General features: G+C 40.8%; 1 protein-coding gene and 1 pseudogene across 1 annotated transcript; both read right to left on the bottom strand.

Moving 5' to 3' along the window:
* Positions 1-12,976: 12,976 nt before the first annotated feature.
* LOC147883248 (pentatricopeptide repeat-containing protein At3g53360, mitochondrial pseudogene) lies at positions 12,977-15,469 on the bottom strand (annotated as a pseudogene).
* A 27,586-nt stretch (positions 15,470-43,055) lies between these two features.
* LOC147883247 (uncharacterized) lies at positions 43,056-59,354 on the bottom strand. Its single transcript, XM_087399446.1, has 6 exons — positions 59,200-59,354; positions 58,209-58,417; positions 53,805-53,851; positions 53,390-53,680; positions 50,016-50,328; positions 43,056-44,842 (listed from the first exon to the last, which is right to left on the bottom strand). The coding sequence occupies exons 1-6, from the start codon at positions 59,352-59,354 to the stop codon at positions 43,635-43,637; spliced, it is 2,223 nt and encodes a 740-aa protein (XP_087255572.1). The 3' UTR covers positions 43,056-43,634.
* Between the last annotated feature and the right edge of the window lie 12,735 nt (positions 59,355-72,089).

Genomic DNA, 72,089 nt, shown 5'->3' with positions numbered 1-72,089 from the left:
CCTGTACATTAAGTGTATTGAACATGAACATGAAGATATACATGTGACCCCTTAGGGTTCGGGTTAGGGTTTACCTCTATGCCCAATCTAGATGGTGCAATTTTCACCATCCTTAACAACAAGTATCATGGACATACAATTACATTTGCTCATGCACTTGGCAGATGAAGTGGCATACGCAGGCACTTTGCATATCTGATGGATGTTTTTCTTGGAATGGTTTATGAAGGTGTTGAAAGGGTATGTAGGACAAAAAGCAAGACTAGAGGGAAGCATGGTAGAAGGCTGGCTAGTGCAAGAGTCAATGTTTTACATTATGGAGTTTCTTGTAAAACTCATGGCAGACATGCCTTGACTTCAGGATGATGGCTATGACCCACGTGTTGTAGGAGAGATTAGATAAGGTAAGGGAAAGCATAAGAAAATGAGTATCGCCTTGCAAAAAAAAAAGAACACATTTTGTCTTTACAATTGTGGAGAAATGGAGAATGACTCAATTAATATGAAGAAGAAAGAGCTAAAAGGGAGCAAGATAGAAAATCTTGGCGAAGGGCCAATAGAGGTAAGAAGTATCCCTCGCAGTTCAAACATGCCAACTAAATGCACCATAGATTGATTGGAAGATGCTCTTGAAGCTGCTAGTCAAAGAGGGGAGATTGTGATAGACAAGGAGGAGGATTTTTCACAAGGTTGTGATCTTAGAGTTATGCAATCATTTTGCTTTTATTTACATTTTTCTATAACCTTTTCATATAAGCTAACAAGAATCCATTACCTTTGTAGTATTGTTCATTCAATGCAATGTCGGCATATGGTAATCAAGTAGAGAAAATTGATGTAAGGCACAACATATTTGGTGGAGGAGTCATGGCCAATTTTTCACAAGAGAGTAGAGCTAGTGCAAGGGATACAAATCTCATCGCAGGCGAGATGGATTATGTTGGAACCATACAAGATATTTTGCAAATGAACTTTAGGAAATTTCAAGTATTTATATTTGATGTGAAATGGTTCAAAGTCATTTGTAGAGGTGCTCAACAGGAAGGATCCAAGAATATTTTTTGTCATTAACTCAATTAAAAAGTAGGATGACTCATTGACACATTTGTGCTATCCGGGCACTACAAGCAAGTAATCATTTCTTGTATGGATCTCATTTGCTACTCAACTTCATCAAAGATTGTATGAACATATAATGGATTTTTGTTTTAGGTGGTCTTTCAACCTGATTGAGTGGCCAGTGGTGGTTTGTGATTGAAGTTGCACCTAGAAACTGACATGTATTTCAAGATGTGGAAGTAGAGAATGAAATGGGGGTGGTAGCATGTTAAGGTAGTACAAAAAGTGAAATCTCGGACATGTCTAAGTAGGTGCTATTACAAGTTGGATAAAGCACCTTTGAACATTCAAAATTTTTAGAACATAACAAAAATGTGAAAGCCTTGTAAGGGCCCCCATGACATGGTCTCTCTATGTCTCTCTCTCTTCTCACCTCCTCTCTCTCTCTCTCTCTCTCTCTCTCTCTCTCTCTCTCTCTCTCTCTCTCTCTCTCTCTCTCTCTCTCTCTCTCTCCTTACCCCTCCCTGTGTTTGACTCTGTCTATTGCTCTCTCTCGAATGCTACAAGGTGCTTTGAGGTGCTATTTCTCTCTTAGTTGCTCGCTCAGCTCTCTCTCTCTCTCTCTCTCTCTCTCTCTCTCTCTTAGCTACTACTGATGAATACAATCCTATCGAGGCTTTGTCAATTATATATCCACCTATTTTGTTGTTGCTTAGAAGTGACTGTTGTGAGTTTTTCATCCAAATCTCCTTTGATGTATTGTTTATGTTGGTGAAATGGAGCAAGGTGATTCCAAAGACTCTAATACCTCAAGAGCAGCCCCTCGTGGATCCACAGAACTCATGCATTGTGTAGCTCCATTGATCTTTCTCTTGGACTATATGGCACACTAGATGTCATCTTTCTAGCAATCTTTGAGTGCTATTAGCGATGTCGGATTATGGGAAGGCTGAGTTGTCTTGACATGAAATGCATTCATTGATTGTTGGTCTTCAAAAGTTTTCCCTTCCATATTTGTTTTCATATGTCTGGAGGATCAATTGCTTAAACAATCGCTGCTTCACAACCTTCACTGTGTTCTTTACATTCAAATTGGGAATCTCTTTAGCTTCGATCAAATATTTTTTGTCTACACATGAATTCGCTTGGATTTCCCCCCTTATGGGCAGGCCTTTTGAATGATATGAATACCATTCATCTTGTTTTTGGTTTCTTTGTTGTGTGTATCTCCCTTACTAGCTTGCAAATGCATTGTTATATGATCTCTTTCATGACCTTCTTGCTCACCTGCTTTTGTGTTGGACCATTCAGACATACTTTATTAAACATGGAGGGCATGATGAAACAAGTGTTGGATTTGATTTCAATAAGCCACAATGATCAACATTTTTGTAGATGCTCCATCCCTACATCCTCAACATGCACCCATTGTGCTCATGACCAATGCATACAAAGCAAGGAGAAAAAGGGAATAATGCAACAAAGCAAAGGTGCAAGAGTCCATTGCTAGTATTTATAAAAGAAAGAGAAAGAAAGTATGCCATGCTGTGGCACACTTTTTTAATGAACAAATAGTTGGAATGGACAGTGCATCAAAAGAGCCATATTAAATAGATTGCTAAATCATCCAACCTTCAAAGACGCTCAGCTCCAAGAAACAAAGATGAAGCTAATATTCAAGCAGCTCTCCTATGTGGTATTTGCAATACCCTTGATATGCTGAAGCAACCAAGGTCTTCGGATGAGCTTTTTTTACAAAGTTCTAGTTTGATGATGTTAGTGAATGATGGGACAAATGGACCATCTCCCACAACCTAAGCATTTCAACAACCTCAAGAATTTTGAATATTCATAGGAGGAATTTGTATGCAACCAAATCTAGACTACTTCTAAACAATGATCAAAGTCTCCCCTTATCCACACGTTGACGGCAAACATGTACTAGCACCATTATAGAGGAGGTGAAAGACCTAGTGTTCTCCTTTTGGTCAATGCAAACTCATGTCTTGCCCAGTGAAAAGGACGTAGACCACAAATAGATAGGGATAAATTCATATGTAGCACACCATGTTCATCTTCTGGATGTTCCCTAGGTGAGTGTCTTATCAAGATCCTTATCAAAACATACTACTGACATACTACTTGTTAGTGCTAGTTAGTGTTACATATTCCTTCTCACTATTGCACTTTACTGACACTACTTGTTATTGCTACTTACTAACATACTACTTGTTAGTGCTAGTTAATGTTACATATTCCTTCTCACTGTGGCACATATTTCTTTGTTAGTGCTAGTTGATCACATCATATTGTTTGATGGTGCCACATATTAGTTATTGTTGATAATTGTACGTGTTAGTGTTGTGTACTAGTTCTTGTTAGTGCTTAATGGTGCCACATATTGCTTGTTAAATCTTGTTAGTGTTGTGACAACTACTTAGCTCCACATAGTGCTTGTTCTTACTGCTTGATAGTGCCACATATTGCTTCTTATTGCTTGTTATTTTAGTGACATACTATTTAGAGTTCCACACAATGTTTCTTAATTCTTCTTAGTGCTTCTTAATACTACTTGATATGGCTTATTATTGCTTGTCAGTGCTAGTTCGTGCTTCTTACTACTACTTGATATTACTAGTTCATGCTTCTTAGGGCTACTTGATATTGCTTGTTAGTGCATATTTGTTCCACTTAGTGCTTGATAGTCCTATTTCTAGTTAGTGTCATTTAGAGCTATTACTTGTTATTAGTAGTATTGCTTGTTATTGCTTGTTACTACCACTTAGAGATTATTAACTTGCTTCTTAGTGCCATGACACACTATTTACTTGCACATAGTGCTTGTTAGTGACTATTGTGACATACTATTTAGTTCCACATAGCGCTTGTTAGTGGTGCTTAGTAATGCTAGTTACTACCACATATTGTTTGTTAGTGGTACACTATAGTGCTTGATACTGCTGCATGTACCACATACTGCTTGTTAGTGCCCACATAGTGCCTGCCAGTGCCCACATACTAGTTCTTCTTAGTGCTTCACAATGCCACATATTGCTTATTAGATGCTTTTTAGTACTATTTACTTATAGAGAGTGGTTTTTAATGCTTATTAGTACCACATAATAGTTCTTGTTAGTTCTTGGTAGTGCTATTGCTTCTTAAAGCTTGTTAGTGCCTCTTAGTTCTTGTTAGTGCCATGACGCACTAATTAGTTCCATATAGGGGAAGTACTACGTTGGTGTCATCACTTTCAAAGTATTGGCCCAAATTGTTGACGGGTACCTTGGAAAAGTGTTGGGGGTCATTTGGGGGTTTGACTATTTTAGGATTAGTGGACTCAGGAGATACTACTTGCCCAGTCATCCAATCCAAGAGGTCTCTCCATATAGTTGGATTACCTCTTACTAGTGTGTGATGGTCATATTTACTTTCATGGATAGGCCTCTTGTGATCCCTTGAGGCCCAATGATAGGTTCCTTGTCTATTAATTTTGGCTCTTCAAAGCCATAGAAGGATATGTTATCATCCTCATTTAATTCTTGCAAGGTGGGGTCTTCTTCAAACATTCACTGCATTAGTGTGGACCTTTTCGTTGAAGAGCATGAAGTATTTTCCTCTTAAAGAGCATGAGGTATTTTCCTCTTACAATCTTTGTGCATTTAGCATTTCCACACATAGATGGCATTGCCTCTCTAGGTTGTGATGTACTTGCCTTGTCCCTTTTTGCTTGCTTATAAAGCTCTTTATTGAAGGCCTTGTCTTGGGCCTTTGTAATTACATTCAAGGATACAGAGGATGCCTAACCTCTCTCAATGCTATGAAGATTGAGACTTGCATTTTTAGGTGCAATAGCCAGTGTTTCTAGTCTCTATATTGAATAGTCCTTGTAAACGTGATCCATTCCACAACCTAAACACAATAGTGCACCCGTATTGGAGGTGGTCGCCACTAGTATGGTTTGGTCATCCTTGTATGGGAAATCCTTCATGGAGTGAGGTCCGTGGAATTTAAAACATGAGACTGGAAGATTAGCTGCTCCGTTATATGAACACTCATTAGCCCTATGAGTACCTTGACATTTATAGCATTGAATTGGCAGTCTCCTTACTAAGGTGTTCATATCTCTCACTGGCTAAGGGATAGGATCCATTTAGTAGATGGGGATATATTGGTTTTCTTGCATAACATAATGACTTATATATACCCATAGTATTACTAGATTAAGAATAAGCACTCCCACTAAGGGAACGATCCGGCTCTTTCCAATTATCAAGTAGTTCCTTGACCAATATTTGATTCATGGGAGTGATTCGTGGTGGTGGGGGTTGAGGTCTCAGTATAGGTGGGGGTAACATGAGATTTTGAGCTCTAAATTTCTCTGGGATGGTAGAAGTGTCTCCTTGTATTGCTAATTTTTCTTGGTTGGTCAGATTTGGCGGTGCAGGTAAAGTAAGAGCTAGCCATTGCTGGTACATCAGCTAGGAAATGACCTTGGGATAACAACACTAGGATGTATCATGTTTCCTCCATCATGCACAATGCACACAGTAGAGTGTGGGCTTGACCAAAGGCAAGGAAATGCATTGGTGGGATGGTTCCCACTAGTACATATCCCACACCATACATTGTCACGCCTTGGGAATAGGTGGGGATTACTAGGGGCTTTCTTGGCCATCCTCTCTCCAATTGTTGTTGTAGTCAATTTAATAAAATAGTAGCCTCTTCCTCCATATTTACACCCTTGATGGGTTGTCTCCTTGACTTTACTTGAAGTATTGGCCTTGAAGGTTTGGAATACTTTTGAGGAGGTGGATGTGGTCTTCTCTCCTTGGGCATTTTCTTTGATGTTTTCATCTAAGTGCATTATAAGACTAGGGCACAAATGTGCATTAAAAAAAAGTTACAATAAGGATTTTGAGCCAGGAAATTACAAGAACACTTTACTGTTGCAAAAATGATGCCTGATGCTTTTGCTTGTTGAGCATACATGCCGTGAAGTGGTAGACTCATGATCCATCAAAGTGAGCAAAGAGTAGAAGGTGTGAAACTCCTATCTCAAACTAGGCATGACCCAGAGTAGTAATAGAGTGTATAAAAACAAGTAGAAGCTTATGAGTGGCTGTCAAATGCCTCTAGCAGTGCACACTTTTTTCTCTCCGCTTCCGCTCTTAGTGGTCTTACACTTTTCCCATGGGTGCTCCTGCTCATTCATAAATGCTACATTCCCCAAGGCCCTTTGGAAGGGAAGTACTTGCTCTATTCAATGCATCTGTGTGGCGACTACAATGTTTCACTTTGAGTACTTTGAGTACCTTTTGGTGGACATTAAATGCCATTTTCCATTATTATTGTTTACCTATCGCATGGCCATTTTCCATTATTATTTACCTTTCTAATAATATAAAACTTGTTGAGATATCGAGCTCCACTCATGATATGCCAGGGTGACCGTTGTGCATTTATGTCACCGACTTGTTAGCTGTAGATGCGGTTGGTACACCGCCCATGAATAATAGCTGGATGACAGCTATCTTTATGTACTCTAGTTAGTGGCTCAGTTAGTATGCCACCTAAGTTAGCTGAGTTTGGTTTGAGACCCACATATATGGTTCACCTATTCCTTTTGTACTTAGAGAGTTCTTTTGGCTTTCACAACTAAGAAGAGGAAAACTGTTTTCAGCCTCCAACTTTGTGTATATTCCCCCATTGTGTATGTGAGAAAGCTGCAAGTGAGACTCCTTCCTTCTGTCCCACTCTCCTCACATGGTATCAGAGCTCGATTCGTGGTAAGGAGCTCAAGAAAGCAAACCAAGTTTGCGGTGTCTTGGTAAGAGTATCAGTGTTGCTTTCCTTTTTCGAGTTTGGGAGCAAATCTCTGTATGTAGCACAGCCGGAAAGTGCAAGAGTGCACTGTCTTAGATTGGGACACTTTTTGCGGTGTGGCGAGAGGGCAGTATATGCTGCGGGTGAGGATGAAGGCCTCAGTGACACTATTTTTTTGATTCGAGGCCATTTCGAGGCCTGTCTTGGTGTTTTTCGTAGGCACTAAGAAAAGCGCCTTGTTTTTGCTGTGTGACCACTGTTCTGCAGGTCAATGAAAAGTTGCCATAGAAATTGCATCGTATGCCTGTGCACAGAGATATTGGGAGTGACAGAATCATTCTTATTGCCTGTTGATGCAAAATCATCACTAGGAAGTGACTGTGTGGTCAAATACCACTTTCGTCAGTTTTGCAGATATAGAGGTGTGTGGCAGAAGTTGTGTTTTTTGCAGTGACAGAATATTTTTGCAGTGTTCTATAATGGCGTCTGATGCTCTTTCACATATAGTCACTGAAAAGCTTGACAAGAACAACTTCCAAGCATGGAAGTTTAGAATGACGAATTTCCTTAAGGGAAAAGGCTATTGAGAGTTCATTACTAGAGTTGAACAAGAACCAGTTATTCCTAATGTTCCCAATCAAGAGGAGTTGCAGGCACTTAAAGGATGGCATGAGAGAGCTAGAAAAGTTATGTATTGGCTGTCTATCAGTATTTCAGATTTTATGATTGTGCATATTCAGGATGCAAGCACGCTGAAGGAGGCGTGGGATACTTTGACAAAAATGTATAGCACAAATACACAAGCCAAGAAAATGCAGCTCAAGCAGGAGTTGCATAATGTGTAGAGAGAAAATATGAGCATCAATGACTACACATGAAGGTGAAGAAGATTGCAGATGCACTTGCTTCCATTGGGTCGCCAGTGGAAGATGATGATTTAGTTTCTTTGACCTTGAATAGTCTAGGAAAGGATTATGCACACTTCCGGACATCCATTGCCATCCGTGAGAATTTTCTTGATTTTGGGAAGTTGATTGCTCTTCTAATTTCTGAAGAGCAGAGAAATGGTGATGCATCTTCTTCAGGAGGAACTTCAAAAGAAACTGTCTTCTACTCAAATGCTAGAAGAGGTAGAGGTAGAGGTAGAGCAGGCCGATCTGGAGGCCGTGGCAGAAATCAGAATATGCAGCAAATTCAAGAAAACCAGTCCTATGGAGGAGGACGTGGTAACTTTAGAGGCAGGGGGAGCCAAAGAGGTCGTGGTGGATGGCAGAGAGGCCAAAATGCAAACAGCAATGTTGAATGCTACTACTGTGGTAAAATGGGTCATATGGTTAAAGACTGCTATAAAAAGCAGAATGCCATCATGACTGGAAAATTGCAGCATTTGCATCCTCTAGTAGACAGGGTGATGACAGAAATGAGCATTTGTTTATGGTGCAGCACATGACCAATTCTGTGACAAGTGCAAAAGAAAGCAATGATGTGCGGTATGTTGACTCAAGTGCATCAAACCATATGAAAGGTCATGTAGAATGGATGCAGGATGCAAGGAAAATGGAAAGACCAGGATTTGTGGAGAATGGTGATGATACTACACATCCTATTGTGCAGATTGGTAAAATTCTTTTGTCTATGCGGGATGGGAAAAAGAAATACCTGTCTGATGTATTTTATGTCCCGAATATCACCAAGAACCTGGTTTCTATTGGTTAAATGGTTGAGTAGGGCTTGCAGGTCAGATTTAATCCTCATGGATGCTTTGTTGAGGATATGAAAAATAAAGGTCGCTTGATAGCAAAAGGGAAGAAGAAGGGCAGGATGTTTACGTTGGATGTAGACATGCCTGAATTGAGTGCAGTAATATTTGCACATGGGACCGATGTAGTTGTAGATATTGATATCTGGCATAAACGCATTGGTCATGTTAATGTACAGTGACTTAAATTAATGCAGGCCCAAAATATTATTGTAGGATTTCCTAAGTTCAAGGTTGCAGAAATGCATAAGGTATGTGAAGCTTGTCAATTTGGAAAACCGACAAGGAAACCATTTCTTAGACATGTTCAAGAGAGTAAGAGGCCATTGGAATTAATCCACTCTCATGTGTGGACTACTAAAGCTGCGTCTATTGGAGGCTGTCATTATTTTGTCACTTTTATTGATGACTACAGCAAAAAAGTTTGGGTGCATTTTATGAAAAAGAAAAGTGAATTGTTCAAGGGCATTTCAAAGCTTTTAAAGCTATGGTTGAAAAAGAAACAGGCTTGCAAATAAAATGCCTAAGGTCACATGGAGGGGGAGAGTACCTCTCAAATGAGTTTGCAAGGTTCCTGCAGGAGCATGGCATAAAGTAGCAATATTCATGCAGTCATACCCCACAACAAAATGGACTTGCAGAAAGGAAAAACAGGCATATTGGAGAGGTATCTCGTGCCATGCTCAACGAAAAAGACTTGCCATATTATTATTGGGCTAAAGCAGTTGCTATAGCAGTCTACATAATGAACATGACTCCCACTGCAGCAATACATGGCATGATGCCAGAGGAGATGTATACTGGTAGGAAACCAGATATTTCTCATTTGAAAGTTTTTGGTTGCATTGCCTATGTTCATGTACCAGATGAGTTGAGATCCAAGTTGGATCCAAAAGCTGAGAAGTGCATCTTTATTGGTTATTCTGTGCAGCAAAAAGGGTATAGATGCTATAACCCTTCTACTCGTAAGTTTACAGTAAGCAAAGATGTTGTTTTTGATGAGATGAGCAGCTGGTATAAAGTAGTAAATGTGATTGATGATGTAGATGCACAAAATGGTAATGCTGCACAGAATTCATAGTAGCAATCACAAAATATTAGTGGACTTGTACTGTCCTCTAGCAGTGGTTCACATACTTCACCATGGATAGGCAGATTGAGATCAGGAGAATCTCCTCAAAATAATGCAGATAGTGGTATGCAAGTATCACAAAAAGGAAAAGAGAAAGTAGATTAGCCCATGGTTGATGTGAATGCAGGTCACTCTTATGTGGATGGTGAATCCAATGGCTCAGAACAGAGCCTTAATGATGAGTTGGGTATAGACAACGGATGTTTTGAGAGCATCTGGTAGTGAGCCTGTTTTGCACAGCTCTACCAGAGTTAGGTATCCTGTGGATAACCATGGGTTTGTAGGAATCCATTTCCCTTCTACTTTTCCTTTCCAATAAGATACCATTTCCTAATCTATCTCTCTCATATGCTTGCATTGGTCCAAGTTCCAAGTGACCAGTTTGGAACCATTAGTTTTAGGTTGATCAGACCCAAAACTTACAAGATAGGCCTAACTTACAAGATCAAGATCACCAAATCCGCTTGGGTACTCATTCTAGACCACCAGGTCTAACTGTGGATCCACCCATAGTCATACATCCATGACTTACCAATTACTTGAGATCTCTCTAAGGTCACCAGACCTTACTAAGCGCTTACATATCCACCATCTAGTCCAATACCTAGGTAGGACTATGGACCCTTTGAGTGATGATTCCAAATGAATCACTCTTTTAAATGTCCTAACTTCTTAAGATTTCAACTCAACTAATCTAGTCCAATTTAAGGTTACCAAACCTATGCCCATGTATAGCACCCTCTTGCTTCGGAAGAGCCCAAGTACTTCCTTGGCTCATCAACCCAACCTAAGAGAATGACTTAACCATCTCTAGTACTCCAACTTCAAGACTCTTGGCACCATGGATGCCTTCCAAAGCCCAGCTTGCCCAATGTCACTGTACGATACCATTGTGTACATTTCCAAGGTAATAATTGTGCACGTGCCCAATTCTTGAGTTTTTCCTATTTATACTGTATGATCCTACATGCAAATGCATCTACTACTACCTACATGCAAATGCATTATTAATTCATTCTTTGCCCTAAATGCTCATCTTGATTTTAAGTAGGTCAATCTTTTGACCCTTGTCACCATTCAAACTTTGTCTTTGACCATAATTGTTCTCCTATGTCCTTATAACTTCCACTATGTGGCCATTACTTCTTATGATCTAGTACCCCCCACCCCCCCACTTTGATTTTACCAAAGTTTTGATTTGTAGCATTCCCTCCTTGCTATTTGTGAAGCGACCATGCTTCATTCAATACTATTTTGCTTTCTTATTCTTCTTTTCTAACCTTTTAAAAAATATATATATCTAATCTCTATTCTTAAATTATTTTCTTTTAATCCTTGTTTTTATTTTAAGCTCTATGTTTTAACTTCTTTTTATTGGGAAATAGAGATTGAAGAAATGTGAAGAAAAGATTCTTGATGGACAAAGAGGTAGGATAACCTTTTGGCAACTCACAATCAAAAGTAGATAATACCTAATAATAACGAGGGAGAAGCTATAATAACCGGTGAAGAAAGCTCTGAGCCTTGTAATACATAGTTAAATGCAAAAAAAATGCTTTTAAAATACGTATAAACACTTAACGAACTAGCCCTCCTAGCAACAACTAATTGGTGAAAAACACGCCAGTTGCTTGGGAATAAGATAGCCACTGCTAGAAATACACATGATGAGTTCTTGAAGAACTCCCTGGCTACTATGCCATAGGTTCTCCTTTAAGATAAAGATAGGAATGATAGAAACAGCATGATAGGAATGATAGAAAGTTTTCTTAAGGCAACGCTCCCCAAAGTATAGCTACAAATTCTGAGATAGTGGGCTTAGCAACATGGAGTCACAAAGTGAGCAGACTGCAAGAGCTGCCTTCAAACGGCCACGTGTGTAAAGCAAACTGCAGACTTTTCAATCACAAGAAGAAAGTGAGGAAGCGTTTGGCTTTTATGTGCGAATGCAGTGGTAAGGTTTGTCGCCGAGTAGCCTTACCTTTATTGCCATCCTGAAAGCATGTGGCAACACAACTTTGGATACCATTCTCAAATAAGCAAGGTTGCTTTCCCATGTTGAGACCCAACTGGGCGGGTCTTTAGCCCATCTTAGATGGGTAGGTTACTCGTTTGACTAATACCAAAAATAATATATTATGGCCTTTATTGATGGTATTCCTAGACTAATTTCGGGTTTTCACGTCATAGTCAGGCCATTTGGGACCAAAATTTACGCACATGGAACGACGCTTGTTTTTGCCACATTGTCAAAATGGTTATTGCAATTGAGGATTATCAGTGCACTCTAGAGTTCATTTAGCCCCACGATGATTGCCTTCATTGCTTGCACATTTTGCTGCTGATGCCAACTCACGAGGGCAAGTTTTTGGAGATGTTTTTGAATGAACAGAGCATCTCCAAATGACCATTTTGAGATTACTTGGATTGTAGCCATAAATTAGACAAGCCCAATCTTCTCATTAGACTGCAGGATCCATTAACGGATATGAAGAATACCTGAATGACGTGCCCATGGAAACACTTAGAACGATATCAAAGAGTATTTGGCATCATGTACAGTCAAACTTGTGGTCCCCATTTGTCTCTTTATAATATGAAGTCAGGGTCACCTTCATTGAATACATGTTGGATGGCTTCGTGTGTAAATCATATGCAGAACTTTAATTTTCTTTGAAAAATGAGATCACACGCAAACAGCTTCAACTAAGACAGTGTGTTTCAAATTAGATGAAAAGTTATGTATATGTCCAGATCACTTGTCCAAATGCCGAGTCCCTGGGAATTGGAATATATCAAATTTGTCATATGGCACTATGAGAGAGACAAGATTGTGTTTTGTTCTTCTTGTTCCCTCATCAAGTGTATTGTGAGAGTGCATGCCCAATTTTGGTTGGGGTTTAAATTTCTTCTCTGAATTTGACATATTGTGCATATGTCAGCTACTTCTTATTAATGGAAGGCAAAAATGTACCTTTGCTCCATGAGTTTCCCTAATTGAAATAGCATAAGGGAAGAGACTGTAGTTGCAATCGTTTACCATTACAAACAACTTCATTTTGAAGACAATAGAAACATCATACACCTTCGTTTTGGAAGTTTGGATGATGCACAAGATTTCAGATGTGGTAGGTGTTCCCCCTACCATCCCAAAGATGGATTGCATTCAGGTTTTCATCTTAGTGCTAGTAGGTGTCCTGAACTGTTCATCTGCCTGGAATCTTGCCAGTGCTTCTGACGTGTTCCTTTCTCAGTGCATGTATCTTTATGCCAAACACATGCATCTATAAGGAAAACCAATGCCACCATGTCCTAGTATTTTCCCTTTGTCAATCTCACAAACTCTGCCTGATCATCATTCTCTAATTCAACCTCCAGAATGTGTTCTTTGGCATGCTTTGCTAGCTTCACATTGCCATGTATCCTACGAGCACTCAGCACATCCCTCCATTCCAAACCACTAGAACAGAATGGCATTTTTTTAATGAATGCTTCTGGGTCATCCATATAAAGAAAACCGACGCAATCATGTCCTAATCTTTTCCCTTTGTCAATCTTACCAACTCTGCCTGATCCTCCCACCTGCCAGCTGCTGCATAGACGTTGGACAGCAGCACAAAGGCTGCATCGTTCTCTGGTTCAACCTCCAGAATGTGTTCTTTGGCATGCTTTGCCAGCTCCACATTGCCATGTATCCTACAAGCACTCAGCAAAGCCCTCCATTCCAAAGCACTAGAATGGAATGGCATTTTTTTAATGAATGCTTCTGCGTCATCCAGATGTCCAAGACGACCCAGAAGGTCAACTAGACATGCACAGTGCTCTGCTGCGGGCCTAATGTTGTGGTCTCTAATCATACAATCAAAATAATGACCAGCCTCATTTATAAGACCAGCATGGCTGCATGCAGAGAGAACACCGACAAAGGTGATCTGGTTAGGCTTCACATCATCCCGCTGCATTTGTTCAACCAGTAAAAGGGTTTCACTGCCATACCCGTGTTGGGCATATCCTGAAATCATGGCATTCCACGAGACAACATCACGCACAGGCAACTTGTCGAACATATGGCGAGCACCCTGTAAATACCCACATTTGGCATACATGTCAATGAGGGCATTGGCGACAAAAGCATCTGCCTCAAATTTGGCTTTAGTAATCTGAGCATGTATTTGCATACCCTGTTCTAGATTTCTGACAATGGAAGATGCAGTGACAACACTTAAGCAAGTCACCTCATTTGGCATCACATCGTCCTCCTCCATTTCCCAGAACAGCTTAATGGCTTCCTTGGCATCCTCGTTCTTGGTGTACCCTGCAATCATCGCAGTCCATGACACCACATCTCTATCAAGCATGTTGTCAAACACTTGTAGAGCATCCTCTAGGCCCCCACATTTAGCGTACATATCAATGAGAGTGTTTCCAAGGGAAACATCCAGATCTAATCCATACCGAGTGATATCAGAGTGGATGCTCTTGCCCTGTTCTAGGTATAAAAAGCTGGCACATAGCTTGAGAATGCTTACATATGTCACAGTGTTTGATTTCACATGTTCCATTTCCATTTGCTGATAGAGTTTAAATACCTCCTTCGCATGCCCATGATTAGCATATCCTGCAATCATAGCATTCCAGGAGACAACATCTCGTACATGCATTCTGTTGAACAGTTGGAATGCATCACCTAGGCTCCCACATTTGGAATACATGTCTATAAGGGTGTTTCCCAGACCAATGTTGAGTGCGAACCCAGTTTGAATCAACTGGGCATAAATCTGCATTCCCCAATCCAGATTACCTGAGAGGGAACATGCACTGAGGATGCTCAAGAAAGTCACCTCATTTGGCATCACTCCCTCACATCCCATTTGGTGAAAATTTTGAAAAGCCTTCTCAACTAACCCATGCTTCACATATCCTGTAATAATGGCTGTCCAGGTCACTACATCTCGATCAGGCATTTTCTCAAACAGAAGGTAGGCTTCCTCGATGTTATTACATTTCGCATACAGGTTAACAAGAGCATTTCCAACAAAAATGTTGAAGTCAACCCCGCTTTTGATCATGTGAACGTGTATTTGCTTTCCCTCTTTCAGGTTTCCAAGACAAGTACAAGCATTGATGATGCTGACAAAGGTGACTTCATTAGGTTTAACCCTCCCAATGTGCTGCATTTGCTGAAATAATTTTAAAGCCATTTCTCCATCCCCTTGCTGGACATATCCTGCAATCATTGCTGTCCAAGATACTACATTATGCTGAGGCATTTTGTCAAATATTTCTCGCGCATCCTTCATATTTCCACACTTTGAATACATATCAACAAGAGTGGTCCCTAAGAAAATGTTCGGCTCAGTTCCACCCTCAATGAGGTGGGCATGGACCTGCCTTCCCTCTGTAAGAGCGTTTTTATTGCTGCAACCTCGCAAGAGCCAGATATAGGTAGAGGACATAACCTGAAATCCTCTGTCAACAAGATTCAGAATGCTGAGTGCCTTCGTCAGTTGTCCCTGCTTGCAAAGAGTCCTTATCTTCAGATGAAGATCATTAACACTACCTATCTCCAGGGACTTATTTCCAAAGGGAGCCATTCCAATCTCGTTGCAAACCTTCAGTGCAACTAGCTGTACAAACTAATAGGAGCCTATCAAGATTCATGATTAAACATAGGCTTCAAGATTATACATAAGCATATGGTCGTTTGCCTTCAGGAAAGGCTTGCAAGCAAGAGTGATGTCCCTGGGTAAGCTTGAGGGCCAAACTTGAAGAAAGGCTGATGGGCGATTAGTGCAGCGACAATGAGGGCAAGAGAGGCTCAGGTAATGAGAAAAAGATTGATTGGAAGCGAGTAAATCTAAGGAGAAAAGGGTGAGCATCTTTGTGCGTTCATACTAACTGCTCAAGCACCGAGGGCAGAGTCCGAAGGAGGAAACTACCCTAGACTGTTAGAGTTGATACCAATGTTTGCGATTATTATTGATCGGTCCAAGATAAGAAACATTGCACAAACACCCTGGGCAATGTTGCAAATTCCTAGATCGTGCTCGTTCGTGTATCATGGCAGTCCTCTGTCCTTCCAGAATATGAATGGATTCTAACTCAAATATTCTCTTCTATTATGAGACTTAGGTTGAAATCTCTGCCTGCTGCTGAGAGACCAAATCCACCTCAACCAGAAAAAGACGACTTACTTGTATAGAAAGCAACCATGCCAAGTGGAAATGGTTACCAAAGCGTCTCGGCACGTTTGCCCTCGCTTGGGTGAGTAAAGATGAGTGAAATTCGCGGTCGGCGCCACAGGGCAATGGACTCACAGGGGCAACTCAGGACTCTATCTTGATCACCCCTTATAGAGGCGTTGTTGGCACTTTCAATTTCAATACAACGCAAAATTTCTGAAGCACCCTCCCTATTGCTCAAGCGTTCTCGTAGGTAAAACATTGAAGCTAGTTTCCACTAAGCACAAGGTGGCAAAACTGAAAGGAAGTACTACACAACAGTAGGCAACAATGAAGTACTACACAACAGTAGGCAACAATAAGAAGTGTATCTTAATCCAAGTGCAAGTCTATACATGGTTAGTAGGTCAACACATCCTAATCCTAAGTGCATTGATTCCTTCATGGTGATTTTATGTTTTTAATTAAGATAAGTTAGGAGTGGCATAATTTATTTCCTAGCTCTCATTAGTGTACTGTGTACGTATGCAAATAGCATGTACAAGAGAAGGAACAACACACACGGGGGCGAATTGCTATGTATATACATATACGGTATGTATATATGCACATAAAAATTCACCCCCATGTGTAATGTTCCACTTCCCATGAAAGGAATTTGTACAAGTTTGGGAGAAAGAGTACTTTATCTCCTCCTTTCATGGAAGTTAACATGACATTTTATCTTCCTTTATGTACTTGCATACCTTTATAAAATCCATTTGTAATAAATTCCATATCGCTAAACTTTCCCGATCTACATGTGATGTGTAGAAAATGGTCCATATGATAAATGTCCTATGGCTATTTATTTGTGGGGTAGATCTAGTCTATCACCTCAAATGAACATGATTTTGTATAAGCACATGTCCCATCAATGTGTTGAAATTGTTTATAGCTCTTTTCCCACTTGGAGTCATATGGTCCAAGTTTGTCCCAATTGTCCATGTGCATGTGAACATTTTTCACTCGAGTGACAACAACGGTACATGTGCACGTGAAACAGTGTAACATCTAATTTAGGTATGTAACATTGGTACCCGTTTTAAGATTCCCTCAAAAATTCATTAAAATTATAACTTTTTCAAAAAAAGGTCATATTTTGCGCAGTGAATTTTTCAAAACTTTTAAAATCCTATCAATTTTGGTATTATGAAGGACCTCGACCATAGAGGACAATGTCAATGTATTTAGAAAAATCAAGAAGTCTGTAATTTTTTTCCTTCCTTTGACCTTTTATTTTCAATAGAAAAACTACATGATACAACTTTCAATCCTGTGTGTAGTAACATAACCTTATCAAAATTCTTAAGTTAAACTTTGTAGTATCACATAAAGTACTAAAAGAGTAAAAAAATATCATCAAATTAATGGGAAAAAGTAAATGCCTCCTTCTTCAAAACATTCAACGCATATGGATTCTCAAATGTCTTAAGAACACTTGTCTATTGAAACAATTCAAAATCACAAAATTGTCAATATAATTGCATAATTGGAGTCTACTCAATTCTCCCATATTTGTCATCAATATCATCTTCATAACCATGCCCAACAACAAATTAATGGGAACAACTAAATATTCAAAGCATAAGGATTCTAATATGTCTTAAGAACACTTGTCTATTGAAACCATTCAAATACAAAAAACTAGCAATACAATTCCATAACTAGAGTCTACTCAATTTTCCCATATGTGTCATCTACCTCATCTTCATCACCCTCCTCAGTCTGGGTTTCCTGTATGGGTTTCTCAATCACTTTCTCTTTCACAACCTCCTTCTCCCATGTATCAGCTAGCTTGCCTGCCTCCATAAAATCAGGTTTCAATATCTCAGGAGGTTGGGGTTCCTGTGACGAGGCTACCACCGAATCTGCATCGAACTTCCCACCTTTCAAACCAAGCTCCTGATGCTCATCAGGCAAGTGATGAATAGCGGTCACTCTCTTCTTTATGTAATCACATTGAATAGGATCTTTTTCAACTGCAATTACATTTCGATCCTTTTTTAAGGCACATGTTGTGACTGTGCCTGAACTAGCAAATAGATCGAGCACCCACTCATGCTCATTTGAAAATAGATCTATGAGCTGATTAATTAGGAGTTGTGGTTTTTGATATGGATTTACTATCTCCCCATTCTTATCCATGGTCACATGCCTGAGCTTCTTCGTATCACAGCTGGAATAATGAAATGATTAGGAGTAAATGGAGCAAATGAGGGAAAATTGATGTGACCAATATTTTTTTTTCCATCCACAGACCAATACCCAACTGAAATGTTTCCTGTAGCAGATGTGAATCGATGTCCTTTCATTTGTCTCACATTGGGTTTCATCCTATGACATGCAATAAAAATAAGTTTTAAATTTATCAAAAGAAAACACAATTATAACGATAATAATTGATCCAAAAAAATCTTTGCATTTCATTGCTACACTCACCAATAAAGGTGGTCATGTCCAGCATATTTATTATTGATGACACTCATCACTGCCCCAAACTGCAAGTCTGAATGAAAAATTACGACACGCCAAAGTGTTGCCGACGTAATTGACATGAACTAGTCAAGAAGACTCATTAGTTCCTTTGCTTTGTAAGGGACCTCATCAAAGGTGTATCCGGGAATATTAAATCAGTATGGTATGTCTGCAATGACCAACGTGTACTCATTATTTCGAACTATCTTCGACAATTCATTGCAATCTCCATTGAGCACACGATAAAAGTTTGGTGGATGGTTTTCCCCCCTGTCAAACTCTAACATGACATCACTAAGAGTGATAGATTATTGTCGAGTTCGACGCTCTTTTCCTTTTGCAGCCCAGTCAATCAATTACTTCAAGCTTGCAGGCATCATAATACTCTCAGATCCCTTCTTGCCTCTTTTCTGAAGGTTGTTGTCAAAATAACAGTTCAATATTTTAAACATTCAAATCTACAATTCAAAAGAAAAAACTCCATTAGAATATGTATACCAAATTTGACATACCATGCTTTTGAATACATTGAAATATGGAGCCAAGCTCTCCATCATTCTGCTCTCTAGATACTCCTCCCGAACAACATTCCAATCCGGCATGTTCAATTGCCAGATCATTGCTTCCTGCATTCTCATGTATTTTTTATGCTTGCATTGAAAACACTTGTAATATTCTTCACTTTTACAGTTGAAACAAAGTCTATTGAAACATTATTTGTAAAGAGATTAATGTAAAATCAAGGAGAGACATGATGCAAAAGAGAGAAGTTTACTTACTCATCAAATTCATTGCCCATTTCATCCAAAGGGAGATCCCCAGACACCACTCTGCCAAGCATAGACTTAATTAGAATCTCATCTTTAATTCCCTATATGCTCTTCCATGCTGTGGCTTGAATTTCTTCAGGTAATGCCTTCAACGTCTGGGTTTCTTTCTTGACTCTTTAGGTATGAGTTTTTTCTGCCCTTTGATTTCAAAATTCTCCCACTTGGAAAATTTTGCATTTATCAAATCCCAAACTTCTCCACTATGAAATGCAATTTGAAACATCCCATCCCATGATCTAAAGCTGTCACTTGGCCTTGACGGATCTTTAATTGTTGCAGAAATCCTAGTCTCATTCAACAAAGACAAGCAAAACTCTGGAGTGATCAAAGAACGATCCTCATTGAGTTTCGTAATGAACTTATTGTGATAGAAACAAACTCGTTCTATCCAAGACATGGACTTCCTATACTCATTGTCATTATTGTGATCAAAAGCTAGTAAGTTTGCCTCCGAATCAGTCAAACCAACATAAATTGTACAATTATATGTCTTGTAATGAGAGTTGCGCGGAAACTCAATATTCAACTGCCTTTTTGCCTCTACTGAATGGGAGCCTCCAAGAACAAAATAGTTATAATCATTTGCTTTCCGACGATCAAAAGATGCCTTGTCTGGACAATCTTTTGGATCCATGAGCACAATGTAGTTCACAACTTGTGCATATGGATTGTCCTTCATTCGTGACTTCAAATTCTCAATCTAGAAAGGATGCATTTTTCGCACCTCAAATGGCCAAAGGCTAGTCCTAGGATCAATAGGAGGTCTGATAACATGATCAATGTGCAAGAAGAAAGTCTGTCGATCCACAAGGTTATCTCGTTGTACCTTTGCTTAGACTCTATTTTGTTTTGTATCTGAGGTGCCATCTCCAATGTCAGCTCCTGGTACTTGCAGCTCACCACTGGTTGGGACTTCAATAATATCCAATGGTTGTACTCTCCTTGGAGCCTTTGATCCTGGTTTACTCCATTTTTTTCCTTGTGCAATAGATGGAGTCTCCTCGACAATATCCTCATAAGACTCAAGAGGAAACGCACTTGCAGCCAATAGAGGTCATTTTTTTGGGAGCGGTGCACTCAAACCATGCCCACTTGGGGGGGTGCTCAAACCATGCCCACTTGGGGGTGCACTCAATCCATGATGGCTTGAAAGAGAAGATGCCCTCAATCCATGTGAACCCATTGGAGCTCTTAATCCTTGTGTATTAGAGCCAAATTTTTCAACTTCAACACGAGAAGATCCCTTTCCTTTTGACTTTGAAGAACCTCTTAGTTTGATTGGTGATGTTGTGGTATCTTTTTCATAACGCTCCTCTGTATGCTCCTCAAAATCACTATTGGAAGTTGATACCTCCATCTCCTCGATTATTTCATCAACATCCACAATTTGATTTGTCAAGTGATAAATAAGATCCTAGACACACAAAACAAAATTGAATCCCTCATAGTATTCAAAAGAAATTACATAAACAAAGAAAATTAGAAAATACTTATGGATAGTAACTAACCTTTCCTTCCTCTTTGATTTGTTTTAATTGCTTCGCTACAGTGGGCGGTGTAACAGCTTTCAAAGAGAACTTCTCTTACATAACAATACAAACAATAGGTTTCTTATCATTATCAATCCCAAGCATTTCAACACATTCCTCCTTGGACTCACTTCTTGCGATATCTTTAATCTTTATTATTGGCTTAAAAACTGATCTTCCAATGGGAAGTGTCTTTGGAAGCAATAGAGTCATCTCTTCTGTATCAGTGTCAACTTTGATGGTCCATTTTGAATCAATGTTATTGTGTACTTCTGCTATGTCCCATAATTTTTGAATTTGCAACGAACCTTCATCAAACAGAGCAAGAACATCATAAATCTGTTGAAGCTATTGCACCTCAAGACTTGGATCCTTGGCACTTTTCTTTTGTTCCTTGGTGCCTTTCTTTTCCACCCTTATCTTTTGGATCCTAGTGGAAGCATCGTCCGATGTGGGCTTTCCAAAGACATGGATTTCTCCGAAAGTTTGTTTGTTCAACATGATACCTACAAAAGACAAACAATGTCAAAATATTATGATATCATGGAGAGAATATCTCAAGTTGAAAAAAACAAAAGCTAGTACAACAAGCTTGATGGTTTCTAAAAAGATGTTGAACTTCTAACATCTACATTCTTCATGGAAAACGATGTAGACATGCTTATTACTAGAACATGATTTTGGACTAGAGAATAAAAAACAAAAAGGCATGAAAAGTAACAACATTCAATCAAAAATGACAAAATTATGGCCAAAATGCCCCTCTCTTAAATTTAATTAAAAAACACTAAAAAACAACTCCATAATTCGAAGAGAAAATTCTACTTTTCAATACAAATCAACCAAAAAATAAACAAAATTTACTGACAAACCCTCTCCCTCTCTCCCTCTCCCTTGTTTTCTCTCTCTCTCTCTCTCTCTCTCTCTCTCTCTCTCTCTCTCTCTCTCTCTCTCTCTCTCTCTCTCCCCCTCTCCATCTCTCTCTCGATCTCTCTCGCTCCCTCACACCTCTCTCTCTCTCTCCCCTCTCGCTATCTCTCGATCTCTCTCTCTCCCTCTCTTTCTCTTTCTCCCTATTTCTCTATATCTCTCTCTCTCCCCTCTCACTATTTTTCTCTCTCGCTCTCTCTCTCTCTCCCTCTCTTTCTCTTTCTCCCTATTTCTCTCTATCTCTCTCTCTCTCCTTCTCTACCTCTCTCCCTAACTCTCTCTCCTCTCCCTAACTCTCTCTCTCTCCTCTCCCTCGGCTAATGCTCGTCAATGATATTATCGACGGGCTACCAGCCATCGATCGGGTATCCGCCCTGTCGATGATATCATCAACCGGGCGAACGGACATGCGCTTAAGGCATGGGGAGCTCGGACGAGGAAGAAGATGGTGAATCAACGAGGGAGATAGAAGGAGATGAAGATGGCAGGGAAGAATCGAAGGGCGAATCAGCGAGGGAGCTAGGGGAAGAAGAAGATGGCGAGGACGAAGAAGAAGAATATGGCAGGGAAGAAGAAGCTCCCTTCAGTCCAAAAAAAATTAAACAATTTCATGAGGAGATGGAGAGCTTACCTGGCAAAGCTGGAGAGCTGAGAGGGGTGGACATGTAGGGGGAGAGATGGAGAGGTTAGAGTAACTAACAAGAAGGGATTGGGGTAGAATATAGAGTAATTTATTTTTAGAAATGTTTCTTGCTATTTTTAGTAAATAGGATAGACTAGCAATCAAAGCAATGTGTTTTCAAAAAATCAAACATAAAGTACTTTAAATCATATTCAAGCACACCACCCCCATTTTCAAAATACGGTAAATTATATTGAAGCATGCCGTAAAATTTGATTTCATGACTGAATTAAAAATAAAAGACACTGAAGCATAAGAAAATTGCACATTCCTGGTGATCCTTTGAACTCTTGGGCATATTTGGAAATAATGAGAAACAAATGTGGGAATCTCATGTTTATAGAGAAAAGTTTCTATTTTTAGAAATTTCTTTATGCTCAAATCCCTAAACCTAACCTTGACTTTCATGGTCAGGCATATAATTTCCACCTTTCCTTGTTGCATGGCACTCCTTTGAAGCTTTCCAAAGTTCTGCATGGGAGGTTCATTCGATACTACGTCTATCTCAATTTCTTCTTCTCATAGTTCCAAGAGCGCTTCCTTTGCTACATTGGATGTATCTTGTACTAGTGGTGGAACCTCTTTTGCCACCTTGGATATGTCTCCTACTCCTTCACCTAAGCATGATGGTGGACATAGAAGCCCAGGTACTCAAATCCATGGACCTAATATTCCCATTGAAGAGAATGAAATAACAGATGTTGAAGCAAGCACAGGAGGTCAACAAGTGTTATCAGGTATGTGGTCCATGTCTAAGTTCATTCAATGGCTCTCTTTGTTTTGTTTTTGGAGCTAGAAATTATTTCTTACAAGGGACATCTAGGATCTCAACGACTGTCTCAGCTATCACAAAAGGGGAAGCAGAATTCAATCTCGTCTATTGAGGAGAGACTAAAGGGAAGACCAATGAATGTGGACCTCAAAAAGTCTAGCTACACAAGAGGGAAAGCTCGTATAATGCTAGACACCGCACATCTGAAAGAGACCTCCAATACTCTTTGTTGTAGCAGAATGTGCCTGGTCACTTTTGGGGTTGCAAAATTAAGGGTGTTACGTCAAAATTATGTTGAAATGAATAGAGATGATCAAAATTTTTATTTCGCATGGTCTGTAAAACCTAGGGAAAACAATATGAACAAAATTGTGTTTGAGTATTCATTCGGTTCAAGGATTGTTTGTCGCAAAGCATATAGACTTGCACATTGTCTTGGCAACGAAAGGCTAAAAAGATTACAGGCGCATTTGTACAGCAGAACAAATGAGAGTGCCTGGACCACATGGCAATATGGTATGCTCGTGGTTGCAAGACTTTGTGCAAAAACATGCTGAGGCTCTTCCAAATAGTGACCACTTGCACTTACCAGATAATTTCTCCAAGCGTGAGATCCATTCTATGTACAAGGATGCCATGATTACTGCAGGTGATGAGTACGTGACATACCAGCATTTTTGTAGGATTTGGAAGAATGAATTCAACAACGTGAAGATACCAAAGCTTTGTCGCTTTGGTGTGTGTGCCACATGCGCAGACTTGAAGGCCTTGGGTAATAGAAGTCAAGGACAAGAGAGAGGTGTGTGTAATGGTGCAGTGAAATTTTGCTTTGTTTTGACAAAAATTATTTGCTTGCAACATCTAATCATTTTCTATATTTGCAAAAGAAGCAATCACAGAGTTGCAAATGCATCAAGAAATGCAAGCTCTAGAAAGGAAGAAGTTAGCGAAGCATCGCAAGAAGAGCTACCAACAGCCGGATAAGTACATAACCACCATCATCATTGATGGGATGGATCAAAAGAAGACCAATCTTCCACACTTATAATGAGTGCCCAAGGATTTGAAAGAGGAGAACTTCATCACATATCACGTGGTTGGATGTATGATCTACCATGGTGAATTAGTCCCCAAGGTTTATCTGACGACACCAAATATAAGAAATGATCCTAATCTCACAGTTTCCATTCTTAATGATGCATTGAGGAATCTTACACAACCTCTTCCAAAAGTGTTGTATGTCCAACTTGATAACACATCGAGAGAGAACAAAAATCAAGTTGTGTTGGCATATCTTTGCATGCTTGTGGAGAAAGGCATATTTCTGAAAGTGAAATTAGGATTCCTTATGGTGGGTCACACACACGACCATATTGATCAGATGTTTAGCCAGTTCTCAGTAAAGCTGAGAAGGAAAGAAGCATGGGATCAGGGATGCAATGATCCGCATTTTACAGGCTGCATATGTGCCAAAACTGATAATTGCAAACATGGAAAAAACAACAGATTTCAGATGCTTTGTGTTTGGTGACAATGAGCGAATTGATTGATGTATTGAGAAGCTTAACGAGTTAAGCTTTCAACACCAATTTCGAATGAAGAAAGATCAAGAAGGCACGATGTTGTTGTGAGAGAAGTTCTATTCCACATCACTGACTTGGGTTCCAGTCAAAGGATTGAAGTTCTTGAAGTGTGTTCCAGAGTGTGAGTTGTATGTGGCACCCTTACAACCTTTACAATCAGTGAGGGAGTTGCAACGAGCCATGAAGGAGGGGAGAGATGTAAACCCTATAAGTTCAGTCAATGAGATTAGAGAAACAATCCAGCATGCTGCAATGTATTTTGAAGATGTGGTGTGGACATGGTGGAATCCATTCTTTGCATCCCAAATACTTATCAATCACCTACTAAATGACCCCCAAGATGTGTCAGATTTTAGTTGGCCACAATGCATTGAACAAGATTTTGTAAATGCGTGTATGAATGCTTCTTCAAGTGCGCATTTACATGCACCTTCAAAGAAGAACTATCTTGGGGAGGAGAGAGAAATGTACCTTGGAGCATGAAAGTCCTAAAAAGGCAAGGAAAGGGTTCAAGAAATGTGGAGTGGTAGCATCAAGGACTTGGCAGTGGGAATGATGGTTGCTGTGTTAGCAACAGATGATCCTAGTGGATTTCCTTTCTGGATTGCTAAAGTTGTGAAAGTCAAAAAGGAAGGTTCAAACACCAAGTCAATAGAGGTGCATTGGTTTTTCACCAAGTCCATGGATGCTTTCACAGGTCGATATAACCTAGAGATGGTGGTAACAAGGAAGCATGGCCAAAAAGGGAAGAGGGTGACAAAGAATTGTCCAAGAATTGATACTCTACAATTGGATGAGGTAGATATTTTGGTATATGCATTTCAATTAACACAAGCCGGGCATTTGCCAAAGGAGACACAATAAATAATATCCCAAAAAATTCCAAAGACATTAATCGGATGCAGTGAACAAATGGAAGCCAAGACACACCATGCAAAAAAGAGGGTGGTAGCTAAACTTGCCCAGGTTGACTTAGAGAATGTTCTAGTGGACAGCTTAGAGGAGGAAGGATCTTCAACTTCTACCGCACAAAGCTTAGGCTCTAGTGCATTTGAAGGTGTAGGATCAGAGGATGAGTATTGTTCTTTGTAGGATCGGTGGCATGTATGTTTGTGCAACAATGTGATTTGTACCTTTTTAGGATTTTGAAATGTGTTATGCCATGGTCCTTTTATGTGCATTGGATGCATAAGCCCTTATTATATTGGTTTTAAAAAATTAATGTATTTTTTGCAATTTTGGTATTCCAAGTGTAGGTGTTTGTGCCCGTTTTCCAAAAACACTTTGTCAGCAAAATTTCATAAAAGCATGGTTTTTATGTATTTTTCCAAAAACTGTCACGCAAAAAGGCCATCTTTTTCAAAAAAATGTAAAAATCTCACGAAAAAGAGAGAATCTTTCAAAGATTCCCCTAGAGTTCTCTTTTTGAGGTTATAGTTCTCGAATTGGATGTTACACTGTTGTGAGCATTTTTCACTCTAGAGACTACAATTGTAGTTATTTCGTATCATAAGGCATGTTGCTCATATCCACAATTATTGTATCCATTATTTTACATCTTGGAATTTGAGCAAAATTTCCTTGCATCGTTTTTCAATTGTAGTGGGAATATATTTGTCCCAATAGGAAACTAGGAGTGCCTTGGACCCAAGGATGGGAGTGCCTTTAAATATTGCATCATCAGAATAATAAGTGTGTATGTATGTATATATCGAGGAGTTTGAAGGGGTTGATTGGGTCAGATGGGTAGGTACCGAGGAAACATTGCACCTCCTTCATAGACACCTCTACACTTAGCTCAAAACACTCTCCAAACTATCATAAGACACAGAAACCCATAACTTTCAGCAGAGACATGATATAAAATATTCAATCACATATTGAGATGTGCCTTGAAATGGGCTTCGCTCTGATATAAGTTTCGTAAGAAACAGAGAAGCAGTCGGAAAGATATGGTCAGTTTACTGGACAGGGGTAAAAACTGCCTAAAAAAGAAACAGTCACACACAAAGAGTCATAGGCCATTGCTTATGTATATGTATTAGATTCCATGACATCCATTAACCATTGTGTTGTTTTCATCCCATGTTAGTTATTTCTTATCCATTATGAATGCCACATTTTGGAGGGTTCATTTTGGAGATAATAGAAAATGATAACAAATATAAGTATCTAAACTCAACATTATTTAATGAGCTTGTAGAAGTGGCAATGCCATGTATAACACTTGTGAAAGCCTCTTCTAAAGTGATGTTCTCCAAGATTTGATTTTGACTTCATTTCATCAATTGAATGGAGATGGTCTCTTGCTAGCCTCGCAAAAATGGACTCTTGCAAAACTCATTATTATAATGTGTCCTTTTCCTTGCCACTTAGCATTTATCTCAAGTCTCTCTTGCAATATCTCTTAGTCAACTCTCTAAACCATGCTCAAATTCTCAAATGCTATTTCTCGCATTGCTCGATCCATAATGCATACTAGTCTCTTCTTGCTTTCTCCCTTGATTCCACAATATTTTCTAATTCCAATAAAAACACATTTAAAAAAGTAGGGGCCTCCTTGTGTAAAGGCACAAGCATCTTCCTCGAGGGCTACCAAGTCAACAACTCTCATCCTTACACTCCTCTTCACAAGGGCTTCTGTATTTGTTAGTAAGTTCCCCTCCTCATATGAGTCTTTATATCAAACAAAGAAATAACATTCTACGAACTATAGCTTCATAACTTTCATATCCTTCCACAATAGCTCCACCTTTCATTCCTCCTTCTTGCCTCCATTCTCAGTTTCTTTTCTGTAGCAGTTGTTGTCCAATGTTTGGTACAAAATTTCACACCTTGGAAATTAAAGACAGATGGGAATGTGCCAAAAAGTTATAACATTGCCGACTTGCAATAGGTCCATTTTTATTATCAAGTACAAACCAAAGATGCATGAGACGTACATAATAGGCAAGTAGATTGCCTCATCAAGCCACTAATCCCCCAATAAGTTTCGGGTCTTCTCCGTTGAATTTCACTTAGTCTGTATGAGAATTTTTGGATGCCATAGTGTTAAAATGAACAAGCTTATATATTTGGGTGTATAAGAACTAGTTAATTAGGAGGCTCGGCCTTATTTTAATAGGTCTTAAAAGAAGTTTTTCTCTAGCATTAGTTGGGATATGTAGAAAACCCATATGCAACATTAAATCTTTCAAGCCTCAAATCTCCAATTAGATTGGGATCTTCTCAACTTAGATTTCACTCATCTTTACAATTACCAACCAAATTTTTTTGAGTACTTGTAAAAGACAAACATCCTATATATTTTGGATTACAAAAATTAGTTGGTTGGGAGGCTAGTGTTTATTTTCAAGTATTGTTTTCTCTAACACTCATTGGGTCACATAGGGGCACAATTTGGGGGGGGGAGGGCATGCTTTCAAGTCTTCCCTCACTAAACACCAATAGCTTCCTTTTATGACATATATATATGAAACATAGGGGGGAGGGGCCCCTTCTAGTTTCTTCCATCATGTGACAACCAAGCTCCTTTTATGACAATTGTAACATTGATGCACATATGGAGGATTGGATGTGATGTTTGGTGTGTGTAAGTGCTTCACACAAAAAATTCGACTCTTAAAACAAAACAAAAAGATGTGGCATGGCTATCTTGCACTTCATACTATTAGAACTTTGAGTACTTTAGTGTAAAAGTTGAAAAACTGGGACATTTTAGAGTACAAAAACTAATTATTTGGGAGGCTAGTCTTTATTTTCAAGGATATTTTTCTCTAACACTCATAGGGATGCATAGGGGGTGATGAAGGGGGAGGAGCCCATTGTAGGTTTTTCCCTTTCGAGACAACCACTACCTACCACATTGGATTGATGTGGCTATCTTGCACCCATTAATCTAGATAGTCGCATATGCTACCACTTTGGTCCATGTACGCTTAGAAAATGAGAAAAAGGTGATTGTGCTTATTGGTTATGTTAGCCTACACCACCCCCAAAAGTGCGCATCAAAGACCTAAATTTGGATATGTGTAGAACTTGTTACCACATGCTTATGGCTCACTGAGAAAAAGAAATGTGACATACAAAAATAACTTGTGCAACATATCAAGAAGTTTTGTAAACAAAAAAGTTCTCCGAAATAATGATGGCAGGCTAGATTAAAAATCTCAAACCCCCATGACAACCCGACCTTTGCTCCTCCCCAAAAATCTAAAAAAAGTAATGGCAAGGTGGTGGGGGGGGAGGGGTGGGGTATTACACCAAATCATAGCCAATACAAACTAATGGCCCAACAAAAAAGACAACTCTTGATTTTGTAGCCATCAAACATATTAATTACAGAGGAAGACATTTGGAAAAAGACACAGACTTTGAAACAAGAATCTAATTTTGTTAAGAAGCAGGTTACATTTCATATGTTTAAATAATACATTCATGCTCAAAGAATCTAAAGTCTAGGAAATATGAAAGAGAAGAAATTCATTGCTAGTCCTCCATGTGTGTGTGTGTGTGTGTGTGTTTTTTTTTTTGGGGGGGGGGGGTGAGAGCTCAGGAGCTAGGCTATGGAAAATCTCTCCTACATGGCTTGCTTGTGCCCTCCAGAGTGCCCAAAGCCCATTGATTTACCCTACTAGATCCTCTTCCCACTTTCTCGACCTTCCAAGACATGCTCTTTTGTTGCTACCTGCATTCTGAGACCCTTTACTACCTTGTTTTGCTGTGGTTGTTGCTCTCCAGAGGCTCTTGGGCATGTGGATTTCCTCTTTGGATACTCAGCTACCTATGTACAACCCTCCCTAAGATTGTTCTATAGTCATGGCCTCCTGTTTATAGCCTCTCCTCAATTGTGACCTAGAATCCCTCTAGTTAGTCACCCTTTTTTGCTATTTTTTGTAATGGCCTACAAGTGGGTACATGTGTATAAGTGAATACGTTGTTATTCATGGGTTTTGGAGATTTTTTATCTAGAACTACTTCCTATCTACTTCCTCAATCAACACTCTCTTTACTACTGCTTTAGGCTTGTGTTTTCCTATTTGATTTCCAACTGATGTGTGCTGCCCTACTTTGTTTTGTTGTGTATATTCTCTCTCTCCCTACATACCACTCCTAATACATTCTCTTTTACTATTTTTTATTCGTTTTTTACCCTCTGTTGGGCTTTTCTACCTTGTTATTCATATACTTTGGTGTGAGTTAAAAGCTCAAATTTGGAAGTCGTTCTTGTTGTGTAAAAGTGGTTGCATGTCAGTACGACACAACTTACAAACAAAGATTGGCTCTGAACAAGTAGACGAAGCATGCTATGGGTTAGGAAGACCCTCTTAATGTGTCTCATGAGGCATAGCTTGTTTATTAAGTTATGCATGAGGAGTTTGAAGACACCTGAAAGGATTGGAAAGAGCTTGTTCCTATGGTTGGCATAACCATAGAGGTGACATGCAGCTCAAGGGTGGTTTGTAATAAATATGACAAATGAACATCATAAGAAAATGCTTCTAGAGCGTTCCGCTCTCTATTATGGGCATAAAATGGCACATGTTTTTCGATGGTCTCTCTCCCACACGAGACTATCCATCTTTGATCAGGCATCGTTGCCAAGTTTGGGTTGAGGTGGTGGATAAGTATTACATAAAATTCTCGAGTAGTACTTTGTGAAACATGCCCTTCATCCAATTGTGGCTATTAATGATAGGAATGGTGGTTGTTGGTTGATGATACGATGACTCGTGTAAGAGAGGGATATTTGAATTGCTTCGGTCTATGCTACTCAATTTTCATAGCATAAAGCTTTGGTTTAGCACAATATGCTACAATATCCTTGGAGGAAAAATGCCTTTCTTTGTGGAGATTTCAATAATGCGCCACATCCAAGAGATAATACATCTGGTCATACGTATTTGCTTGCCTATAAGAGACCGCAATGGACTTAAATACTCGAGATCTCAATTTCGTCTTGTTGATCTGTGAAAAGAGACACAGCCTTTTCTTTTGGTTATCCTTTTTCGCATAATGCAAAGTCTGCTTATCGAGCCCGTTTACATTATTGGTATTTATTTAATGCGCAAGCCTTTGGGCAAGATGATTTCGAGCCAGTTGCTACATATTTCGAGAAGGGTGAATTGCAATCCCATGCTGTGATATCATCTCAATAGGAGCTTCTTTAGTATGTGAGTCCAAATATGTCTCCATAAAACAAGCCATGGAACTTGTAGTTCATTTCAAGGAGAGGGAATTAAAAGATGCCATTAGAGCATGTGGGAAATGGAAAAGTTTGGGTTTAAATGACCTGATGGTCGAGTTTTTTCTCATGTATTGGGATGGCATTTCATTTGCATTACTATATACAGTCAATCATGCATGGAAACACAACGGATGCTAGCAAGTTGGAAGAAAGGAGAAACTATTTCCCAAAAAACAATTGTGTGAGTTGTTTGTAGATTGAAGATCCATTGCTCTCATGCTTCTATAAGCTAGCTGGTTGCTAAGATGATAGTGGCCCTTATCAAGGGCTTTTGCACGAAGGCTTGCATCCTACTTAGTATGGTTCTATTCCCCACAGGAATATTATGGACAATATAGCCTATGCCTATGTGGGGATTAAATATTGACGAAGATGTTTTTTTATTACAGGTGGATATTGCTAAATCTTTTGTCTCTCAACCATAAAAAACATATCATACGACTTAATACTCTACGAATATCTCCATCACAACGAACTGCCTCAGCTTGCGATCACCACCAACAACTCATCAACCGATGGACTTTGACAGTGTGGAAAGTTCAAGGGTTGTCCAACAGCTCATCAACCAACAAACTTTGACAGTGTGGAAAGTTCAAGGGTCGTGTGCCCTAGGGATGTTTTTATCGAAGCTATGCTTATATATTAATATAAAATCTTGGCAAAATTTTTCAAGATCATTTTTTTAGTTTCACAATACTAGTAGAATGTATTACTTTTCAATATATTTTCTTTTGATTTTTGAAGGAAAAAATGTAAATCTTGGCAAAATTTTGCATAAAAATTTCAAATCCTAGGCAAATGTTTCAAACATTTATTTTTATAAGGGCATACAAACTTTTGATGCCAATATAAAAGTTTAGCTTCTTAACGAAACTAACTTGAAAAAATCATCTATGGTGTGCCCTCCCTGGAACTATGGAGGTCATCACCGCTTGGAGACTACACAACCTTCCACTATGTAGGAGTTTTGCATGAGATGTTGCCACATTGTCATGCAGATTTGAACCAATCACCAAGCTTTCTAAAACAACCCTTTTCTCTCTTAGCTCGTCATAAGTCTCCCCATGAGAATGATTTCCTAACAAACCCTCCCTCAGTCGAAATGGGGAGATCATGCACACAAAAGATAGTCGCCTGCTCACAAAGAGCTATCAAACCAAAACAAACATCCACAAAGGAAAACTAAATGCTCACAAAGAGCTACACTAGCAAGTCGTTTAGAAAGAACTAAACGGCTATCAAAAAATTGCTCACAGAGAGCCTGATACTAGGCAGTTACTACTGTCCTTCCGAGTCAGAAAGCATAGTCTTGATCACTAAGGTGATCCACTTCAACGAGCATCGATGTGTCCTTCTTATTCTCTTCCTCCATGGCTAGTGCCTTGTCCTTGGTCGTCTTCAACTACTCGTCTCTCTGTTTTGTGTAGCAAAACTCCTCCAAGTATTCTTTTTCTTCTCTATCGCAACATATACCCTTGAGTCATAGATGGAAGCATAATTGAGCTTTTCTTCACCAAGTAGCATTTTGACATAGTCTAGAAAATCCATGCTATCATCAAGTTAAAGAATTCTCAGTGTCTCTCCAGACTAATCTGCTGGCAAGCTTTTGAGTAGAATAGCTTTCTTATCTTTATCCTCCACTTTTGCTCCAAGTGGTGCTTAACTGCCTTAACAATTCTTGCATCCTGTTTAAGAACACTCCTATTGTCTCATCCTCATTTTGCTTCAAGTCAAACAACTCCTCTTTGAGATTGGCTTTAGAATGTTTCATATGAAGCCCAAATAGTGTTTCTAATGTACTCCAATTATCTACTGTTGTGCTCTATGTATCAAGATGACGGAAGAAACCAGGACCTAGTGCTTGAACCAGATAGCCAATAGCTTTCTCATTCTTCATATTCCAGGCACTCTTGTCTGCCTCTAATGCATTCCCTTTAGGCTTCTTCTCTGTATTTGTTACAACTTCCCATAACCCCTTTTGCATAAAGAGTAGTCGAGTCACTAACTGCCATGAAGGGAACTTTTTCCCATTGAAGACAACGAGAATAGAATTTCGTTTATCCTCCATGGACATATCCATTTCACAAACAGTGTGGATTCAAACGTAGATGAAATGAGGCTTTTGCCAAAATGTCGAGTGAAGTCAGAACTCTCTGAGATCTCCTAGATCTTGAACATTTCCTTATCTTGCCAGGATCTATGAGTACCAAAGGATAAGAGTGCTTTGACATAAACAAAACTCCACTCGCCCTCACAACCTATCTCTGATACCAATGATAGTTTTACCACAATATTGCACGTAGTATATTTAATTGAATGAACATAAGAAAAAGAGATTGATCTGAGAAGATAATCACATGAAGTACTCAAGACACTTGTACTAATCCACTATGAGTGCAACTCGACCAAGCTTGTAGCTCTTTACAAAAGTGGGAGAGGAAGCCATAAAGGCTATTACAAACTCAAAAGAGAAGGCCAAAAAGGCTCTGTCACAAAGACTCTCTCTCTCAGCCAAAAAAACATATCATACGACTTGATACTCTAAGAATATATCCACCACAATGAACTGCCTTAGCTCGTGATCACCAACAGCTCATCAACTGCCGACGGAATTTGATAGGGTGGAAATGTCAAGGGTCACGTGCCCTCCCTAGAACTATGGAGGTCGACCCTCATCACCACTTGGAGACTACGAGAATGAAGATAACACTACGTAAGAGTTTTGCATGAAATGTTGCCACGTTGTCAACCATGCAAATCATCACATGCATGCAGATTTGAACCAATCCCCAAGCTTTCTAAAACACCCTTTTCTACCTTAGCTCCTCATAGGTCTCCCCATGAGAATGATTTCCTAACAATATCTGGACATAGTTTCACCCATGTAGCTCATACATCATCTTGGTTATCCATTGGGATGGATAGTCACTCGTCATTAGCAAATAAATTGGGTGCTTAACATGCTTAAGGAGAAACTCGAATACTGGAAGTTGGCCACATATCCATTCCATATCCGCTATCACATAGTTCAATCCATTTTTGTTACAATTTTATTGGCCCTTGATTATATTTTCCAAGCAAGACATCTTCTGTTTTATGTCTAATATCATGGAGCTTTTCTAGAGGTCATGCTATCGGAGCCCTTTGGTTGCTTTCAATGAATCACCTTTTCTTGCCTAAAATGCATGGAGGACTGAATATCCTCAATATTCACATGCATATTCTAGCTCATATGATGAAAATGATGATGCAGTTTATGTAGGGTGATTAGCCATGGATATACATGATATAACAAGTACTTTTGTACTTATCTTTTGTAGCCTTTGGTCATTGGTAGCCTACCCAATGGCACTTTCTTTTGGGTCACATTGATGGCAAAGTAAAGGGATGCCCTTTGTTACTCGCTTGCTTTCTGTTTTGAAGCACATCCTTTCCCACCTTAAATGGAATGGCAAGAAAACTCTTGTAGGAAATTATTTGCATGCCAAGAATCTTCATTGGTGGGAGGTGTTCATGCCTCCATTGGCTTTGCATGAACCTCACCACTCTTATTTTCTTTGGTCCAAGGGATCTGCCTTGTGGATGATGTGCTTGATGCTACTACTATGGTGATCTCTTGTCCTACAACTTTCAGACAGTGTGCCATGGGACAACATTATAGTCCTCTATAGTATTAATTGTCACAATTAGATGATCATGTTAGTTGTGCCCTACTATTAGTTGATATCATGGTTACATCTTTGCATAAGGTTTTGTTGTCTCCTCCGGTTTCTCTTCATGCCAATCACATCTAGTCAGACGAACTTCTCAATACATGGTGAAAAAGATTGAAGCACATTTGGGCCTCTAAGCTCCCTCTTCGGCAAAAGTTTTTCTTATGGCGTGTCATCATATTGCCCTTGCCACTTGTCGACGATGTCTGTCCTTATCTGTTCTGGCATTGCTCTTAATCTCATGATTTCTTGAATGGGCATGTTTCCCCCGTGCTTCCTTCAGCAAGCACATTTGGTTATTTGGTTTCCATCCTCTAAGGCAAGGATACAATCTTCTCTTTTATTGGGTTTACTATTGGGCACATTGGACCTTATGGAAAGACCGAAACCATTGGGTGTTTGGTAACACCTCTGTGGCTAAGTATCAGTTCTTCCGAGCATCTCTAAGGCAATCATTATATGATTGTCTACATGTGCAAGATCTGGATTATCTTGCCTTCTTGTCAATATAATGTAATATAATGACAACTAGATTTCACCCCCAAAAAAAAGTATGGGGGTGTGTGCACACCCGTGCGCACCGAGAGAGAGAGAGAGAGAGAGAGAGAGAGAGAGAGAGAGAGAGAGAGAGAGAGAGAGAGAGAGAGAGAGAGAGAGAGTTTATTAAAGTCTTCGGAAGATCGATGGGTCTATGAGACTATAAGAAACTTGATACAAGCAAGCTGAAAGGGTGGAGCTACTAACGAGCATTGACACCATGGAGAGAATGACATGTCCCAACACTCCTGAAACCTCTGATCTGCAAGCAAACACAAGAACACACACACAACGTGAGAAACTGAGCAGGCTGCTCACCACCCAACCATGACATCTACGGGATATGATCCCGAATCAGGAGATGTCTCCTCCAAGCCACGAGTTGAGCTACTGGCACGAACTCCCAACCAGATCCTAACCAACCTGGTGTCCCATACCACCAAGTGGCACTATGAAGCCTGGGATCTGCTACTGGGCCTTGGGCTATGCTAAGATGAAGGCGCGCATCTGCGACTCAATCCAGGATCAGACCTAGCACTTGGGAACGAAACTTGCTCCCATCGGCTCACTGAGAACTGAACCCCTGGGCCCCTTTTATAGACTCAGGCCCTAAGCGCCAAAAATAGTGAAGACCTCTAACTGGTTCATACCCTTGCCACTCAACCCGAGAATCAAGCCTGCCTAGCTCTAAGCCTCCCCCAGGCTACCTGAGCTAGTCTTGTGTACCCAGTACACGTCAGATACCAATCCGTGCACATGACATACTTCCCCTCCTCTAAGAACTCACTCATGAGTTCGCTAAAAAACCCGGAAATGTTCTTTGGAGGTTTTGTAATGTCTCCCATGTTGCATCCTCCTCAACACGATCCTTCCATGATCTTGTATTCCGTGATAGTTCGATTACGAATCTGTCTGTCACGAAATTCAAGAATACACTCAGGTTCGTGTGGAATAAAAGTCAAATCTGTAACTTCTATTATCTCTTGAGGAGAAACAAGTTGATCATCTGCACCCAAGACTTCTTTCAGTCTACTGACATGAAAGACTGAATGTACTTTAACATCAGGAGGCAATTCTAGTCGATATGCAACTGGTCCAATTCTTTTAATGACCTTGAATGGACCACAGTATCTGGGGGATAACTTCGGAACCAAACCAGTACTTAGGCTCTTGGATTCCTTGGGAATTCGCAAATATACCATCGTTCCTTCAGAGAACTCTCTAGGTGAACGATGTCTATTAGCATAAAATCTGTCCTGATCTTGGGCACTTGTAATAGACTCCTTGGCAAACTACAACATTTCCTGCATATCTTGCAAGAAGTTCTTTGTAGCATCATTTTGAATCCCTTTTAACCCAACCATAACTGGTGACTTAGGCTGAAACCCGTACATAAGCATAAAAGGACTGTAACCAGTACTTGAATGCTTTGCACTGTTATAAGCAAATTCTATCATAGGTAGATAATCTTCCCATGAAGATTGTCTCTTAGATACATACGCCCGAAGCATATCTTCAACCAATTGGTTGACCTTCTCTGTACTGCCATCGGATTGTGCATGATCTGAGGAACTCATACTTAGAGTAGTTTCTAACTTCTCAAAAACAAGTGTCCAAAAGTTACTTGTAAACTTTGAGTCCCTGTCACTGACTATGTCAGAGGGCAAACCATACAGCTTAAACAAGTGGTCCACAAACTCGTGAGCCAGCTGAACAGCTGAAATAGTTGTTCTAGTAGGTAAGAACCTAGCCATTTTTGTCAAACGGTCGACTATGACCCAAATGGAGTCATGACCCTTGCGTGTTCGAGGCAAACCAGTAATAAAATCCATGGAAATACTTTCCCATTTATTACCTGAAATCTGTAATGGTTGTAATAAACTCGCGCTTCTAAGGCGTTCTGCCTTAGTAACCTAACAAACTCGGCAACCTACTACATAGTTCTCAATAAATGCACGCATCTTAGGCCAATAAAAGGTATGCTTCACAAGAGACAGAGTCCGATGTATACCCGGATGTCCAGCACTAGGAGCATCATGACACTCCCAGAGAATCTTGGATCTAAGTTCCAGAACATCTGGCACACAAATCTTTCCATTTCGAAACAGCAAGCCGCTCCTAATCATCCACTGACCTCCCTCCGCCTGTACCATAGGTGGCACAATCCTTGAGTGCTAGTCAACCATGGAGCTCCCATCCTGGACTCTCTGCCAATAAGAACTGAAATGACTATCAGTTGAGTAAAGCCCTCTCAAGGATTGAAATAGGTCTGAGGATATTTCCGTAAATGACATAGCATTTACAAACTTGACTCGTCTTAAGGCATCCGCCACACTATTCAACGAACCCTTTCGATAACGTATTTCAAAATCAAAGTCTTGCATTAATTCTGCCCATCTAGCTTTCCGTCCCCTCAATTCAGATCCATCACACACATACTTAATTGACTGATGATTAGTCAATACAAGAAACTTCGAACCATACAAGTGTCTCCAAACCTTAAGGGCATACACTACAGCATAGAGTTCCTTTTCTAGTGTGGGCCAACGATATTGGGTGTCATCTAGCTTTTTACTCTCAAAAGCTACAGGTCTGCCCTCTTCGAACAGAGCTGCCCCAATCGCAAAATCACTCGCATCGGCCTCTAAAACATAAGGCCGGGTAGGATCGGGTAATGCAAGAACGGGTGCTTCCTTGATAGAAAACTTCAACGTTTCAAAAGCCTTGTTCAATGCATCATTCCAAGAGATCGGCTAGGTAGACCTGCGTCCACGACCTTTCAATATGTTTGTCAGGGGTGCCGTGATATGTGAATAATCACGCACAGACTTCCGTAGAAATACCGTAAATCCTAGGAAAGAATGAAGTTGTTTCACAGTCTCAGGGATAGGCCATTCTAAAACATTCTGGATATGATCCAGATCAATGCTAATACCTTCAGAAGAAATCTTGTGTCCTAAGTAAATGATCTCCTTCATAAAGAAGTCACATTTACTCATCTTGGCATAGAGCTTATGCTGTCTTAGAATAACTAAGACAATCCAAAGGTGTTCTATGTGATCCTCAAGCGTTCGGTTATATACCAAGATGTCATCTAAGAACACTACAACAAATTTGCCCAGAAAATCTCGGAACAAATCGTTCATCATTTGCTGGAAGGTGGCAGGAGCATTGGTCAAACCAAAAGGTAATACAAGAAACTCGTAGTGACCATACCTAGTTCGGAATGCGGTTCTATCTATGTGTTTAGCATAGATACGGATTTGGTAATAACCCGTACGCAAATCAATCTTAGTGAAATACTTTGCTCCGGCCAAACGACGGTCTATCAGATCATCAGAACGAGGTAGAGGGTATCGATTCTTAATTGTCACTTTATTCAATCGTTTAGAATCTATACACATTCTCTATGTAGAATCTTTCTTCTTCCTTAAGAGGATAGGTGCTCCCCAAGGTGATTTACTTGGGCGAATATAGCCCATATTCAGGTAATCCTGCAGCTGTGAAGCTAGCTCATCCTCCTCAAGCTGGCTCATCCTATAAGGTGGTACACTAATAGGTTGAGCCCCAGGTACTAAGTCTATGCGATGATCTACTGCCCGTTCTGGAGGTAAACCTTCCGGTATTTGAGCAGGGAATACATCCTTGAAACCATCTAACAACATTCTCAATTCACGGTGTTCAAACACACTTAAATCATTCTTGTTATTTACAGAGACAACAAATGAAGAAAGTGGAATCAAAACACACTGATAGACATCATAATGAGAAGTGTTTAATATATTCCAAAGCTGTATCGCAGATACAATAGGTCCCTGAGAAGAGGGAATATTATCACACTGAATACAAAATTGGGTGTCCTTATCCACAAAAGAAAGGGTATGTTCCTTCCATCCAATCCGAATATCGTGGGTTTTAAACCACTCTATTCCGATTAACAAGTCCACATGCTCCAAGTCCATAACATAGCATGTAAGAGCCCCTGTGTATTCTTGAATCCGGATAGGAAGCACTTCAATCTTGCGATCCCAAAACTGCTTCCCAGCTGGAAGCTGCACCTCAGGTGTGATCGCTAGGTATCGGGGACAGCCCCATCTTCTGCACAAATTTGTAATTAACAAAGTTGTGAGAGCTACCTGGGTCAAAGAGAATGTGAACTCTTTGGTCCCTAACTTCTCCATAAACTCGGAAAAGATCATGGGAACCAAATAACGAAGTATTAAAAGTGCAATTACAAGAAAGTGGGCAGATAATGACATTTACAAAAATACCTGTCATCGAAACTTGGTTCGAAACTTGGTTCGCTCCCTTGGCTTTGGTACCCGAACCCGCCTAGAGCTTCGGTCCCAGTGCGTGCTTTTGATTCTTGCGCTTTGGACACTCATTCTTGGTGTGGCCCCGCTCCTCACAGTAGAAGCAACATCCTTCCTTCTTAAGCTTCAAGGTACGAAGGAAACGGGCTTGACCATTCTTCGCCTGACTCAAGTGTTTCTTGGAGGCGTTGTCTATAGACTTCGTCCCCCCGGTACCAGTGGTAGACTGGAAGAACTTCCATTTGTTCTTCCCACTCGTGTCGGAAACTGTGGTTCCCTTTGCACTGGCCATGGTATCATCATAAATATGCATGTAATTCATGGCCTCTTGCAACGTGGTACACTTGTTGTTCTTGATCTGCAACTTGTACGAGTCTGGCAAACCATCCACAAAGAAACCTAACAAGGTCACTGGATCCATCTTTGTAGCTCTGGTCTGTAGATCTCGAAACCTTTGAAGATAAACCTCAAAAGTCAAGTTCAGCTTGGACATATCGAGGGCTTTAAGCTTGCCTACGATATCATAGTCGTCCTTCTTCAAGAACTCCTTCCTGAAGACCCCTTCGAAATCTATCCATGTTACCGGCTTAGGTTGGAGTTCCTTCCACCATAACAAAGCCTTTCCTGACATGAAGCCGGTTGCAAGCTGTATTTTCTTATCATCTGGGTACGGGTGGAGCTGGAAGTGTACTTGCCACTTATGCAACCAAGTGTCAACAACCTCCTTGGTACGAGACTTCTGATCTTCGAGAAAAGGATCTGGAGTGATGTTCGGACCTAACACTGAAGCCATGGCATCCACATGCATGAGTGCCTGAACAGTGCTAGTCAGAAGTGTGAGGGTAGTCTGAATCCCTTGGAGTTGCTGCGTCAACCCCGTTTGATTCGCATTAACCTGCTCAAACTTTCCATCAAGAGCAGTGGTGAATTCACTGAAGGCTTTCTTCGTAATCAGATCGTCGTAGAGACCCTGGTCTTCCTCCGCAAGGTAGTCCAAATCCTGGTCACCCATGGCAAACTCAGGATTTACACAATCAACCATGTCTGAAATCTGATCTGAAAAGAGTAGTGAACTGAGAGAAGTGACTAGTGGAATCAAAGCTGGAAGGAGAGTGGAGCAGAGAAAAAAAACCGTCCCAAGAGGAGGTGACGAAAGAAGAGAAGCTGGCCGAGAAGAAGGGGTACTAAGCTGTCGATCAGCTCGAATAGGTGAACCCGGAGACTCCCCCTGCTGGCTCCGCTGCAGGCTGTACTGTACGGATATCTGCTGCAGCTGTAGCCGTACCTAGGTGACGAAATTCTGGTAGAGGTGTGGAGAGGTCTTCGTGCGCACACCTTGCATAAGCTGTGGCTGATCTTGGGATTTCGTCAGGCTATAAAGGAGACGGTGTAGCTATTCTAGGAAGCTATGCTTGCTAGAAAAGCCCACCCTCCCAAACTTGGAGGGTTGATGCTTTTTTTAGCATGCACACCCTCCTAACCTTGGAGGGTCAATGCTTTTCTCGCCCCAACCTCCCAACTTGGAGGGTGGTGCTTTTTTCGCGCATCAGCCTCCCCGAGCAGCCTGGCCGCACCCTATTCCAACCTATGGCGCACCCCCCCTGCCTGGCCGAATCACGCTCCAGCCCTAGGCACACCCTCAGCCTCACCTACTTGCATCACCTATCCTCTGCGCAGCCCTGACCAAAGCACGGGATCCCCTAGGGTTCCTGTTAACCCTTCGTCTATCCAACAGCCCCTCTCACGCCTCTCCTCCAATCCTCTCCACTCTCTCCTAGCTACACCTCACACCCTCTCTTACCTAAACCTTCAGCAATCTCGCATTCATCCTCACTCTCTTCTTCCTACCTTTTCCCTAAAGTCTGACCACTTCCCATAACCGATGAACCAATAAAAACTTGCAGCACAAATTTCAAAATTAGGGCATACCTGGAGGAACAAATCGTCCAAAATTCTTGGAACAGTTCCTACCTCAGGAGCTCGCTCTGATACCAACTGACACGTCCCAGCACTCCTGAAACCTCTGATCTGCAAGCAAACACAAGAACACACACACAACGTGAGAAACTGAGCAGGCTGCTCACCACCCAACCATGACATCTACGGGATATGATCTCGAATCAGGAGATGTCCCCTCCGAGCCACGAGCTGAGCTACTGGCACAAACTCCCAACCAGATCCTAACCAGCCTGGTGTCCCATACCACCAGGTGGCGCTGTGAAGCCTCGGATCTGCTACTGGGCCTTGGGCTACGCTAAGATGCAGGCGCGCGTCCGCGACTCAATCCAGGATCAGACCTAGCACCTGGGAACGAAACTTGCTCCCATCGGCTCACTGAGAACTGAACCCCTGGGCCCCTTTTATAGACTCGGGCCCTAAGTGCAAAAAATAGCGAAGACCTCTAACTGGTTCGTACCCTTGCCACTCAACCCGAGAATCAAGCCTGCCTAGCTCTAAGCCTTCCCCAGGCTACCTGAGCTAGTCTTGTGTACCCAGTACACGTCAGATACCAATCCGTGCACATGACAGAGAACAAAAAAAAATGCTACATAGTCATATCAGACTAATAGTCATCTCCATCGTCATTATCATCATAATCATCATCAGATAGTCTGTCATCTAAATACAAGTGAAATATGCTCTAATATCACAAATATGGTCCACTCTAAATGAGAGAGAGAGAGAGAGAGAGAGAGAGAGGCCCTGGGGTGGGGGGAGGGGGGGGATGAAGAGAGGTGGCAATAGTGTTTTTACAACAACAAATAAGTAGCTTTAATAAAAGCCATCTAGTATCTTCAGAAGCAAATTCAAATAAGAAGAGAGAAAGAGAGGGAGGAGATGAAGAGAGGTGGAATCATTGCTTTTATTGTTAGAACAGATAATAAATAATCAGGCAGCCTTTAGTAAAAGCAATTCCATATCTTTAAAGGCTAATGCAATTATGCCCCCTCTGCTCCCCTAGCGTCACATCACACCCTATTAACTCATTCAAGTTTATTTTTCCAACATTTGGACACCTGTTTGGCTTACCAGACAACCTGCTTGCAACTCATCAAATTACGAGTTGCTTGCTCAAATTCCCAACACCTTAGAATTAGTGACAGCAAACATCCAGATTCAAGCTTAATGAAGAAGGCTGTACGAATGGCACTTTCTGACCATGGTTATTATCTATCACATTATAAAATTGAGGAGATTCGAATTCGTTTTCCCCATGTAGTAAAGATATGGATTCCATCAATCATATCAGGTATCGTATTTGGCATTTTGTGCAAGAATTGAGCAGGATGCTGGATGGAGAGAGCCATTGAAAATGGAAAAGCCACGAGAGAGAGAGAGAGAGAGAGAGAGAGAGAGAGAGAGAGAGAGAGAGAGAGAGGCCAGCAGGGGGTGGGGGTGGGGGGGGAGGGGTGCACGTGCAGGGGGTGGAACAAAAGTATCAATAAGAACACCAGAAGCTGAAGCCTGTTTCACAGCAGGCTTCTTAGAAAAATCCATGACACCAAATAATTGTCAAATATCATACAATATGGCATGAAATGGGCAGTGATGTGAACCTTAAAGACCCAAATCCAAATGCAGATAAAGCCATATGGACCACACAGCTTGTGTGTGTGTGTGTGTGTGTGTGTGTGTGTGTGTGTGCGCACAGACATATCCATCCATGCATGTGCACACAAATGTGTTTGTGTGTGAGTGCTTGTATGCAGGTGCATAAATGCCTGCGTGCATATTTGTGTATACATGTGCAGTACAGAAAGGCACCTGATCTGTGTCATCATAGACTCTATTTGTCCATCAGACCCCATCTCTTTGTACTCCCTTGGGAAGACAATTGCTTTCACTGTTTCACGCTGTCATTCATAGTGTTGATTAGGCTTTAGTGAGAAGGAAAATTTCCATCTCAGTTTGCAGGTTTGGACCTAACCAAGCAAAATACTACAATGATTTCAAGCATATGATTGGGACTTGTCCAAATATTCCTATTTCCAGCAAAAAGCCTTAATAGGCAGGGATTTTCTAATTTCATGTGCAGTCCTTTTCATTGCTCATATCAGTGATATCAAAAGGAAGAATTTCAGCAGATTTGCCTCTTCCGACTGCTTCCCAATGTCTGATCTTGTCTAGAACAGGAGACTTCACGTCAGTTGAACTTTCTTTAGCAGTCAGGGATCTTCTTAATCCTTTGGTAACAATTTGAAGGGTCTCACTTTTCAATTTAGAGCTTCTGATGGATGCTTTTGCAGCCTCTTGAGAAAGGTATTGTCTCCTAGCATGAAGACAGCTTGGACTGTAAACATGTGAGTCTAACTTTGGAGAATCCACAGGCTGTTTCACATCGAAGCACGTTCTTTCCTCTAGAACTATGCATTTAAAAGAGCTGCACTCAGAAGATTGGTCCTCCATGACTTGGCAATTATGTTTAGGTCCTGTGTATAGAGGTTTTGAGGGTGTAAGACCTGTGTTGATTTGCAAATCATTAATTTCTCTTGACCTGATGTCCATGGTCCTTTCCATACAAGGAAAATCTAGTGAGGCACGTGATCTAGAAGAGCAACTTGTGAAACTTCTGTTATGGAGTGAACGAGCATTGCTTACATTTCCATTTCCAATTGACAAACTGGTGGGGATTTCACATGAATCCCAACAAGAAGGTGACATGACACTGCTCAAATCCTCTTGTAGGGAATTCTCGCTCATGTCTGAAGCTCTAGATAGAGATTGACCTCGGAAAACTTTGGATTTCACTGGCACTGGGGTATGAACTTCTATATCTCCTGAATCATGTGATTCAGGTGTATCAATGCCTGTGCCCTGTATTTGCCAGCTAGCATGAGACTCGGTCACGACCTTCACCAAGCCCACAGATCCTTCAAAACAAAGTGATGAATGCTTTGATCCTTCATTGCAGAAGGGAGGAAAGTTTTTTACTTCAGTCAAAGCATCAATTGCAGAACTGTTCAAACTCTTCCTTTTCTCAATAACCTTCTCTAAGGACACCAAATTCTTGATGCTTTCCACATGATTTGTTTGTGAAGAGATCGGAGGATCTTGAAAAGTTTGCAACAATTCATAAGAGTTTTTTGTTACTTCTGGCAAGACTTCAACAGGTTCAACATGCAAGGAAGTTGAATTTGCATCATTGTAGTTGTTTGATTTGAGCATCTTTGGACCATAAAAACTTCTCTCATTCTGATGATCAGGAATGTCTTCAAGTGACTCCAAATTATGACCTGCATCACATGAAAAACGTCCTGAGATCTCAAATAATGGGAAGTCATATCCAGGCAACATCTTTGTTAAAGTCAGTAATAGCTTTTCTCTTTTCCATATGGTGTGCTTCCAACCTTTTGCATCCTTGAAATCTGTTTAATGTATAGATGCACCATATCAATGTCTCTCTGCAAAATCTTCCATTGAGTTATGATTCTAGGAGTTCAAGCATTATACTGATTCCCTGCACTGCTTCCAGAACTCATTTAACTGTGGCCCTCAAGAAACAAGAACCGTCAGAAGGTTCTAAGGAATCATTGTTTGCATAAAAAAGCTTACAGCCATATCAGATGATTGTTTAATTAGATGTGCAGTAAAAATGTGAATGTGAAATACTAGAAAATCTACAAATAGGGAAGCTCATGATCTGCAACCTTGCGTGGACCATTCACATACAGTTTGGACATCTTGCAATTTATCTTTCTTCAACTTCACTAACAGGTGAGGGTAAGTTACTGATGCAAGCTAGCTACCGGATTCTACTATGGACTTGCAATTTATCTTTATTCAACTTCACTAACAGTAATTCGAATCTTCTTGATGTCATGGTGTTACCTTGATTTGTGTGAGGTTGCATCAAAGCTGGAAAATATGTTCTCTGATGAGATTAGACATTAGATCTGGGTAGAAAGGCACTGGAAGACAGTAATCTACCTCGGGCAAGGTAGAACTTACATAACTGTTTCAAATCTAGTCCTCTCAAATTCTACTTGCAGAAAAATGCTAGACGAGTTATTGTTCAGAATTATATTACTCAAAATTCATGAGCTGTTCCTCTGAAGTCACCATGGCCAATGTGAATCCATTCTTGGAAGAGTGGGTTGAGACTTGTGGTGCGATGAGCACAAAAATAGAGATAAGGTATGCGTAAAGGTATGAAGCAAGAGCATGCTGCCACATGTCAAGGAGGCATTAAAAAGGGAGGTCATTTTCATGTGATAATATGTGCAAGCTCTCAAGTATCTTTATGAGTACAAGTCTCAATCTTGTAACCTAATGGAACTCGAGTCTGTGCTTCAGGATCAGTGTCCGTTTAGGGAGTCTTCTCACGAGTAGGAGAGCTCAATCCATGCTTTTTGGCATGGTATTAGACACACCTAGCTTAGTTTCAGACCTTTGGACATTCTTCTTTGAGAGGATATTGAGAGAGTTTCTTGAAACTTCCTCAGTTGAGAGTATTTGGGTGATTGTGAGAGAGCTTGGGAGATATAGAAAGTTCCTTTGCTTTCAGTCTCAACAAAGTTAAAAATCTCCAACTTTGGCAGCCTGAAGACTCCATGAGCTTTGAGATGCAATCAAGATCTTAAAGGTTGGATGTGTTTAGGAGCAGTTGGGATTCTAGAGAGAGGGAGAAGTGTATGTTGGGATTCTAGAGAGAGGGAGAAGTGGAAAGGGTGGTGGTCGTGTGATTTGGGAAAAAAAAAGAGGAACGCCAATGTATAGAGGATGGATAAACCTGCAATGAAAAGCCTGAGCTTGTCTCTAGCCTTTGGCTCCTCCCTCTTCCACATCCTGGACATGAAATGCAGTGCAACTTCATTAATATTGTATTTCTCATTTCATTTTTTGTTGCTTCACCCATACTATTTGAGGTTACAAAGGAAAAGGGGATTGATGATGTGGTTGTGTGTAAGGAAGTGCAGGAGATGGTGAGTGTCCAAGAGGACATTCCCGTTGTGCACAATGAGGGGGTTGAAGTTTCAAATGCTTTGACAAAGGATGTGAACGAGGATGAAGCTGTCCTTGAGGAAATTGTGCGTAGCAGCCAATGTAAGATGGGGAGGATGCTTGTTTGCTCCTAGGACTCGATGATTACTCAGGCAATGTGTCAGAGGATATTATAGCTTGCACGGATGAGGCAATAGAGCATGTCGAGGGATCTTTGATTATACGTCATGGGTTGGTTGAGTCCAAGAGATCTATGTTTGTGGAGTTGACCTATTGTGGCCTATGTGGAGATGGGCCAGCCTCATGGTACAGTTGTGATACCAGATGATTAGTGAAGTTATGTGGTATCCCTCCCAATAGAGGGATGAGTTTGCTGATTGGTATGTTGGGATTCTAGAGAGAGGGAGAAGTGGAAAGGTTGGTTGGTGGTCGTGCGAATTGGGAAAAAATGCCATGTATAGTGGATGGAAAATTCCGCATGGCCTGAGCTTGTGCCTAGTCTTTGGCTCTTCCCTCTTCCACTCCTACTCGTATCGCAGACATAAAACACACTGCAACTTCATTAATACTATACTTCTCGTTTCATTTTTTGTTGCTTCACCCAGAGTATTTGAGGTTATGAAGGAAAAGGGGATTGATGATGTGGTTGTGTGTAAGGAAGTGAAGGAGATGGTGAGTGTCCAAGAGGGCACTACGAATATGCACAATCTTTGACAAAGGATATGAATGAGGATGAAGCTCTCCTTGAGGATATGGCGCATAGAAGCTAATGTAAGATGGGGAGGATGCTCGCTTCTTGTTCCTGGGACTCGATGATTACTCATATGATGTGTCATGTGGGATCGTAAGGTCGATGCACTTTCTATCCAGATTCAAGACTACACAGCTGCTCTTACGTGCTACGTCATGCACTTGGAACATATGGACTTGTTAATCGGAATAGAGTGGTCTAAAACCCACAATATTCTGATTAGAAGGAAAGATCATACACTCTCTTTTTTGGACAAGGACACCAAATTTTGTATTCAGTGTGATAATATTCTCTCTTCTCAGGGACCTATTGTATCCGCGATGCAGCTTCGGAATATAATGAACACTTCTCATTATGATGTGTATTAGTGTGTTTTGATTCCGCTTTCTTTATTTGTTGTCTCTGTTAATAACAAAAATGATTTATCCGTGTTTCACTGCTCTGTCCTGTAGTGATTATATGGGTTTTATGAGTTGGCCTTTGTCCTCTGAACAGAGAACCTTCCATTTGATAAGATCAACATAGACTTCATCCCGGAGTTACCACCAACCATTGGGACAAAGAACACAATGTGTTTAACCATGTAGATTCCATGTCAGAGTCCCATTGATGTTAAAGACATGGTTCAATTCTTCATCAACTACTATATCCAATGTGTGGGATTCCCAGAGCCCTCATTTCAAACAAAGACTCCAAATTCACCACCACTGAATATTTGGAGGGCGCTATTCAGCAACTTTGAATTTCTCCAGCAATTTCCATCCAAAATCAAATGGACTAATCAGCTTGCCTTTGATGTACTCAAGCGTTATCTCAGCAACACAATAATGGAAATGGGGAGAAGTATATTCCATTAGTCCATGGTATCTTGAATGGAATCCTTATGACTAGTGTGGATAGGACAACCTATGAACTTGCATTTGGAAAGAAATTCAAGTTCTTTCTCACCAGAACTTCACAGAAAGTTATGAAGTAGACCAGATTTTGGAGAGCTCAGAAAATGAGAAAATTGCTAAAGCAAAAAGCAGGGCAGAGAAAGGGCCTTTCATTTGGCCTAGATCTCATTTGTAAATTCATAGACCAGACCAGTCTATGAAATAGCAGTTATAAACTGCTCTAGTCTGTGAAATGGTAGTTATAGACTAGTTTGTGAAACGGCAATTATATACCAGCCAATGGAATGGTAGTTAGGGGAGCCTTTCAGGCTATAAAAGGGGGCCATTCCCCTCATTCAGCAGCAACACTACAGCCTGCAATTCAGTCTTACAGCAAGAGCTTTGAGCCTTCACAATAAAGTGCAATCCACATCAAGAATACCCCCATATTTCCTTATTGAGGGTGTTTTTCCTCCCTTAACTCATTCCCCTATAGGAAGACTCCCAGCCTTCACCAAAGATGTAACACTCTTTTCATATCAAGAAAACAAATACATAGAGCAAAGGGCAGTTGCACCCAATGAGGCTCTCTACACCATCATCTCGAAACTCACGAAGGGCAGTTGCACCAAGTGAGGCTCTCTACACCATCATCGCCAACATGCATGCAAAATGTGATTCAGTTTAGTGCAGACTAGTCCACACTTCCAATTCGAGAGATAGTCCTATCAGCTAGTGAGAGTAGTTTATGTCACACACGTATTATAGACTACTGTATTAGAGGAAACTTGGGAATGCATTTACCAAACGTAGAGAGCATACTCAGCATATCTCAAAGGTATTGGTTGAAAAAACTCTTCTGTAGGGCCATTGTGTGTATCGATGTAATTTAAAACAAGTTTTGATATATTTAAGTTGTCAGAGGCAAACCTCAATTGAGTAATTCTAGGTTAGTTAGGTTGAGGGGGATTGGTGAATAGATTGCCACAAGGCACGTTGCATGGTTGCTTGACATGGTATCTAAACAAGTATGGTTGCTTGACATGGACTTGCTCTATTAGAGGAAACTTGGGAGTCCATTTACTAAATCTAGATGTATCTCGATAAGGACAAAGATCTTTAGAGAGACCATTGTGTGTTTGAGTGTAATCCAAAGTAAGTGCAAATATAGGGACATTGTAGGCTTTATGTGCTAAACATATGTTTATGGTCCCATGTGTCCATGAGTTACATAGTCAAAGAATTAATCAAAGGTTTCATGTATTTGTAATCTTAGGTTTGTTTATACGAAGAATGATGACCTAGCGAGAGCCATGGATGCCAAGTAGGATGAGATATCAAAGACATAATGAGGCATGTAACATGTTCAATACTCTTATTCACCAAGAGCAAAGTAGGCATGAGGTAGGGATCCTAAGGTCAAGGGAGTGACTAAGGGTGTCATGCTAGCTATATGGAAACTATTCTTCCATGCCTACTCCAGGTTAATGGAGTTTCTTGATGGCTCAAATCAGTTTACACAAAGGAGTCTAGCATGCTTTACAAGTTTTTAATGGGAACCTTACTTGTGCTCAATACCTAAGTCACACCATTCCTAGGCTTGCTAGAGCATTAGTACAATACTGAACCCCTTTCATACTACTCTATCTTTTAAATTAAAGAGAGTGCCACCAATTGGGAATGCTTGTCTATTCCTAAAATCGCAACATAAATAAAATGTCGTTTTCATACTCTTTTCACACTAATATGCTACTCCTTTGTTAATTCTATATTCTAATGATGACACAATAGAAGTAAAGAAGCATGTCATACTCTTTATTAGTAAGGAGTCGAACTTACCTGAAGTAGGATGCAAACATTTGGTCAATTTATAAACACGATCTTTCCAACACAATATTTCTTGTTCTTTGGCAACCAACTTGGACTTTGTTTCATCCAACAAAGACTCAAGTTCCAAAATTCTCTCTTTCTGTTGTTCTTCCAAAACGTCCCGCAAGCGACGGTCTAGCTCAATAGGTGAGACAGCATAGTCAATTGGAAATGCTCCTAAATGTGTAGATTGTCTGCCTCTTTTGTCTATATCTAATGTCTCACGCATTGTATAAGTGGTCATACCACTATACAATATATTTCTTGCTCCTTTTGAACTAACCTGCACCTCTTACAACGATATGTTGGTAAGCCTCTCTCTCTCTCTCTCTCTCTCTCTCTCTCTCTCTCTCCACTTTATATTTTCTTTTTTCTCTCAATAATCTCTTTGAAAGACAAGCTAAGATAAATAGTAGCTACTTCAAAATGGTTTTCAAACATAGTATATTCCTTTCAAATGGCTTTACCTTATCTTTGTATCTCCAATATCTATTCATAGGATTCTGTGGCTTAAATTATAAACTTTCTATCTTTGTTTAAAAAAACTACTACCCTCTGAATTTTTTGAAGTTGCAACGTAAAGGAAACATATCTCCTTACAACATTTTATATATAGCTTCATAGGACTAGACTATGAAGTTCACAAAGCACAGAGAGAGAGAGAGAGAGAGAGAGAGAGAGAGAGAGAATATGCATGTTTGTGTGTGTTTTTATAATCCAGGTTCAATCATAATATCATTACACCAGAGATAGCTTCTTCTTTGGGAATTGCTCCAAGTTTTGGAGGTGGAAAAGGGCCTTAGAATTTAGATTTTCAATTGGAAAACATAACAGAGGTGGACCTGATTTTGGGACAGCCTTGGCTAGTACTATAAGATGCAGCTCAGATATGATTATAGGAAGGAAATTGTTATAGTTCTATACAGGGGTCATGAGATCACCATTCTGCTGGTAGCCTGATTCCCATGAAATCAGTTTGTTTTTATTTGATTTTTGTGGTCCAATGGATAAGATTGGAAATGGAGATTGCTGACTTCCAAAAGGAGAGAGCTCTTAGAAGAGTTAAAGGACAGTTTCCTTCAGGACTTGCCAAAATAACTACCGCTAGAAAGACCAATAGATTTGTTCCGAGTAGCAATCCACATAATAGACCGCCATATAGGGTAAGTAAGACCCAACAAGAAGAAATTCAGAGGCAGGTTCAGTGAATTGCTAGACCATGGTTTGGCTAGGCCTAGCAATTCACCTTTTTGTTCTCCAATTCTTGTGACTCTCAAGAAAGATGGTTCTTGGAGAATGTGTGTGGATTATAGGGCCTTGAATACAGACACAACGACACTGAAGAAGTGAGTACTTTTGAGAGGTAATTGGCTTGCTCCAATGGCAGCAACATCAAAATGAGTTTCCAGAGTATGTATCCTCAATATACTTCATTGGAGATTTCAGCAGATTTTTTTGGAATGAGCGTTGGTATAGGTGTTCTCAATTGGAATGAAAATGGAGGGTGAAAGCCTTCCATACAGCCAGAGAGCAATTTCACATTGTAGAGGCTTTCGACGCCAGTTGTAAGATTACACTTGATGTTAGTGACAAAAACTTCAACAAGTTTGAGTTGAAAATCAGTGGACGTGATCATGAGGCTTCTCCAGGCAAAAAGAATCTGACAAGGTTGAGTTGTTGATCCATGGAGGTGATTGCGAGGCTTTTACAAGCAAGCCTGGTTGCATGACACTGGAAGGACTAGATGATGATCCTGTCAAAGCCTTTATGGTGGAGATGTGGTATCTAGAAGATCAAGGAGAGATGATTGTGCCCGTGGAGGACCGGTGGGTGTCAGTATTACTCTAGAGATGGCTGGAGGGATTCCTACCCATGGGGATCAACATGGTTCATCCAAAAGGATCTACAAGGAATCAAGGACCAGGATGCGGATGGTTTTGGTTTATGTCGGGTTGAAACAGACCCGGAACTTTAGTACCTTACGTGGAGTGTTTGTGACTTGGACCAATAATTGTACTATTGTTCCAGACATGAGCCGCTGGTTCATGAATGATGTAGAGAAGTACCTAGAGATTCTAGAGGTGCAGGATATAGGACCAGTTGATGAAGACATCCTTGACTTGTTCTGGAAAGCTTCTGCAAGGGAGCTGATCAAGCAGTTCTTTGACAAAGCGGGTATTGGACCACAGGGGCGTTGATAAATAGGGTCAATGCCCCACCTTAGCCCTTGTATGAGGAGTGCAGCAAGGATTGACACTTGTAGGAATATGAGTGAGAGGACTGCCACAAGAAGGCATTTTTGCAGCTTGCAAAGAAAAATATTCAGGCTGCCGCAAACAGATAAGAGGAGGCACATTAAATCTCAAGAGGGGGATTATGTGCATCTGAGGCTTCACAAGAACACATGTTGAGAGGAAACATCAACACTGAATTGGTCACATAAATATTGAAGAATGCACAGGGCGATGCTGAGAGTTGGCTGTCGTGCACATCTAGGATTTGCAGCATATTCATGAACCCTTGTTTCAGACTCAAAAGGTTCATGGGGCTTCAGGATTTCCAGCATATCCATGAAAATTTGCTTTAGACTCAAAAGGTTTGTTGGGCCTGAGGTACATGGTTTTTTAACCTTCTATCCATAGATGAGGAGGAGCACGTTCACTATGTGCCTTAATGGATTCTGCTATTTGGAGGAGTATTTGATACCTCTTGGCTGCCCAAGTTGTGGAATGGTATCTTGCACTGATGGCATCAGTATCTGAAATAAGTTTTTTGTCTCACACTGGTGAAAATTTGGTGTAGTTCTCCTTTTATTGCAATCAATCCATATGGTATATACCTTTGTAAGACTAGAATTTATCCAAACATACAAAATCAGAAATTTAACTCTAAATCCACACGGTATATAAATGGTACAAGTTTTTTAAAAAACACGATGCATTCAAACAGGTTGGATGCTATTTTCATGAAAGTTTTTAATAAAGGACAACAACATGCAGACCTGTTTCAACCAAACCAACCACAGTATGCAGGATGACTGCACATATGCAAGGCTATCCTGACCAAACCAACCACAATACTTATACCAACTGCACCAAGCCTAGCCATACATGCAACTCCACAGAAAACAATTTGGCACCCCTGTACTACTACTGAGAGATGGCAAGAAAATGTAAGAAGAGTGCTCCTTTTGGCATATTTTCAGCTGCTCATGTTTTTGTCTGTTCCCCAGGTTGGTGATGGAGGTTCTGATTAAATTTGAGTGGTTTTTTTAATTGTATTTTGTCACATAATAAACAGATCTCACAATTGGCCAAAAAAAAAAAGTTTAAATGATATCTTACCTCAATAGGATCATGTATCATTTCTTGACCAGAAAATGGTTCTTGTATATTCAAATTAAGCTCCATAAGTTCCAGCTCTGCTTCAAGCTCAGCTTCAAGTGCAGCCATTTGACAGCTTTCCACCACCTGCTCTGTCATCACCATTTTTCCTGTCGAATCATGACTTCCCATGTGAGGTCCACTAACAGCGATGCTTGCATGCCTGGGGAGCTGCAACCCCTTTTGATCATTGTGAACTTGCCCATCCGACTTTCCAGCTATTTTGGCCAACGCTGGATGCCCATTGTCACTCTGTGAGCAACGGTAACTTATTGAGTTATTCTGATAATCTTGGAGTTGCTGTTTCATTTCCTGCACCAATGCTTCTGTCTGCTCCACTAGGTTGTTTAAGCTTTAAACTGCACGAGCCTCCTACCCCAACACCAGTTTTGAAAGCATGTTCTTTTGATATGTTTTTTGTACCTATCATACAGAACACGCGCCACAGAGGATTCGAGAATGCAATCAATATAAAAATAGCTCAATTGACTCATCTGACTTTCTGTAACAATCTTGAGGATATTGTTGTTTATTTCAATTGAAAGACAGTCGCACAGATAGTTTCAAGATAGATATTGCTCGCATTATTTGGTTACATTGAAATTATTCATACATGGGTGCATAATAAATATTGGTCTTGTCAGCAAGCTTGTAATTGGAGGATGCATGCATTCAAGTATCAGGCCACTCCTTTAACAACTATCTCACTCCATACGTTCTTCTCTTTGATCCAGAATTTTAGAAATTGAGAAAACCGGGATAAAACAGCACATGCATTCTCTTCAATTGATAAAATTGACCAGGTATCAGGCCACTACTTTCAAATATCTACAAAACTAAAGGACTACCTCACTCTATATCTCTTCTCTTTGGTCCAGAATTTTAGAAATTGGCAAAAGAGGGATAATACAGTACATGGCTCTGACTTCGATTGATAAAATTGGCCCGGTAGCAATCTCGTTTTAATTTTCTGTGACATCAAATGCTAAGAATATTGAAGCTTATACTTGTATAGTGAGGCAAATATTTGGGCATTCGTGTTTCCTGTAATTTTTCTTCCCTCCCAGTATCTGCAGCAGGAAAACGCCTTTCTATCATATGGTTTCCAAAAAAATTATCAGCCTTCAGCTATGAACATGGACTTTTACTACTTTGAAGAAATGGATATAAAGTTCCGCTGAAAGCAGCAAACTACAGCTGACTGAGATATACAGTACAAAAGCATCGCAGGTTATCCTCTGGCCAGCGGTCTACTCAAACTGTTCCTATCGACTCAAACCAAAAGAAGAGATGCCTGGATGACCTCCTGATGCTACATGGTATAATGGTTCCTCCACAATATCACAAGGATCCAGACAGCTCCTTCATCAGGAAATCCAGTTCTATCAGCAGGAAACGAGCGTAGGGCACCAAAAGATTAGGGCTCAAGAATTTCTGCCTGGTAACTTTTACTATCACCTTAGTTTTATGAACATAGGGCAAATATTTGTAAACCAAATCTCTTACAAAGGTGGTCTACATAAACATCTTCATAACTTCACAAAAATCAAATCTAGAAGTGCGCACACACATGTACACATTCTACACATACACATATACATTACATCTACACAGCACACATCAAGAGAGAAATGACCTTGAGATTCTTGCATTGAAGAGAAAAAGCTTCACCTCGCAAAGGCCACAACTCACATGCCTATTTGCCTCCGTTGGATGTGAACGGAGAAAGACTATACTCCACATGTCCATATGTCGAGCATGTGATGATGCACATTGCATGAGCCATCAATGCATACCATGTCAAAGAGGATCCTTTTTCTTTGGATCCCGTGTTCAGCAAAACGTAGCAGATATGAGCTATAATTTGCTACTAGTCAGGCATGTTTGTGAAATCCATGCAGCTGTGCTTAATACACGTTTTGTCAAAGTGGCATCATGCTTTTCGAAGACTTCACTTGTCCAGAGAAGCCACGGTCTGACCACTAAACTCAAGAAATTTCGATGACTGGTACATTTTTATTTACAATGGCTTATACCATTCATATGCAACCTGTGACTGAAAAAAAGACCTGTTTGATGTCTACCAGCTTCTGCACCTTCAAGTCAAAAGGTATGTGCAACTTATCACCATGTCCGCAAAGATTACTATAAAACCTTCAAAAGCCTTGCCAACTAAGAATTTTCTTTGGAACTATAAGACACTCAGTATCTACTATGTAATGCAAGCAGCGTCCACTCTACTAGAGAAGGATAATAGCATCTACTTAAAAGCACAAAAAGATTCTCACAGGCTCCAACAGTCCATCTGTTGAAAGATCCAGATTCAAAGACAACGGAACGATCTTGTCCTCTTCTATCTATTCCATTTAGCCTGAGCTAGTGAGGTTATAGGTTTGCCAATGAACCTGCGCGGCTTCTTTACTCAATCTGAATCTTAATCACGCAAAAGGGATAAAGAGTATTTAACGCTATTGTGTGACTCGACAATGTTTCCATGAGCGAAACATTGTACATAGTGAAATAGGTAAATTCAGAATCCTTGCTGATGTTACCTTCCAACCTTTCCCATGGCACATTTAATCTCCAAGGAAGATCCCATCTACGAAAGTTAAATAATTGATCGCTCTCCTATTGAACTTTGTGCAAGGTTGGAAATTTGCGAATTCGATCTCTCCTGTCATCCAATCACGGGATGAAACGATTGAAGTTTGTGCAAAAGTGAAATTTTGCAAATGCGTTCTCTCATTGTCACCCAATCAAGGGACATAATTCTCGCGGATGAGATAATGAAGGAATCGATTCTGTTGAGCGGAATGCAACGTAGCCAGCTTCAACAGGTAGGTCAGGTCCTACGGCAGCACCGAGAACAATTGTTTGATATACTGTTCGTTGATTCCGAAATGGGTGCATAAACTCTTTGCACATGCTGCCTATGTTCGTGAGTTAGCGACGCAGTGTCAAACGATAGTTTGGAGATCACGCTTTACTTTCCGTCTCAGGAAGGACCGAGGCTACCTCGTAAGCGTGGAAAGGATTGCCAGCAATGTTTCCGTTTCGAAAGCTTGGCAAGCCTGAATAAGCAGACAAAGCAAGGCTACGGCTTGATAGAAGCGGAAGAGGGATCAGAAGGGTGCTTGAGAGCGCTCTTGGAACGAAACATAGAAATTTGCTAAGAGAGAACGTAGGCGCCAGAGCCCTCTACGAACTTACGGCAATAACGCGAAGAGATGCCTAGGCGAGTTTCTGTCGTCCGTGGCGACAGATTTGTGTCGCCTTCGTTCGGCGCCCTCTGCTTGACGGCGTTCTGTACATCTTCACACACTGCACTGGTAGTGTGATCTAGCTACCACGCCGCCGAATCTCTGCTTGCTCTCCTACAAGTGTCGCTTCAGCTGAGACAGATAAAAGACGCTGAATTGCACGCAGCTGCCCGATAATAAAAGAACTCCCAGCACTACCACGCTGGATTGAGACAGCGAAGCTATGACCTGAGCATGCAACATGCGAGCACAAGTTCCGAGCTGGGGTGCCTTTTCATCCTGAGCTTGTGGCGATCCTGATATTCAGCCAGAGTCTGGCGACGCAAGGGGGTGAGGCGGAGGGTCGGGCAATCAGGAGGCGACGCGAAGGGGGGGGGGTGAAGCCTGGGAACTCAGCGAAAGGAGCGCATTTGACAACTGTGTGTGTTGGGATGGAGCTGGGAGGATCCAAATTGGAGCGACAGGGATGATGAAGGGCGAAGGGGCTCGAGCCCCAAAATTCTCTCGGGAAGGAGCACAGAGCAGAGGGCAGATGGAGCTGAGACGAAAGCGAGGACGGAGAAGATAATCGACACAGAGAGAGATGAAATCAGAGAGCAAGGACGAGCAAGTTTCTGGCGGTGATTGTTGGCGAAATCGGAATAGGGGATTGGAGGAGAAGACACAAGGAACGCGGAAAGATTTCTGTTCTTGTTGACCTCCTCCGTCGATCTTCAATTTTGTCCGGTTGATTTCGCCGGCACACACAGAATCTTCCACGCCTGGTTGGTGGATCGGGTCTCCTCCTGCATTATCCATTTCCACCTCGTTTACTGTTTTTCCCGTTTCACCGTTCGTTTCTCCCCAAAAATTCACCGTCCGTAGCTCCTTGCACGGTGCACAATCCGGCATTTCTGCACTGCAAAATCTCCATCGCTTCCTTGGACGGTGCATAATCCTCAAGAAAAATCACCACGATTTCTTTCTTAATCAAGAAATTCACCGTCCGTAGCTGCTTGCACGGTGCGCAATCCGGCATTTCTGCACACCAAAATCACGGCCGTCGCTTCCTTGGACGGTCATAATCCTCAAGAAAAATCACCACGATTTCGTTCTTTTAATCTACAGACGATATAAGCAGCAACAACGCAACGATGTCGTCGACTAGCCTTTGAACGAGTAGCCTCTGGTCATTTTCACTGAGCGATGCTTTCCGTCAAGAAATTATTGTACACGCTCATGAGCCCCTGGCGATTTCTTGTCTAGAAATGCAGGTGTGCATGAGCGCCTGGTGATTTTGCTGTAGAGAAATGCAGGATTGTGCACCGTGCAGCAGCAAGCGAGTTGTTGGTGGTGAATTTTCTGGGGTGAAACGATTTGAATGCCGTAAAAGCAGCAGGAGACCTGATGATGAGCGCTTAGCGCTGATCGAAACTGGAGATTCATCGACGCCTGAAACGATTACGAACTCTTTTGCAAGAAGAATTTTGTCGACAAACATTACAGCTCTCACAGATTAAGCTGCATTCATCACGACGGACCTGAGGAATGCGCTCCATCGCTCTGCCGGAAAAGCCGCCGCACACGCCAAACATGTTTCAGTGCTCGTTGAATGTCCGGCGCCCCATCTTCTATCGCAGAAATCGTCCGAAAACAATCGCCGGATCGTTCATTTGGCCCAATTGTTAAGTACAGAAAGATATAATCGCCAATAGATTTCGGACATTGGTTGCAATTGATGCTGATGATGCTTCCAAGAGAATGCAACAAAGCAATCCTTATTCACGATAAACATCATAATCGATGCGTCGGAATCAACTCTGTTTGCTAATTATCTTCTCGAATCGCGTCACAGAAATCGCACCTCTTTTCGTAAGAATCAACCGCACACAGAACGCAAATCGCGGATCTACGGACGGAAATGTTAGTGCGGGATGATCAATCCTATCCATGATCAACCGCAACAACGCATCATCTCCAATCGCTGGTGAGCTCAACGTCGGAAATTTGCACCGATAATTAAGCCTGACGGAAACCCGGATCGACGGACAAATCTATAAAAAATGCTCGAATTGCGAGCAATCAGCCGTGGAATTAAACTCCAAAATCGTCATCGATGATCCGTGGCGAATTGCGCTGTTTTTCTTTGTTGTGATTTACATGATAGGATTCACGGGCAACAAAATTCTGATGATTGTACCACCAGCAGCAGCACAACGGCTCTCTTTCTTCACGGCCTGCCGTTTTCCACACCGAATTCTTATAGGGTATTTTTCCCTATAAGAATCGGTCTGCATCGGACGGTCGAGATTAAATCTCTACCAACCGCGGACCTTTACGGTCAAGATAGAGGGGGGAGTCCTCCTTTCCCCCTTATAAAATGGCTCATGGGTTGCCAAGCTGTGAGCCATTTTTATGAGTAGCAACCCCCGAGCCATCTGAAGCAGCGAGCCATTTTTATAAGTGGCAGCTCATGAGCCATGTTCTGAAGAAGAGAAACAACCATTTGGTTCTTAAGTAGAGCACTCGCACCTCAGGCAGTTTGGGCATTCCCAACCTGAGCTGGAACCCGTGTTCGATTCCCTCGGCAACACCCTTGTTGCGTTCCCAACCTGACTGGAGCCCACCACATTCAATTCCCTCTTGGAAAACCCTTGTTGCCTGCCATGAACAAGTGTTCCCCTCATAGATAGTGGTGTGTGCTTTCTTGATGATTTCACAGAATGACCACCAGCATCATCGAACGACCACTTTTTCAAAGAGGGTCACTCGGTTCACCTGACATGGGAGCATCTTGAAAATGGCTCTGACAAGCGGTTTCCTTAGCATTTTTGTAATTGAATCTCATGAGGAGTTCGCGACTATTTCAATGCCTCATGCATACGTCAACATCCCATACTTTGCCATCTCCTTAATAGCAAGCAAAGGGGCAAGTGGTGATGTGGCTAGAAGCATGCTAATTGTACAAACCATGCCATGCAATGGGTGCATAAATGTCAACGAATCCTTCAAATGTTTTCGCTCTAGATTTGAGATAAAATTGATTAAAAAACAACGTTAGCACATAATCTTAAATATTCCTAATGTAGACTAATCACCAAATAGCCAAATTTATGCTAGAATGCAAGTTTTTACTAGCATTTCCTACACAAGCTCTTGGTCCCTCAAACCAACATGTCAATATGAAAAAGCCTCCTCTTTCTTCTTTAGGTTTGAGCCCTCCATCAAAAAGTCTCCTTATTCCTTAAAGACTTAAATCATCGTCGCCCTTCATTCCACCGTATCACCATAATGTCATTGGAATGGAGGCAAAAGTTTTTTTTAAAAAAAAGTGCAAATGTTTTGTCATGCAAACAAACTATGCCCATTGAATTGGTGCCAAATCAACACGACTCTAGTGCTTAAAATGGCCCTTTATTTCGCTCGTTAATGACAAGCAGCAAGAAGCGCAAGCCACACATGACGAGCATTAACCTTCCATGGTTTAGCTTTCGAGTGGCCTCCAACAGAACCTTTAGACATTTAAGCCTAAATGGATGCATTTTTTGGAACATGCAACACAAATAGGGGCATGTGGACTAGCTAAAAATTTGGAATCAATAAGTCATCAAATGAGCAGTCATAAATTTCTCAGTATCATCTCAACTCATCTCAACAAAAAAGAACACATTAACATTTAGAATTTAACCTGATCTCAATGGACATTTCTATGGAGGCCAAGGCACCCATCTTGTTAAAATAGTATTTTTTGTGTAGTCCCCTACCATAGAGCCTTCATTGTTAAAGCTTGTTGCTTTAAGTACAAGGTAGTTAACAAGTAATAATTAGATTTGATCTTGCTTCTACATTGTTCAGTGGGCACACTATTCTTTCCCGTGTCAATTGATTGAACTCGTGTATGCAAGGTTCTCACTTTTGGCAATTCACCTCTCCAAATCACTTCTAATTAATTAAGAGTGCATGCATTTTCGAATTCCTACTATTCATGCAAACATTCATCTTAAGGAATGTGTTGCAAAGTTTGTGTCTAAAATCTATGTGGGAACATTATGAAAACATGTCTTTAATAAGACTTAATATTTTAAGTGACATTCTCTTTATTGGTATGGAACCTCTAAAGAAGCTCACATCTTGTTGAGTCTCACAAGCTTCATCTTTATAAATATTGTCCTTGTATACAAAAAGGACCCACACTCATTTTTTAACTTTAACTTCAACAATTGGATGTTGTCATTCAAAACCCAAAATCCTTCTTATACCTGCCTACTTGATACTCTTGTGGCTTTCCCCCTTCCTTTTGACTCATCTTGCATAACAATAATATGCCTTGCCTTATCACCTTTAATTTAGTAAAAGGTAATAAGATATATAAGAATTTAAAATACAATTGAATGTATCTTAACTTGAAAGCGTTGCATGCCCTTTAAGTATTTAAGGTGGCATTGCTTTGGAACTTGCAAATCGTGGCGTATGAAGCATCTACACCACACAATAGTGAGATTGTTACCTTAGAAATTTTGGACATATAAATTATGCTTTTTGCCAACATAGACACTTACATCGGAATGTATGGTTCCACAAAGTCTTTTTATTAATCAATCACCTTGCCGAATTAACCATTCCTTGTTCAACTTTTGAGTGTACTCCTTTGACTTGAACACCACTTGATGAGTTATTCAACTTGCTTAAAGAGACAACTACAAGACTCACCCCCTTTTTTATTCCAAAAAGGACCCCAAAAGAACCGCCAAGATTTGATAATATTTCTATCATATCTTTTCAAATTTGTGATGACGTCTTCATCTTATGTGTAAATGAGTGCAACATCATTATAATCATGATATTTGAGCATTGGTAAAAGTAGTTACTTACATGAGACAAGTCTATTTTTACATTATATTGAAAGGTTAAAATGGGAGGAAGTCTTAGAAAACTTACCTTCAAGAATGGCATTTATAGACTTTGCCACCAAGATTTGATAACATTTCTAGCAATATCTTTTCAAATATATAATGAACTCTTCATCTTATGTGTAACTGAGTGCCATGTCATTATAATCATGGCATTACGTGTTGACATGGTGAAACTACTGATAGGCATTAGAAAAGCCAAAAGGTCGAATTTTTGAGACTTTACTTCAAGCATGGCCTTCAAATATACAAGGCTATACTTAATAGTACATATTGTAAGTTCTTTTAGCACGTATTGTTCCAATGCAATGAGAATGTAGCCATACAAAGAACATTAGAGAAATGTTATTCTCACTTCTTCAAGGTTAAATCATTAAAATTAGAAATGCATACAAGGTTAGAGTTGTGTTGCCTTCATTGGTGACTCATGATCTACAATAACAATTTGTGTCCTTAATGAGGAATCAAAGATTTCACCATGTTCATAAAATTATATTCTAAGATTTAAATCCATATTTGCAAAAAGATTCATTCTTATGCATGTAAAATGATATATGGCTTTAATCTTATGCATGTTTCTTGGGTGTTTAATCTTGATTGATTATTTCTTTGGAAAACAATTATGGTTTATTTTGTGTTGTAACATGTAAATAGAATGTGAACATAAATATTTTGAAATTGTCAAAGTCAAGTATGTGGGGGTTAACATTTGCTTGGGTGTAGCCAATCGCAGAACTACTTTCGGGCCATTTTGGGGCTGCAACGCGATGCGCTCCTGGGTGAGATTTTGAATTTTGTGCATACCTGCGCTCTTGTCGAAAATTTTCCCAACGTCATGATGTCGCACTGGCATAATAATGAGACGTAATCTATTTATTCTGAACACCACAGAGCTCGACACATAGCAACTCTGCATTGCTTCGCACAACGTAGTATTTGGCGTGACCACCTATCATCACACAACCTTTTGTCGCATCTTTGCTACCTTTCACTGGACAGCGCACCCATGTAGATCATGAAAATTCAAGGTTAGATTGGAGAGACTACTGCACTAGTTCTTGGTGTAATAATGAGACAATCTATCTTCTTGAACACCACCACAGCACAATCTTTAGCTTGCTGACCACCTATCATCATGCAGCCTTTTGCCGCAGCTTTGCCACTTGTCTTTGGACAGCACGCCCATGCAGATCATAGGTTGGCTTGGAGAGACCCCCGCACTAGTTTTTGGCATAGTAATGAGACGCAATCTATCATTTTGAACATCACCCGCAATGTAGTCTCTAGCAGAACGACCTGTCATCACCCAGAATTCAAGGTTGGCTTGGAGCGACCACCATGCTGGTTCTTGGAGTTATAGCTTTGTTACCTATTTTTACGTATTACAGGAGGAGATCTATGACGATCACCGCATTCGCAAACAGAAGGAGATCTATGACAGCCACCGTGTTGGTTCTAGGAGTTATATATTTGTGTACAAAGGAAAATGTATTTGCTTGGGCAACCAAGAAAAATGTAATTGACGATGGCCCTTGAGGGGTCCCCTCAAGGGCCATATCGACATGCCATATCTGTCCAGTGGTATCTTGGATATTGTATATAGCCCTTGCCCCTAGAGGGGGGGCCATATTGTCAATTGCATTTTCTAAAAGTTTAATTGTATTTTTCTAAATGTGTTTCCATGCAACCACAACGGTGGGTTGTTGGAGCTATTTTGGTCCTAAACCAAGGAAATTGTAGTTCTACTTTACTGGTATCTTAGTCCTTGTTGTAGTAAATCCTAAATGAAGGCAAAAGTATTCCGAGCCACTGCGGTGACTGGAGGCCCGATGGTGCCATCCAGATAATCAACTGCTGATGTTGTACTTCTCGCTTGCAATGAGTGTAAGGATAATACAACCTCTCGATAAGCCATTCTGCGCTCTCGGGACTTGGTGCATCATTTGATGAGTTTCCACTCGTTCCTTCCATTTGAAGACCTCCAAAATCACAACATAGAATGATTGCAATCCACTCAAGATACAAAAAATAGCTTATTGTTAGTTTTTATGCTTTGTTCTTGTTGGTATATACCGACTTTCACGGATACACAGAGTTGGTATATATCGACTATTTAGAAACAATACAGCGTCAGTATATACCGATGCTTAGTGCTAATATGCCAAAACCCATGTCGTCGCCTCTCATAATTCCATTGCAAAAAGACCCAAAACCTCTCCACCATGTCCTTAGATCACTTCACATCCAAAACATACACAAAGAAGAGTAGAAAGTCAAGATTAGTAATATCTTGGATTATGCCATAATAATCATCCATGGCTCTCCCATTCTTCCACTATGATATGCATTCCCTCGTCTCTCTCTTGCATAGCTCATGCATCCTCTAGCATGCTCCCATTCTTCCATTGTGATATGCATCCCCTCGTCTCTCTCTGCTCTCTCCATTTCATCAAGTAGCTAATCCACATGAATATCCTTTGGAAGTGCTCTTAGATGCTCAAAGCATGGCACACGAGATCCATGGTGTGTACGAAAGAGGGCCCTTTCTCCTTGTCTTCTTGCCTTTGCATCCTCGTATCTTGTCACCCATCTTTTCATCACATCACTATTAAGCATGCAATAGAGGTTGATATTATTAAGCAACTTCATGTCCATTACTTTGCTCCATCCTTGCCCTTGAGGCCCAATAGAGGCCATCCTTAGGTCTTTATCATCTCTCCATAGTCATGGGAGAGAGCTATTCACATCAACAAGAAACTTAGAAATATATACAAGTGACTCTTGTACCAACCAACCCTCGGCCATGCTACCTTTAGGCCTTGCATTGTGCCTTACAAAACCCTTCAAGGTCTTCATGAGGCGCTCGAACAAGAATAAGCATCGTGCATGTATAGTGCCACATATAGCAATCTCATCCACCAAATGCACTATGAGATGTAGTTGGCTTGTGAGAATAGAACATGGAAAGGTCTCCTCACCAAACAAACCACCTCCACTGACATAACTCGAGCATCCTCAAGCATGGTGGGATCTATTTCCTTTGAGCTCACATACCCAGAAAGAAAAATGTGCACCATATTAGCAATATGAAAACCTTGCATGGATCATTGATACGCTTCACATTTTGTATCCTGTAAAGTACCTCACAAGCTCGCCCATCTTGTAAATACAATCCTTCACATCCTTCGATGCACTACAAGAAATGCTAGTAGGTAGTATGAATTGAGCACACGAGAGATGGTTGATTAGTTGCTTCTACACTCACAAATTTGGAAGGAAAAAGAGATTATGCTAAGTCATACTTTCTTGGAACATCTTGTGCCAATCATGAGATTTCAAGCCATATAGCACGAAGCCAAGCCACGTCTTATGGCTTAAAGTACAAAAAATAAGAGGAGTGTATATACAAGAGAGGCACGAAGCCAATCCAATGGCTTCAAGTACAAAAAAGAGTAACTAGCACTATTTCTACGACTAATCTAAGCCAGTCGCATCCTCGCTCCCTTCTTTGTCACCTTTTTTCTCCTAAGAATCCTTGTCTTCTTCATCTTGAATATTACCAGGGGCCTGTAAATGAGGGACAACATGTATCAATGTATGAAAAATAAAATCTTTATTTACAATATTGACATTATTTAAGTACTTTTAAATACCTAGGGGGCTGTTTCAATAGCCCAGATGTACTACTCCTCAATAATCAACCCCTCATCATAGAAGTTTCTCCATGTATGTCCTTTGTGATGTCCACAATGGTATGCTATCTCGACAGGAGTAGGGTACTTGCCCACGATATCAAGCTGCACGATGACACAATTTGCGGAGGGGTTAGTAAAAAGAAACAACCTCCTAATAAACCATATAAACGAGATATAAACACAATATAATTTGAGATTCAACACCCCCTGCTCCAAAATACGCGTTTTCATATTGCTCCATGTTGATCCTTCGTGCCTCCACGCGCTGTAGACTGGGGTCCACCTTTGCTGCCTTCATTGCTTTCTTCCACTCATGCTTATGAGTGGTGTGGGGCTAGCCCTTTGGTGGTTGACCTACCTCTCTCTTGGCAATCTCAGCTAGAGCATGCCTCTTAAGTGAAGATCTTCTATTGGCAAGTATAACAATAATCTTTGACTTTGCCCATTTATCTGTGAACTCAACATTGGGGGGATTGGGATACCTATAGCATATAGCATTGATGGTCTCATCAGACAACCTTATTGGATGATCTTTGTATTAAATAAAGTGATATCATTAGTTGTTAGTAACTATAGAGTGCATGAAGGCCATGATGTCCTTCCCTCATACATCTATGAAGATGCCTCCTCTCTGAGTGATGTCATAGACGATCGTACCATCACCCTCTGGCACGTCTGCATCATCTGAATCATTTTCACCCCGACCATTACACCCCAAAGTACTATGCCATGTATCCCTCGGAGCTCTCCTTGCTACTATGCCTATTGCCCTATCGTGATGAGCTAGTACACTGGCCACTCGTCTGTGGAGAAGGGACTCCCAACCGCATGGGAGTACATAGCGGCTCTGCGAGACAGAGGGGCCTCCTGAGGGTAGGGGAGAAGGGACTCCAGACCGCTGCAGGGGAGAAGGGAGTGCTGATGATTAGGGAGAAGGGACTCCAGACCATAGGGGAGAAGGGACTCCTGATTATCGAGGAGGCGGTTTGCAGGTTGTCTTGACTCCACAGGAGTAATCTCAACTGGTGTGGGTATGGGGTGGTTTGGAGTCTGTACTGTCGACTCCTGGGGGGTGTTTTGAGTACCCATCATGTATATGTATAACTTGTAAGGAGTGGGAGGGTGCCTAAAATGTTATATAACTACCGAAAGATGGCATCCCGAAGATCAGGCAAGGCTCTTGAAGAGCTTCCTGGCCACATGATAAACTACAGAAAAGAAGAGAAGAAGATTTCTATCATGCATGCCCTCTTTCCATTATGCATGCAATCCTGTGATTTCCATCAGACAACCTTATTGGATGCTCTTTGTATTAAATAAAGTGATATCATTAGTTGTTAGTAACTATAGAGTGCATGAAGGCCATGATGTCCTTCCCTCATACATCTATGAAGATGCCTCCTCTCTGAGTGATGTCATAGATGATCGTACCATCACCCTCTGGCACGTCTGCATCATCTGAATCATTTTCACCCCGACCATTACACCCCAAAGTACTATGCCATGTATCCCTCGGAGCTCTCCTTGCTACTATGCCTATTGCCCTATCGTGATGAGCTAGTACGCTGGCCACTCGTCTGTGGAGAAGGGACTCCCAACCGCATGGGAGTACATAGCGGCTCTGCGAGACAGAGGGGCTCCTGAGGGTAGGGGAGAAGGGACTCCAGACCGCTGCAGGGGAGAAGGGAGTGCTGATGATTAGGGAGAAGGGACTCCAGACCATAGGGGAGAAGGGACTCCTGATTATCGAGGAGGCGGTTTGCAGGTTGTCTTGACTCCATAGGAGTAATCTCAACTGGTGTGGGTATGGGGTGGTTTGGAGTCTGTACTGTCGACTCCTGGGGGGTGTTTTGAGTACCCATCATGTATATGTATAACTTGTGAGGAGTGGGAGGGTGCCTAAAATGTTATATAACTACCGAAAGATGGCATCCCGAAGATCAGGCAAGGCTCTTGAAGAGCTTCCTGGCCACATGATAAACTACAGAAAAGAAGAGAAGAAGATTTCTATCATGCATGCCCTCTTTCCATTATGCATGCAATCCTGTGATTTCCATCATGCATGCCCTCTTTCCACATGTGTACAATCCCGTGATTTCCATCATGCATGCCATCTTTCTTTATCCCGCCCTCATGCTGCAGTCCAATTTCCCTCATGCAATCACTTATTTCCATCATTCATGCAATCCCTTATTTCCTCATAAATGCTTAAGGCATTGAAAATTCGACTGAAACATGCATGCAAGGGAAAGGAGAAAGGAAAGAGAAGGAAGGGGAAGGGGAAGGGGAAGGGGAAAGGAGAAGGGCAAAGGGAAGGGGAAGGGGAAGGGGAAGGGGAAGGGGAAGGGTTGTAATGCATGTTTGCAACTCTACCAGAGCGCATCTATAGACATGGCAAATAGCACGTCTATAGGTGCGGCTACCTATTTTCCTAAAAGATTAGATGCACTGTTAGATGCATCTATAGATGCGCTCTGATAGATGCTTTTTTAGAGAAATATGAAAAGGACATGTGCCCAACCCCAAAAAGAACAACACTAGTACCAAAAACATCTTTTCCTTGCATATGACAAAGGAAGAATCTAAAGAAAACAACTTCCAGAGAAGGCCAACCACAAAGAGACTTACCTTGGATAGAGGTCTGGAAGCTTCTTATCTTTCTTCAAAGCTGCCTCTGACAACCTCCTAAGAAGAGTGAGAAAGGCTCTAGATCCTGTTGTGGTCTGGGTCGATGTACAGGAGATGCACGTGAGCCCATGGAGGTCATTCATGACCTTCCTTGCTATGATGAGGTACCCATCACCACTAGTCTATAGACGATGCCCATCATTCCATGCACCACCGGCACCGCCACTTCCACCCTTGCCTCCACCCGATTTGCTACTCCCATGCCTAGCCTTAGGGAAGGATCATATCACACCCTGCCCGAGGACCTTTACTAAGAGGTAACTATGGGTCGACAGATCGTAGAAAATGAAAAGGAAATGCAAAAGATTACAGCCATGAGGTGGTTGATGAGCCACCATTTCAATAATGGCATACTTCATGACTGGCGACGGCTCCAAGATAACGACAAGGAGGAGGGAGTCTTGCAGGAAGTGAAAAGAAAATTAACTAACCCCCCAAAGTATGAGTTCGATGAGCATTACATGCTCTTGCACATGTGTGGTGTCTTGAAGCATCGTAGGTCAGAGCTGTAAGATGCCATCATGGCGAGGAAGCCTAAACCTAGTTGGGCAGATAAAGGTGACTAGAAGGTGGTGAAGAAGGAGTTGAGGGACATGCCCACAAAGTTTGACAATCAAAAGAAGGTTGCGAGGAGACGGCTGGACATCATAGGTGCTTCGCACATCAGTAGTGGTGGACGGGCTCGAGGCATGGATGGTAAGTCTACTTCTCATTTAATTTATTGTTCTATTTGTTCTATTACATATTGCATGCACTGTATCTAATTCTTGAGGCATGGGTGGTAAGTCTACTTCTCATTTAATTTATTGTTCCATTTGTTCTATTACATATTGCATGCACTGTATCTAATTCTCATAATTTGGGCCCATAGCAATCTGTGATTGGTCGCCATCCCACAGATGAAGAGCATGAATGTGGATTCCACTTAGGAGCGAGGGTGTCATTCTCTCAGATGGAGGCACAGGGAGTGGCAGTTGATTATGTTGCGTCGGGATGCTCGTGGGGTATAAGTCTACTCCAACTTGTAATCTCACTTTTTAAATTATTTTATTCTTTAAGTTCCAATCTAATTTCAAATTAAAATGGTTTCACTCTTAGGGTGCAATATTGAACGTCCCATTAGTAAAGGCAAGCGGTGACAAGTTTAGAGAAGGACATTTGATTTAGGAAAAACTATCATAAATATGTACATCTTATCGTGTAGTTTTAATATGATATACTACACAACTGCATGTCTTGTAGTTATATAGTTATGCTCACTCATTATGTCTTGTAGAATTTAGGAGCATGCTAGCATGCCCCATAAGCACAACAAGGTAAAGCAACTATAGACATGCTTGATAGATGCACAAAATAGCGGGCGCATCTATAGGCGCTGCTAGAATAGTGAAAATACGAGCGTGTCTAATAGCACATCTATTTGTACATCTAATAGCGTGTCTATTCGTGCGTCTGAACTATGAATTAGACACAAATTTAGATGACTTTATAAATGCAAAATAGAGAATGCAGAAAGTGAGATTTTGGTGTAGGCTGATAAATGTACATCACTTCTTTCCAAACATTGCCCATGATTACCAAAGCACATAATTTTAATAATAGCAGTCACAGTGCCCCTGCACTACTGGGCTCGAACGAAGCGACCAGCCAATAGCCTAGCCTAGCCTAGGCAGTCATTTACATCTTCCACTACTACACACAGGCCTTATTCTAATGGTTAAGCACCGATGTTTAGCGTGCGTGGGGCACTAATTATCAGTATGCAAAGCAGGCTTAAAAAGTTTGCCAGACTTGTATAAGGTCGTTATATAGCGATGTTTTACAGAGAGTTTTTCCCCATACCAACCTTTAAAGATAGTTTTACCTAATGACAAAAAAAATTTATTTTCATACATGTTTGATCCTTTGAAAAAATAAAAGTACAAGAGCATGTACATCAAGTTTGAAGCTCATATATTCATGTCCACGTTTATGATGAAAAAAACCAATGTAGAGCATTTACATCAATGGCTTCATCCTGAGCCAAGTCTAGTGCACCAAACAAGTCTATCTCTAACTCTATACCGAGTTGATCTCTTATATCATCATCGTACTCTGGCATCATATGTTCACCATAAACTTGATCATCTTCTTTAATAAAGTCGGGTGATTCTTAATGATCATCATCTTCTTCCTCAATATCGTGATCTCCATCTTTCTCCCCTATGATGTCATTATGCATGTACATCAAGAACTTTGGAGATATTCTTCTTGATCATCTTCTTCAATAAAGTCGGGTGATTCTTGATGATCATCATCTTCTTCCTCAATATCATGATCTCCATCTTTCTCCCCTATGATGTTGTGTACCACCATCTTGGATTAGAACGATCCGGATGAAAAATGACCTATATTGAAGATGGGTGCCAAATGCCATCAATTATATGAAACTATGCTTAAGTACATGTACCAATTGATATTTAAAAATGAAAGATTCAATTAATTAAATCATTAGTATGCACCTGCTTACAATGCTTGAGAAGAACAAAGACCATCATAAATAGTTCTAAACCATTTTACATCAAGAATGAAAATACTAATAGATTTTGTGTATGGTCCCACAATAATCCAACTGTGAGGAGAGAAGATTGGTATCCGAAGCACTTGCTCGGCTATCTTGTGTAAAGTTAGCCATGACTCCACAATCATATGTGACTCACTTTCAATCGAAGTATTCCACACAAAAATGTCATTGGTATGTCTAGGAGCTTTGGAAATATCAAAGACCCACACTCCTATCCATAAGATCTGTAACTCCTCTATCAAAAGTAGCATGTACATAGCCTTAGACTCGGACATCACGTGCATTGCCCCTAAAAATAGAATCCATCATGTCCACCATACCCTCGTCATCATCTTGCACATCTGGGAGACTATACTCCTTTTGAAAGTGTGAAGGTATACGCACACCACCCTCGCCACCCTCCTCATCCTGTCTCAAGGTTTCGTGTAAATATAAGATCTTGTCTCAAGATTTTGTGTCGTGTATGCATGCAATATTAATCATGAATTCAAAAAGCATTGACTTTCCAATGATCCATCACCACATGCACCACCAACGGTGGGTACTGGTTTGGGCTCCTCCCCATACATCCTCAAGTGGCGCATCACAATACAGCGTTGATGTCATACTTCTCACTTGCAATGAGTGCAATGACCATACAACCTCTCCGTAAGCCACTCTGCGCTCCTGAGCATTGGCGCATCATTTGACAAGCTTCCACTCATTCCTTCCATTTGCACACCTCCAAAATCACAACACAAAATGCAAGGAAATACATTAAGATCCAAAAAATGGCCACCCATGAGCTCCTTCCCTCTCTTGTTAGATCAAGTGCCCTGAACCGTCGCTATATAGCAACGCTTTGCCCTTTTCATCACTATGTAGCGATGCTTTTAGAGTATAAGTATATAACGACACTTTTAGGGTATAAGTGTTGCTATATAGCGACACTTAGGGTTAAGTGTTGCTATATAGCGACACTTTTAGGGTATGAGTATCACTATGTAGCGATACTTTTAGGATATAAGTGTTGCTATATAACGATTCACCAATGTCGCTATATAGCGATGCTAGGGGACTAAAACCCGAAACCCCACGCAACATCGTCTTTCACAACTCTATTGCGAGAAAAGAAAAAATCTCTCCTCCCACGTTATATTCAGCGACCTCTCCTTCCTCTTCTATTCCCCACACTCCTCACCCCTACCATGCCTCTCTCTCATTGACACTTGTGCTCCCTCTCCACCCTTCTCCCTTTCTACTTATGTGAAAGGAAGTTTTTCGAGAAGGTGTGTCTCTTTTAGCAACGTAGGTTCATTTTTTGTGAGATTTCATTTTATGAGTGTTGAAGTTTCTTCTTGCATTGCTAAGCTATGTGCTAATTTTCATGCTTGATTTTCGGAGATTAAGGACAAAAAATGAGATTTGGTGAAAGAAAGAAGACTTACCTCTTCTCTTTTTGGTATTTCTCTTCCTCCTCTTTCCCTTCCTTTCGTGCTTTCTCCTTGTTTCTGGGCTTATGCTTGTCCCCTCAATCCAATCCCTTTGGAAAGTTGCTTCTCCAAACTCCTCTTTCCTCTAACTAGT

The sequence above is a fragment of the Dipteris shenzhenensis genome, chromosome 28, assembly GCF_047967505.1.
Source record: "Dipteris shenzhenensis isolate YYH24624 ecotype China chromosome 28, Dip_SZ_1.0, whole genome shotgun sequence".
In the NCBI taxonomy this organism is placed as follows: Eukaryota; Viridiplantae; Streptophyta; class Polypodiopsida; order Gleicheniales; family Dipteridaceae; genus Dipteris; species Dipteris shenzhenensis.
This window is presented reverse-complemented; position numbering and strand designations above follow the sequence as displayed.

What these genes read in the sequence shown, in the direction of transcription:
- LOC147883247 (XM_087399446.1), bottom strand. Translation starts at nt 59,354, where the DNA reads ATGAGGGGAACACTTGTTCATGGCAGGCAACAAGGGTTTTCCAAGAGG. An exon ending in GAATGCCCAAACTGCCTGAG is followed by an intron (nt 58,418 to 59,199) that starts GTGCGAGTGCTC and finishes TTCTCTTGGAAG; the next exon opens with CATCATCAGCATCAATTGCA. An exon ending in CGATGGAGCGCATTCCTCAG is followed by an intron (nt 53,852 to 58,208) that starts GTCCGTCGTGAT and finishes TCTGTATGATAG; the next exon opens with GTACAAAAAACATATCAAAA.